The sequence below is a fragment of the Chelonia mydas genome, chromosome 12 (assembly GCF_015237465.2).
Source record: "Chelonia mydas isolate rCheMyd1 chromosome 12, rCheMyd1.pri.v2, whole genome shotgun sequence".
Taxonomy (NCBI): domain Eukaryota; kingdom Metazoa; phylum Chordata; order Testudines; family Cheloniidae; genus Chelonia; species Chelonia mydas.
Window position 1 is genome coordinate 6,922,814 of NC_051252.2, and position 71,692 is coordinate 6,994,505.

A 71,692-nucleotide genomic window follows, 5' to 3' on the forward strand; every position below is an offset into this window, starting at 1 on the left:
TTTGAGCAAATGCATCGAGAGTTTAAATTGCAAATGCGCCCCCTCTGCACACAGACCCAGTGGGGTGGATGGGACACACCCCAAAGAGACCCATGGAGCCCAGAAGCAACAGCGGCTGGAACACAAAGTGGGGCTGGAGTTGAGTGGAGCATGCAGGAGAAACGCAGCACCCTGAACTCTGCCGAGGGCAGGGTCAAAACTCTGGAGTCTCTTGGAGTTCTTTAACCCCTAGTTGGGTGATTTTTTGCTTATGCCACTACTGTCTAGGGGCTCCAACAGTTCAAGTTCATTATTTCCCGCGATGGAATCTGGCCAGCAGGAAGCAGCATTGGAAGAAGCAGAACAATCCAGGAGGGGCCATCAGAGGTAACTATGGCAACCCCGGGCTGGCTCTGTGGGGATGGTCAGGGTTCGAGGACGGGGTCTGGAATGGGGAAGCTGGGAGCTGCTGGAGCTTCAGTTGGTATCTGGGGCAGCTGGGCTTTGCGTCCCGCTCAGTGAAGCGGGAAATGGGGCATCAACCAACGAGGCTGGAGCTGGGCTCCATCTCAGGGCTCACGCTGGAGGCGCCTTCCCTTCAGGGACGCTGGAGAAGGTGCTCGAGTGCAGGAGCGATGCCGGCTGGTGAATGGCCAGAAGCTGTTGAGGGACCTGGTGTCGTGTCACGTACCAGACGTGCCACCTGAGGGGCGTCTCTCCCTTTCTCTTTAGCGGGGCCAAGAATGACAATTCGGTATTGTACAGAGCAGGGTTGATACTTGGGGTGAGCAGAGCAGGGCTTGGGTCACTACATGAAGCAGTGGGAGCCTGTTCCTCTCCTTCTCCTGATCCTTCCAGCAGGCCGGGTTATGTATCCTAGAAAGCTAGGGAAACGTGCAATGATATGAAACCCTTACTGGACCTAGTGAAGCGCACCCACCATCCATGATTGCTGTCTGCTCTGCACCTCCTCTCATCATGGTAAGGCGATCGCTCGGCCACAAATCCTGGCAGAGCTGCTGGCAGCAGGCAGAAATCAGGCCGGCCTCAGAAGGAGGAGAGTAAACTCCGAAAAGGGGGTGGGGGTTTTGGTGCATGACGGAGAAGTGGGTGAAAGCTGGGACCGTGGAGGCAGGTGAGTAACCCAGCAGGACTAGGGAGGAGCCCAAGCGCAGAGCAGTGAGAACATGACAGAGCTTGGAAAGGAAGGTACTGAATCAGGGAGAGGTTGGGCCAATCTCCTGTGGAATAACTTGAACTTCAGATTGCTGGCGGGGGGGGGTGGGGAAGACTAATTCCTCTGAGAAAGGCAGAGTCTGCTTAACTTATAGGGTTTGGGTCTAAAAGTAAAATGGGTGTAAAAACACTAGTAAAATAAATCCAATGTGTCTTTGTTTTAAGTAAGGTTATATAGCCTGGCTTGCTTCATTTCTTCCCTCCTCACCTCTTCTTCTATGGTGGTCAGGTCATGCCAGCCCATACCAGGGAATAACCAGGGGCTGGAGTTCAACCAGAGAAACCTGACCAGGGTCCCATCAGCTCTGTCTTTATTTGACTCTTGAAGGAAAAGAGAAATACAAATAATTTTAACCCACTGAACAATTTAGTGACACACACACTGATAGACCCTTCTGGGTCAATAATCATCCATTTTGTATTGCATGACAGGACCCATATTCACAGGGAATTTGGTGGGAGGGACCCAGAGAACGGCTGGCTGGGACCAGCCTTTCCACTCCTGCTCCAAAAGATACTACTAATGAATACCCTCAAGATTACACAGTGATACATCATGAGGCCCAATATAACTCTTCCCTCCCACTTCTTGTCTCGGCTAATGTCAGTTTCCCCATCGTTGCTGTCCTGGAATCCTATGTAACCAGAGACCATGTGCAAGGCTGAGCCATTTAAAACAGAATTGAATGAAAGGGGAAAGACTGAGCCATAGGCTGGGAAGCCTACGTGCAATGCTAACCATTGCTCTTTCCGCTCAGCGCTGGTCACAGACTGGGCCCAGGGAACGGTGATGCTTGCTGTGTTACTGACAGTTATTTACTGCCCGGGAATTTAGTTAGCTGGAAGGAGGTTTTGGAAAAATCAGAACATTTTGAGATGAATAACAGGGGTAACCATGGTATGGCTCCATGGGGGAGGGGGGCTTCCTGTGGATTTCAGAGCAGGCTGCAGAATGGACGCCAGGAGGAGCTGGGAGCTACTTAAACTTCTTTAGGAGCGAGAGTTTCTGAGGCAGCTGGGAATTGGCTTCCAACTAATGAACCTGGTGTTGGTGGTGTCTTCCTTGCAGAGAAAATGAATTTGTAACTGTAGTCTAGGAGAGACACCTGCTGGTGAATGGCCAGGAGCTGCTGGGTGACCAGGTGCTCTGGAGTGGGAGGGGAAGGTTGGGTTTTTCTTTTTCATTAGTGGGACAAGATTGGCAGTTCAATGCTGTCTAGTGCATTGCTGATTTTTGGGGGGGAGGGGGCAGAGCAAAGCAACAAGAGTTTGTTCCTTTCAATGTCCTGATGTTTCCAGCAGGTCGGGTTATTCTGAATATCCAATGAGACCTGGAAACAAGGGAAATGTGCATCAAATGAACTGTGTTCTGGACCACCAGCGAGGGCTGCCCACTCTGCACCAGCTCCTCCCCTTCACCCTGATCTCCCTCATCACCTGTCTCAGACATCAGTCAAGGGCCCCCACCTGTTTCTGAACTGCCTGTCCAGGTGAGACTCGGCTAAGCTCCAGCTTTCACACAGCCTGCCTTTATAAGCAATTTCATTAGTCAGGTTACCCCGTTACAGTGCAGGCCAGGTCCCACTACCTGGGTGCTCTGGAATCCCAACTCTCCACCCAGATTGTGATGAAAAGGTGAGAGAGACTCGGTGCTTCCACTTGGTGGTTTAGTTGCTGGCTGAGGACTTCTCCTCCTCTAAGGAGTTACAGAGCCCTTCTTAAAGGCAATGCTTTAATAACCCATGCTCTGTAACAGAAGCTGGGAATCAGCAAAAGGGGATGGATCACTTGATGATTGCCCTGTTCTATTCATTCCCTCTGGGGCACCTGGCATTGGCCATTGTCGGAAGACAGGATACTGGGCTAGATGGACCTTTGGTCTGACCCAGTATGGCCGTTCTCATGTTCTTATTATCCAAGGAGTCCAATGCTCTTGAGAAGAATGGAGACTCTCCAATCCTCTGTTAGGTAGATAGATATCGTTATCCCTATCTTGCTCATGGAGATACCAAGGCACAGGGAGAAATGACTTACCCAAGGTCCAACAGCTAGTCAGTGGCAGGTCAGGAAGAGAACCCAGGATTGCTGGCTACCAGTCTTCTACCTCTCCCTCCCAACTTTGATCCTCCCATTTTCTTTACACTTATGTCGAACAAGGACAACGAATGCAACTGTTAACCCCGAAGAGTGAAGCAGTTCTATAGCTAGTGAAAACTGTTATCTAAGGTCCTGTCCACACATCTATTGGGTCTTTCCTTGAGCCACAGGTCAAACTTTTCAAAATGTACTTCCCCATCTGTGACCTTCGAATAGGAGGAGAGGAAGCAGACACAGTTTAATGTATATTTGGGAACATGAGCTGATTGGACCCTACCTGACATGAAATGTTCGATGATGACGGCAAGCATTAGAGTCAACAAGAGCTGCCCTCCAACGATGTTTCTGAGAAGCAGAATATTAATGCCTACAGATGTTGCCACTGAAACACACAGAAGATGGAAAGAAATTTTTAACTTTTGGATTCCTGATAGACTGTGAGCAAGCTAAAAGAAACCTGAATCCCTGGGATGTGAGCTTTCTTAGGGATACCATTCTACCACCTCCCGGTGACAATGTCTCAGCCCAACTGCAACTGCCAATAGTTGGAATTCAATCTAGGGAGAGCTGAAATCTCTGCCAGGGGGCTCAAGCTTAGTGCAGTACTGGAGAAACGGCAATACAGAGCCTATCTCTACGTGAGTCATTCAGCCACAGCCCATGCTCCACCTCTGATGCTTGTCCAAGTGGAATATAAACATCCCTTGGTGCAGCTAGAAAGCTATAAGGAATTACTCCACTATTGGGGCAAACATTCCCTGTGACTAAAGCTGGCAGATGTGTAGGGCTGGGCAGGAGCTAGTGCTGACTTTGTTGGTCTGACCATACTTTCCTTTGGTTCATTTTAGATGCTAAATTCTGTGGGGCAGGACTTTCCTGTAGTCTGTTAGGCCCCATGGTGCTAGGTGCTGTCCAAACCTGATTGAGCCCTTTAGGTGCTTCCTCAGCAGAAATGTTTAAGAATCAATAACTAGTCACTGCAGTGGTGGTGTTCACAACAGTGTGCAATGGGCTGGTGATGGGGACAGTGTAAGGAAATATCACACTCCGCTAGTGTCCCCCTGAGGTGAGACTCTGCTAAGGGCAGAGGCTGCATTTGAGGAACAGTCTGTGAAAGAGCTGAAAATGAATGTATTTCAGTTTGATCTTGCAAGACCAGGAAAGGCTTTCCCTGGCATTAAAGCAATTACCTTTCTCTTCCTGAGGTGCAGTAATGTGAACACATCCTTCCATTGCAGATTGATTCATAGGTGGGGTTGAACCTGGAACATAAATCAACAAAGTCTCCCTTCCTATAATCTCCACAAACACCCTCCTGCATCTCCAGGGCCTCAACTTGCCCATTATGCCACCAGCAGCAAAGGGGTGGCATAGGAGCTGGCCATGCTGGCTCTACGCTGTCTGGGATCTTCCCCCATCCCATATAGGCCGAATCATCCGCTGGGGAGGTCTGGTGGCTTTCCGCCCCTTTGTGCCACTGCTGGGGATCTAAAGGGGCTGGAATGAATTGTGTGATGCCCCCTCGGCTATAGGGATTTTACTGCCTGAAGACAAATGCTGTTGCAAGAGCGTCCCACGTTGTGATGGCAGCTATTCGCAGGCACTATCCCTGCACTTCCTGACTGCCCCTTAACTGCCCTCCAGTTGCAAGTGAGTTCTGTGAAAGGCAGCCCAGTTCCATCCACTCTCACCTTCCCAGCAGCCATCAGAGACTGGATTCTTTCTCCTGGGTGGCTGGAAATCAGTGGCACAGCCAGAGGGTCGTGTGTCTCTGAGCTAAATATCTGCCTGGCTTTTGTGGCTCCCTCAGGGTCTTCCTCTCAGAAGAGCTAGTTGAATAATGATACAACAGACGAGTAGTTTCTCCCATTGGTTTGCGCTGGAGAGGGCCATATTCAGCCGGACAGCAGCGTCCTTGGGGATGTTCGTGAATCCCAGGGGTTTCCCCCATTCATAGTGACAGGGCATTACTAGCTATTCACTTATCTACTGTTTTAGCCACCGAGACGGGGAGCAGATGTGACACTATGTGGTCACTGAGACAGCCTTGGTAGCCAGTAGCCCTAGTGAACAGTGTGAGAGTTGCCCAAAAAGTGTTTGGGAAGGAATGGAAAATCTTATGTGGCAGGGCTTACACTAATCTCCAATGAGTAGGGCTCTGTGCTTGTCACGGAGGTTGTGGAAGTCACAGATTTTGTGACTCTCCGCGACCTCTGTGACTTCTGCGGCAGCCAGTGTGGCTGATCCAGGTGCTTGGATGGGCCCCGTAGCCAGTCACACCAGCTGCTGCTGGAGCGGCCCGAGGGCCAACCGCACCAGCTGCTGCTCAGACAGCCCTAAGCAGCTGGCCCTGGGACCACCTGAGCAGTTGTCCAGGGGCCACTGGAACAGCAGCAGGTGGGCAGTTCCCGGGCCAGAGAGACTGCCGTTGCTGGAGCGGCCCTGGGGCCAGCCGCACCCACCGCTACTTGGGCTGTCCCAGGAACCACCCAAGCAGCAGCCACTGCGGCTGGCCCCAGGGATCACCTGAGCAGAGGTCCCAGTAGCAGCCAGAGCAGCCACTGCTCAGTTGCCCCCAGCAGCTGGTGCCGCTGGCCCTGCCCCCTACCCCCAGCAGCTGACCCCCCCAGGACCTCCCCCAGCAGTGGCCTCCCCAGATACCCCACTCCCCTGCAGTGACCCCACCGCACAGATTTAGTCAGAGGTATTTATAGTATGTCATGGACAGGTCACAGGTCATGAATTTTTGTTTATTGCCCGTGACCTGCCCATGACATTTACTAATAATACCTGTGACTAAATCATAGCCTTACTAGTGAGTAATTAGGATGAGTCCTTCATGGTGACAGATTATCTCAGACTGCCTGCTGTGGGGTCATCGCACATCTGTGGGCATGTGATGCAGGCCATTGATGGAGACAGACTACTAGATAAAATGGAGCTTGGATCTGGTGCATTAGGGCTCCTGCTCTGTTGCTATCTTGGAAACCACAAAGACCTCACAGCACCAGCCGATAGACCTTCCTACGTGCTAGATGCCAGCTGGGGAGCAGCTGACTCCTGGGGAGAGAATGTAGGGGGTGGACCCTAGATGCCATGTGGAAGGGGAGGTAGGTGAACCTGCTGGGGGAGGGGCACTCATGAGAAGTGGGCACCTAGAGAGATGGTGTTTCTCACTGGAGAGGAAAACGGAGCTGGTAGCAGGAGCATCTGCTGATGTCTTGAGCTGGCAGCACAGAAAACTCTGTGCTGTCCTCATAGCTTGAGGTCTAGGGAGGGGGAGGGTATTTAAATTCCTACCCTCAAGTGCTGATTGGGTGGAAGGGATGTCCTCTATTGGCTGCTTAATTAAATAGCAACCCTTCCACCCAATAGGAGTTTGTGTTGCATAATCCAACCGAGTGAGAGCCCAGTATTCCCTGGCCAATGAGGCCCTTCATGCCCAGGGCCCCATGTGATCAGCACCGTGAACCTGTATGGTGTATTCTCACCGGTACCATGGGTGTTCTCAGTCTGTCCTGGAGCCCATCACTAGCAGGGAAAAGTCACTGAAAAGTCTGTGACCTGCTCACCATGAACTCCCTGTTCCATTAGCCATTGGGTGGAGATGTGAGGGTGAGCGGGAGGGGGAGTAAAGCAAAGGGAGGGAAAATGTGAGAAGGAAACTCACTGCTCAGTGTGGGACCCTCTTACCATGGACTTCCAGTTTTGTGCCATTCCCAGTAGAGCTGTGGGTGATATTTCCCATCTCACAGACATAAACTCCAGCATCCTGAGCCTGCACACGGGATATCTTGAGAGTACCAGACCCTGCTGTGAGATTTTCAGACCGCAGGAGGTGGCTGTCTGATGAGTTTAGTGTCTCCCCCTCTTTGTACCATGAGATATAAACTATTTCACTTGTCTCCATGGGAGGGAACCTGCACTCCATAATGGGCTCCATCCCCACAGCCGCAGAGATACAGAGCGGGGTCTGATATACGCCCAGGGCAGCATCATCCTTAGAAACTGAAAGGAGGAAAACAAAACCCCATCATCTTTAATAATGTCCTGTTAATCCTGCCTGGCCCGGGCTGCTGGACTTTGGAGTATACGCTTGCTGGACTGATAACTATTTCCAACTGTACACCCAGCTGCCCCCAAATATGCGATGGAGGAGGGCTCTGTGGTGCAGGGGATGGGGCACTAGACAGATTCAGGAGACCTGGTTCTAATCTAATTTTTGACTTTGTCTGGCATTTGACTTGGTACCACATGACACTTTGATTAATACACTAGAATGATACCAAAAAATCAATGGCACACGTGAAATAGATTAAAAACTGGCTAGTCAATGGGTCCCAAAATGTAACTGTAAATGGGAATCCTTCATTGAGAAGGTCAGTTTCTAGCAGAGTCCTCCAGAAATTGGTTCTTGGCTCTACGCTCCAATATTTTTATTCCAGAATTATCCAGTCTGTGGGTTCCTCCACCTTGCTCTGTCAGGTTTTGGCTCCTCCCTGAGAGAGGATACTGAACTAGATTGATATTGGTACTATCCATTCTGGCAGTTCCTTTAATCCTCTCTTCCTATATGGAGGAGTAAAAGTGGTCAGCAGTGCTTAGATATGGTGGAGATGGGCACTGTAGGCCTACCCTGGATGGGTGGATATGCACCATGTGGCTCTGCAGTGTCTTGCAGAGGGAACAGGGTTATTCTGTAGCCCTCTCAATGTACAGACCTCACAGGTGCACACTATATCGCTGCTCTGCTCTGAAACGTCTCCCTGTAAAGGTGACATCGTGGGCGTGATGCAGGGCTTCCAGGAGTAAAGTGCACTCAACATCCAGTTTAGTTTCGGAGGGCAGCAGGTGGGCCTCTCAATACATCAGCCCAGTGACAACTCACCATTTTTACACAGTCACTCTTTGGACGATAGAACCGCCCTTTAAGGGTTAGATTTTCAAGGTGGTTCATGTGTTCTCAACCCCATCTTCACACCAGCTGCAACAGCACAAACCACCATTGGAAGAATTCACCCCCGGGACGTGGTGGTTTCTTCATTGCTTTAAATCAATACTGGATATCTCTTTCTAAAAGGTACGCGTCAGCTCAACTGGAAGATATGGGCTTCACGCAGAGGTTGCTGGGTGAAATTCTGTGGACTGTATCATGCAGAAGAACGGACTAAAATGATGGTGATGGCCCCCTCTGACTTAAAATCTATGAATCTAGTAGTGCCTGCAACTAATTTTGAAGACCAAACTGGCCATGGTTAAAGCCTTCTGTACCCAAGAAATCTTGGTTGATCTGGGGGGCTTGGTTCATGAACCAGAACAGCTCGCAGATCAGTTTTCTACATTGTGCAGCTTTCTCCACTCCTTGGTGAGCTTGTTGGGTCACTTTGCCTACGTGGAAGCCACACCAGCTGCCCTCTCTTGTTTATTGGAGCCAGGTGAAAATTTTGACACACGGTTTTTCCAGTTAAAAGTGAAACAAATCATTAATGGTAAAAAAAGGTCAACAAAGTTTTGATAACCACTTCAAACACAACTTTCTCTATCAAAACCCACAAATTTGGTTAAACAAAAATGAAGAATGACTTTACAATACGTGGAAAACAGGCCCATTATGAGCCCTGCAAAATGGAAAACAGATTTGTGCAACGTTTCCAAACAGCTTGCAATATTTGGCCAATAATATTTATTGGCACTATTACAGAAGCAACTAGAGGTTCCAACCAAGCTCCAGAGCACATTATTCTAGCACTGGGCAAACAGATAATCGGAGACAAGACAATTCCTGCACTGAACAATCGACCCGTTGCTGTCTTGTCTCTCTAGGACACAGGAAATCTCATTCTGATTTGCAGATAGGCACCCGAGGCACAGAGAGATCAAGGTTGAGATTTTCAAAGCTGACTAGAGGATTCAGAGACTTAACTCCCATAAAACGTGATTAATCTGAACCCAAACGACTGGCTTAAGGCCACAGAGTGAGCAGGGACTTGAGCCAATATCTTCTGAGTCCCAGTCTAGTGCCTTGGATGCAATGTTTCATATCAAAAGGTGGAGCCCTTTAAAGTTACTAAATGTTGGCGTTCCCTTTCCACAGGCAAAGTGACTTAGAGGAGAGAATCTGGCCCCTTAGCACAGCACCACCCCAAGCCCAGGACTGCACTGAGGAGGAGAATGGTGCAGGCCTCTTACCTGAGCAAAGGCAAAGAAGTGCTGTTAAGAACGATGTTCTCTCCATGGCTGAAGTGCCCCTTTCCCACCCTCGCTGTCGCTGACTCTGTCTCTTCAGAGTGGTGACATGGGGCGGGGGAGTGGGATTTTTTCTTGTTCAGCTTTACAGCTTCTGCGTGCTCACCTCCACTTTCCCCCTCCGAGTGTGTGACTGTGTGTATGAACTCGCTGCCTGTAGTCAGAACTCTGTTTAGCCACACCCAGACATCCCTTAAATAGATCTCAGTGTGTAAGCGGTGTGTTCTCTTTCACATCTATCTCTGCAGAGCTCCCATGTAACACATCACCTGAGAGAAAGGGACTTGTTCTCATTTGCGGTGGTTTGTTTCCTGTCTTGGTATCTGCCTGGGTTGCTCCAGAACATGGTCTCTTACAGAGGCCTTTAGCCTTTCCTAGGGCTCTGTCTGGCTACGTTCAGATATCCCTGCTAGTTTAAGTCTTTTTAAGACTGTATTTGGAGAAGCCTTAGTAAAATGAAGAGCCATGGAGCCAGAGCCTCCTTGGGCGTCAACTGGTATAACTCCATTGGGTTCAATAGAGCTACACCAAATTTACACCTGCTGAGGATCTGGAACAAGACTTTAAGTGTGATAAGTGTCTTAGCCAAGGCTAAGGGCCAAGGGTCATAACATGACACCCTCCTTATGGCCTGAGTGTTGTATGTGGAAGATATGAGCCTTTGTTAAATGAAACACCTTACATGACCCATTTGATACAAAATGCATCATAAGTATGCCATAATCATATCATAATCAACTATGAAGAATGTGGGGCGCAGTGTCACACCTCCCCCCTTAGTTTACTGCCAGAGGGTTAGTCACGGATTAATGGGGAGGCAGTGTGCCTAAGGTTCTCTTCAGGTTTTGGCTATACAACTTCCAGGTGTTACCAAACATTGTGTGTCACTCACAGGTGTTCATTCAAAGTTCTGTGTTTTTTTTTCCCCATGTTGCCAGAAAGCATTTTGAAATCTACCTCTTAATGTGCAACTAAGCTTAAAACTGTACAAAAATGGCCCCTTCTTACTGGGCTGAGTTGCCTCCTTTGCATATCTACAGCATCCTCTCCTCAGAGGATAAGGAGAACAATTTTTCTCCCTCCTCCCTATAACAAATTTCCACTCCCAGGAAGGGTCACTGTGACGCTTGCACGTGACTCCGTCCCCTGCTGCCCCGTGTTATTAGTCATTTGTTAGACCCAATGACATTTTTTGCCCAAAAATATTTTCTGCTTTAAAAAAAAAAAAAGTGTGTGGGGGGCAGGAGGGGGGCTTTTTTTGAAAAGAAAACTGGGTGTGATAATTTTTGAAGATGTCAAATTATTTTTTTGCATTTTCGTAAAGTTAAGTTAAAAATCTTTCATTTGCATATAGGGGAAAAAGCCGTATTCAGTATAGAGTTTGTCAACAACGCCAAACATTTGGCCTAAAGTTTAAAACATATGGATAAAGGTGTTGCAGAAACTTGGAACCTTGCAAAATAGAAACAAAAATGTGTGTGTTTTTGACCAGCTTTGCAATATATGAAGGTTACCATTACAATAGACCCTACACCTTTCTACCAAGATCTGGGCCATCTTATTCTAGACACTGTATAAACATATAGTAACAATCCATCTCTGCCTCCAAAGAGCTTGCAGTACTGTCTAGAGAAATAAGAGACACCTGGAAGGAAAAAGGAATTTAATTGTGCCTCCCATCCTGTTGTCAAAATCTGAGAGAGAGAGATGAAGGTTGAGATGTTCAAAGCCAGCTAGTAGATTTAGACACATAGCTCCTGTTCAAGTTAGTTCACCTCCACCAAAGTGATTCGCCCAAGGTCACACAGGGAGCAGAGAATTGAATCCAGATTTCCTGAGTCCCAGTTTAATGTGCAGTGTTGTAACCCTTTGACCTTAAGCAATCTTGGTGTTCCTTTCCCATGTCACATGACTCAGAGGAGAGAATTTTGCCTCTTAAAACAGCATGACCCCAGGCCCAGGACTGCAGCGCAGAGGCGACTGAAGCAGACCTCTTATCTGTGCACTCACAAAGAAGTGCCGTTAACAAAGACGTGTCCTGTAGCAGGGCAACGACTCACTGGTGCTGCGCCTCCCGATAGTGGTCCAGGGAATTAGCTTTTCCAGCCTTGGAGTGCCCCGTGTCCCTCCTGGACCCTGGTGCCCCTTTACCTTGGGTGCTGCCCCCTGGCAGTACACCCACCCTCAGGGTCTCCCCACCCAGGGGAACCCCCTCAACCCTCTATCCCCACCTTGCCTCAGTGGCTATTGCCAGTCATCATCTAGCCCCCACACACTGGGGCAGACTGTGAACCACTCAGCAGCAGCAACGGTGGTTTGGATCGGCTGCCTTTTCCTACCCCTGGACTGCCTCTCTGCAACCCCAGTACCTGCTTTAGACCTTCAGCAAGGCCGGCAGGCTGGGGGTTTTCCAGCCTGGAGCTCCTCTGGCCTTTCCCCAGCCCTGCTCCGCTCTAGGTGCCCTGCTACACTCCCAAACAGCCAGGCCCATCTCTCTCCACAGCTAAAGAGAGACTACCTGAGCTCCTGGCCCACAGCCTTTTATAGGGCCAGCTGTGGCCTGATTGGGGTGTGGCCCCAGCTGTGGCTGCCTTCCCCATCAGCTTAGCCTTTGGCTCACTGCCCCAGCCCTCTCCCAGGGCTGGCTGTAACCCTTTCAGGGCTGGATCGGGTGACCACCCCACGACATGCCCCTTTCCAATTCCCACCCTCACTGCTGCTGTCACTGACTCTCTCTTCAGCCCCTTGACATGCGACTGGGGCCACGTCTACACGTACAGCGCGGCAGCCGGTGCTGCGCATCTGGTGAAGACACTCTGGGCCGATGGGAGAGAGCTCTCCTGTCGGCATAAAAAACCCACCTCCGTGAACAGCAGAAGCAACGTTGGCGGGAGAAGCTCTCCCACTGACATAGCACATTGACTGTGCACACAAATGCTTATGTTGGTGTAACTTATGTCACTCGAAGGGGTGGTTTATTCACATCCCTGAATGACATAAGTTAGACTGACATAGGCTGCCGGGTAGACATAGACGGAGTCGTTTGCTTCTTCAGCTTTTACAGCTTCCAAACTCTCACTTCCCCTTTTTCCCCTCCGAGCACATGACTGAGTGTGTGGTCTGCAGTCTTGTGCCCAGAGCTCTGTCGAGCCACAGACACAAGTCTCTTTAATAGAGCTGAGCGTAACCGGTGATTACCCTTCACATCCATCTCCGCAGCGCTACCGTGTAGCACATTGCCTAGAAGCTTCAGCCTGAGAAGCAGGGGCTTGTTCGCATCTGCATTGGTTTGTGTTCTATTTTGGTCTCTTCCTGTATCAACCCCAAACACGCTCTCACATACGAGGCCCTTAGCCTTTCCCAGGGCTCTGCTGTCTATTTTCAGTGTCCTTGCTACTTAAATCTTTTTTTTTTTTTAAGGGTGGAGAAACCATTAGGTCAGTAAAATTAAAACACAAGGGGTCAGACTCTCTTCAGGTGTAAACTGGCATGACTTCATTGTATTCAATAGAGCTACCCTGCTTTACATCAGCCGAGGAGCTAGCCCCCAGCATTAACTATAAGAGGAGGCTTAGGGTTTAACATGCCACCAGAACTCTAGCTATGTGGAGGATATGATCATTTAAGTGAGATGTGAGGAAACTCTTATGAGTTTATAGTTTTAAAGCACCTCCCATCCACAGACTGCTGGTGGCTGGGGAGGGACAGCAGAACATGCAGGAGAAGCCCAGTGCCCCGAACTCCACCCTGAGCAGGGTAGAGGCGCTTTCAGCTCTCCTTTAAAACCTGTTTGTGTCATTATGTAAGCCACCACTTTCCACTCATGATTTGAGAGTAAAAACAGTTTAAGTTAATTCATTTTGAAAGTCTTGTTACTTCTGTTCATTGGAAGGAGATGAAACTAACGCATCTCACAGCGATCCTTTTGAATCCGTCTTTATTTGAGTCTTGAAGAAATACTTTTAAAAAAGCCCAGACGGACTGAGCAGTGGGGCAACTCACAGTTCAGGTAACACACGGACTACTTCTGCAAGAATGTGTGTAAGCGAGGGAATGGTCCCCTATTCAGGGGAACTTTCCTGGCTTAGACATGACCCCGGTGAAGTGGGGTAGTGAAAGGATCTGAGTCCTCGCTCACACTCCCTTTACCTAGACGCCTGCCTGACCTCGAGGGCTCCCCTTACACTCTCCCGTGTGACAGAGTCCTTGTAACCCCAACATGGCTGTGCCCAGGATTCCTGGGGGGTCCGAGCACCAACCTTGTCGTGGTCACTTAGGGCAGGGGCTAGGGTGTCCCCACTCCGGGGTGCTCTCTCTGCACTGGATGCTTCCCTGACCCACTGATCATTCCATACAGTTCAAAGCAAATACAATTTATTAAACAGCAATAAATTAAAAAAAAAATAAGGAAAAAATGGGAAAGGTGAAAGGAAAACACGTCGCCCTGCTCTGTGGCACGGGGACACCACAACCAGCGTCTCTTGAATGTCGGGGCAGTTCAGTCTGTTCCTCACACGTCTCAGGCCCCTGCCCAGGCCTGGCTGTGCTGCAGGGATGCTGCGGGTTGGACACTTGCTCTGGTGGTGGCCACATGCCCTCAGGCTCTAGGTGGCAGGACCCTTCTTCCCAGCGTCGCCTCTGCCCCGTCTGGGTTACAATCCCCCTCCAAGTCTGGCCTGCAGGGCCTTTTGGCTGGGGGCATCTCTCTGCACTGGGCCTGCCGCCCCGAGTCTCCCTCACTCTCCCCAGCTGCTCACTGCACCCGGCTCTGGACAGCTCCAGCTCCAGCTCCAGCTCCACCTCCACCACTCTGCCTCCAGCTCCCTGCGCTGCTTCTCTGGTTCCTCTGGCTCTGGGTGCAACAGCTCTGCTCCCAGGACAGGTCTGCTCTGTGGGCTTCTTCTGTGACTCTGCTCCCAGCACTGACCTGCTTCCTGGGCTGCTTTTCTGGCCCCTCTGGATCTGGCATGGCCCTGCTCCCCAGCTCAGCTCGGGCCCTTGCTTTCTCCTTAGCTCGGCCCCCCTGTGTCTGACCCAGGCAATTCCAGATCACAGGGAGGATGGGATCCCCTGGCTGCCTGACTCCCTGTTTAGGCTGTGGCCCTGTCAGTCAGGCTGACCTGGAGCATTGGCCTCTCCCCATTGTTCCTGGGGACTGTCAGTCTCAGAGTCCTGATTTCCCATCGACCCTTCCCCTTGGTACTGGGAGCTAGCAACTAAAACACCCCCACTGACTTTTAATAAGGGGACAACAGTCCTCTTACATATGCATAGTTCAAAATAACCCATCTTGTATTACACAAAAGGACCCATATTTACAGGGAATTCAGTACAGTAACTCCTCACTTAACGTTGTAGTTATGTTCCTGAAAAATGTGACTTTTAAGTGAAACGATGTGAAGCGAATCCAATTTTCCCATAAGAATTAATGTAAATGGGGGGGTTAGGTTCCAGGGAAATTTTTTTCACCAGACAAAAGACTATACACAGTATAAGTTTTAAACAAACAATTTAATACTGTACACAGCAATGATGATTGTGAAGCTTGGTTGAGGTGGTGAAGTCAGAGGGTGGGATATTTCCCAGGGAATGCCTTACTGCTAAATGATGAACTAGAAAAGCTGACCCCTCAAGGGTTAACACATTGTTGTTAATGTAGCCTCACACTCTACAAGGCAGCACAAATGGAGGGAGGGGAGACAGCATGGCAGACAGAGACTCTCACCTGTGTGTGAGACAGAGAGAGACGCACATTGCCCCTTTAAGTAGGCTGACTCCTAAGCACATTGCCTTTTTAAGTAGATCAACAAGTTGAGACAGAATCTGCTACCAGCAATCTCCCTCCGTCCTGAGCCCTGTCATGTCCCCCACCCTGCTCTGTGGAGATGAGGTAAGCGGGATGCAGGAGCAGGGGGGAGGGGGACACCCTGACATTAGCCCCTCTTCCTCTGCCGCCCCCCCCCACCCCCGCACAGCAAGCAGGAGGCTCCCGGAGTAGCTCCAAGGCAGAGGACAGGAGCAGCACATGGCAGTGGGGGGAGGGACAGCTGAACTGCCCGCAATTGATAACCTGCTGGGCAGCTGCACAGGGAACTTAGGGGAGCTGATGGGGGGGCTGCCGGTCCAACTCCACTGGGTTAACACCTTTTTAGGCTGTGGAGGATGGCGGCTGAGTTGTGATACAGTCATTGTGCGATTCTTTTTTCTTAGCTGTTCACACCCCTCTTATCAGCAGTGCTCAGTCACTCTTAACCACCTTAGCACCATTTGCTTTGGGGAAGTGGGGGGTGGGGACATGCACCCATTTTTTAAAACCGTTTTTTGTCGGCAGTGCTAAGTGCGCTTAGTGGCTGTTACGGAGCACTAATCGCTACTACGTCTGAAACTGGTCAAGGTTGGGAAGTGGGGGCTAGGAAGGGCCTTTTAGTCACAGGGTGGTGGCAGCTGCCTGTATTGGTACTTGGATCGCGTTTCGTTTTTCTGCACGTCAACCAAGCCGCAAAGACATGAATCTGCCCCTTGTCTGTGTTGGGAGTTCCGCTGCATTTGGAGGTAACGGTGGGGTCTGTAAGCACAGCACACTAGCTGCTCTTTCCTCATCCTTGGGACTTTGGATATTTCCTTACCCACGTGCGGAAGGGAAGTGGGTGTGGGACAGACAGAAAAGCAGTTGCACTGAGATACAGTATTGCCAACCCCAAATATTCAACAATCGTGAGTCATGCTCACCAAAAGTCATGAGACTGGTTTTAAACCTATATGATCAGGTAAATGTTAGTACGTTTTGTGTTGGTTTTATTTGCCTTCTGCTTTTTTGAGTCTTTAGGGTGCACTGGGGTCACATGAAGGCCAGACACTTATTTTTTACTTTAAGAATGAAGGCTGAACTCCACACCAGTCCTCTTGACTCCAGAAGCCAGGGCTGTAAGGAAAACAATAATTTTCATGAGACTCATGTCAAACTATAACGACAGGTTTCAGAGTAGCAGCTGTGTTAGTCTATATTTGCAAAAAGAAAAGGAGGACTTGTGGCACCTTAGAGACTAACAAATTTATTTGAGCATAAGCTTGTCATCCGATGAAGTGAGCTGTAGCTCACGAAAGCTTATGCTCAAATAAATTTGTTAGTCTCTAAGGTGCCACAAGTCCTCCTTTTCTTTATGTCAAACTAGTTACACCATTCCAATTCATGTGCTGTGAATTCTGGGCCCCAATCCTGAGCCTGAAAACATCTTATGTTCATCATGGCTAGGAAGGAGGGACCTCACCCAGGTCAAGGAAATGATAACATTTAATAAAAGGACTACATGGAACATGTAAGGAAAATATTTTAAGAATGAGATGGAAACCAACAAAACATAATGGGACTGAATCCATGAACAACAGCCAAATGTTAATGTCTCTGCATCTGCCTCCTTGCCCTCCCCATGACATCGAGGGGATAATTGATCTTGGGGACAGATAGGGATGTCTCCTGCATGCGGTTTGGGGGGAAGGCACTTGGTGAGGTTCCAGGACTCCTACAGACTTGTTGTTCCCCTTATGCATGCTCATGGGGGTCCCCCTGTGAGGCGTTTTGGGCGCTGGTGGAGGGTGTAGTTGTGGGCGTCCTGCAGACCCCTCCCGGTCACTCTGGATGGGATTGGGTCCTCTGCCTCAGCAGCACCTTGGGCAGTGAACGAAGTAGGAGGTGGTGGTAGTGGTTCAGAGAGGTGCAGTGGATGCAGAAGCAGATGGAGCCCAAACTTGTTTGGCTACCCGTTCTCTCAGTCTCTCCATTAGGGAATGCCCCTTTCCTTATGGTGTGCCGTTTTCTCCATGAACGGGTTCATCGGTGTGTAATGGCATGGCACCCACCTCTCATGGCGCCCCCTTCTGGTTGGGTGTGTCTGCAATCTTTAAATAGTCCCAGCCCTGGTATCAAGCCGTACCTCCAAGGCTTCCTCCCTGGAGGCAAAGGTTTTGCCTTTTTGGTCTACTCTGTCCCAAGCTGGGCCACAAAGTAGCTCAGTTCCCCTTCTGGGGGTTTCTCACTGTCTGATTGTAAGCCAATTCCACAGTGGCCTATTGGAGGGTTGGGGGAGACCCAGGCCCACCCACTACTCTGGTTCCCAGTCCAGGGATCTTAAGAATAGCAGCCACATGCCACCGTGTCCCTTTAACTACACTGCTTTCCGTTCCCTGGGCCACTTTCCCATGGCCCCAGCCTTTGCCAAAGCTTCACCCTTACCTCAGGGCTCACCTAAGTTCAGGCCCAGCAGCCAGCCAGGAGCCCTTTCTCGCTCCCCCAGTCCCTGCCAGCACTGATCTCTCTGTGGTGCTGCAGTTCCCTCTGGCCAGCCAGGAGCACCCTGTGCCCTCCTCTAGCTCCAGCAAGGAACTGACTGTCTCTGCCTCTGCAGCTCCTTTTTACGGGGCTGTCCTGGACCCTGATTGGCTGCTTGGAGGTCTCCTCTACTGCTCCTTTCTGGGATAGATGTGGCAGGACACCGAGGCCTACAGCAAGCGGCCTCTGGGCCTAGTCCACCCCATCACATGTTGTCTTTTGATGGTGAAGCGTCGGATCCTCCCATGCCCTGAGGAACTCAAACTGCTCCTGATTCCTCCTGTCCATGCCAATAACCAGGTGCTACACAGTCTTACGCCGTCTGTCTCTGCTGTCTCCGGGGTGCCGCTCCTGCCCTTCTAGCAGAATGGTTTCCCTCCCAGGAGCCGAAGGTCCTACCATTTCAAAGACAAGGGTAGCGTTATATGTTTTTTCATGTTGAAGAAGCCAAGAAATCTTCCTCCTTATAATTTGCTGAGGGAGGCCACAGTATTGCTACTTTTCAGCATTCCTGGAATGTGACTGTTAGACCATCCTGGGTTCCCAGACAGCTTTTGCAGCCCATAAGGAAGGAGAAAGGCTACTGATAGTAAGACAGGTGTACTAAGGTTTTTAAAAATGTAGAATTTTCACAGACTCTCAGGAGGCAGGGGCGCCGCAGTTGATACCCGGGGCAATGCTACCAGCTTACAATTTCTTCTTTAAAGGCCAGCCAATATTTGGAGAAAATAGAGGTTGTCAAGGTACCAGCATGGAACAGGGACATGGCTTTCCAGGTCTGTGGAGGAGATCCGGCACGCTATGCCGGAGAGATGTTTCTGCAAATGGTCACCCCTCTACCGATCACCGAATGGAGTGGTTTGATCAGCTGTGAAGGTAGACTAAGCAGATATGTACTGCCGTTGACCATCAAGATCCAGCTGCTGCTTCGGCTACAAATCTGTTGAAATATGCTTATAGAACTGGGAGGCAATTCGACTGGAAATTGACTATATTCTCATCAAGCACATGGAGTTGCCGTGCAAAGGAAGATGTGAACTATGACCACCACCTGCCCCACCCTGCCCCGGCATCACCAGAAAATCCTGCCTCTGTGCCTGCCTAACAACAGGGGAAAGCACAGGGAGAGAAAGAGACACTGCCCCTTTATCTGGTTCCCTGGAGCTTCGGAGCAGCACCACAAGCCCCTCACCTCTCCAAAGCAAAGGGACATCGCACTGTGTTTATCCAACTGCCAGACCGGCTTCCTTACGCACCCTCATTTCCGAACTTGTGCAGCATGGCTCAGTGCGGGGAGAAGCCAGACACCAGGGACAGGGGTAGTAGGATTTCGTAATCTTCCAAGGGAGAAAGGACGGCTGGGACTAACGTTTTCTCAGATAACTAGTGTCCACTTTCCCTCCCTGGACCTAACCCCCAAACTCCACCCCTGTTCTGTGCAGCTCCTCTTTAAGAGTGCAGCGGAAAGCTGATGTGATCAGCACAGTTCATGCCTATGGGTGAAAACGGGGGACGCGGCCCTTTATAGATTGGGTAAGGACCAGGCAGAAAAGGATTCAGTGCATTGTGGGGCTGGAGGTGGAGGACGATTGAAACGCGAGATCTGGTATACTCCCTCCCCCACCCCACCATCCATGCTGCCAGTTGGCATGGGAACGGGGACAGGCCACAGCCAGAGGCATGTACACCACACCCCTCAGGTGGCCTAGCTCCCTCGCTCTCTGTTTCCTGCAGACACTTGGTTCTGGGCGACAATGGGGGGTGATTGCACAACCACAGGCCTAGACACGGAAGACAGCCCCTAGTGTAGATCTCGCCTTAGTCTGTCTGAAGTAACGTGAGATTTCCTTTTGGCCATCTGCACTGCCTTCCTCTTGACAGGTGTGGCATACTTCATTGCCTCCATCGTGACAGCTGACACCTGTTGCATTGCTCACATCTACACATGCATGGCCAACGGTGCTGCCTTCTTCCCAAACACTATCACCAGGGACATTTCCTGTCACACCAGGTACAGCTGCTCTCCTCTTCCCTTCACAGCTGTGACCCCTTGCTTTGCTTACCCTCCATTGGGGCATTGCTTATTTACCAGTGGATGCTGCTCTTCTTGTTAAGAAAAACACATTCTTCATTTTAAACTTAGATTGCCAGGTGTGTGTCATTTCCTATGCAGAGTTAAATTGCACCATTTTGTTTGAAGGGACCTCACATCTGTGCACCTGGGTCTGCCATCTCCTGGATGTGGTGGCATGTATCAGGCATCAGGGATTTTTCTTTCTTAATCATGGATTTAATACTGCAGCTACCAAGGCCTTCCATATGCAGGCAGCATGTCAGTCTGAGGGACTGATGGGCCAACAGCAGAACTGCCCACCCAAACCCTTCATGATCTTTGGGGGCTCAGATAAGATAGGATTCAGGTGTGACCCATGGCTGGGTTTGGGGTTTAGTTTTGCAGAAGGGAATAGAACCTGATGAGATTTTCAAAAGCAAAGTTAAACCTGCCCCTCCATTTTGCTCATTCTTTGTACTACAACCCCTCTGCACCACTCTTTGGGAATGACACCTGTATTTTAAATGGTATATTTTTTATTCGGGACCCCGATCCACGCCCCGTCTGAGAGGATACAACTAGAATAGAAATTTCTCAGACCTTGCAGAGGGAGATTCAGGGCCACGGGCATTGCTGGTCTGATACTTTCAAACTTTGGGAAGACTGGGTTAGATGCATCCGATGAAGTGAGCTGTAGCTCACGAAAGCTTATGCTCAAATAAATTGGTTAGTCTCTAAGGTGCCACAAGTCCTCCTTTTCTTCATGTCTGTATGTATATTGAGCTTTTAACCATACTCTTTTGTTTTTTAATAAATTTTAGTTTAATTAATAAGAATTGGCTGTAGCATGTATTTGGGTAAGATCTGAAACATTCGTTAACCTGGGAGGTAATGCGTTCGATCCTTTGGGATTGGTAGATCCTTTTCTTTTATACGATGAAATAAGATTTGCAGAAGTTTTCATCATATTTGACGTGGGTACCTGGATGGAGGCCTGAGGCTGGATTACTTTAAGGGAACTGTGTTGTTTGGACTTCTGAGTAACCAGGAAGGTAATAAAGAAGCTGTTTTATGCAGGCCTGGTAAATCTAAGTATTGGAATATCCACCAGCTTTTTGGGGTTTGGCTGCCCCATTCTTTGGGGTTTACCCTAATTGAGTCCCTGCTAGGACCCCGCTCACAGTGGCGTAGGCATGCTTGGATACACATTACTATAGGTTAACTGGGTTTTTGGATCAGAACCACACGCTCATCAAAAAATTTAATTTTGATATTGGAGAGTTTAAGGGTTAAAAATTAGTTATTGTGAGTGACCTATGATCAAGATCCTGATAGAAAAAGCCTGGAAGAATTGTGCTCACAGAGGGGGTTGTCTTTTAAGAAAAAAGGCCCCAGAGCAGGAACTGGAAAAAATCTGTTAATTGCCAGTGATAAGGAAGCAGACCCAGCAAAAAATGCTTGCAGTGAGAAACCAGCAGCTAGAACTTGAACAAAAGCAAAAAATAGCTGATATGGAAGGAGAAGCTGCTGAAAGAGAATGCCTACATTTTGAACATGAACAAAGAATGGCATGTATTTAATTGCAGGAACTAGAAGCTAAGGCAAAAATGGACAGACTTAAGCTCCAACTCAAGCGAATACAGGAACAGGAAGTGTATCATCCTGGAAAGCCAGCTCCTCCCCACAGCAGCCCAGACTGACCCACTCCAGCCCAGGCTCCTGGGCCCCACCTTGTGGTCGGTGCTCCCCGAGGGCTCTGCCGGCCCCGGAGCCAGGTTCCCCTGCCAGGGCAGCTCTTACTGCCTGTCAGCAGCCAAGACCTTCACTGCCTGGTTCCGGCCTCCAACTTGGCCATGGAGAGGGGCTACAAAGAGGGGTGGGGCCTTGTGGCAATGGGGGGCACAGCCTCCCCATTTTCTGTCTGGCCCATCTCAGCCCCACAGCTGTGCATAGGGAATAAGTAAACTCCCCCTCTACAATATACCTTTTTCTTCTCCCCCTCTTAGACAGTGAGCTCTTCAGACAGGGACTGGCTCTTACAGTACATACGTACAAGACCTAAAACAGTGGGGCTCTACTGGTGGCTGAGGACTCGAGGTGCAATGGGAATAAATAATAACATGAACTGTCCTTTCCTTCCATCTCATACTTCCTTCCTCACCTCATTTCCTTTCTCTTTGTCTATTTTACTTCCCCTTTCCTTAGGTCCACTCCATCTTTCTATCCCTCTCCCCTGCTTTGCACACATTCTCTTTCTTTCTCTCCCGGCTCTCTCTCCCCCACTCCCAGCTCTCTCTTTCCCTCAGTCTTCTCCCCCCTCCACCTGCCTTTTGTCTCGTGTCTCCCATTGCTATCGCCCTTCTTTGAACCCTCCCTGCAAGTCCGTTTGGCCCATTGTTGTTGAGATTTGCCTCCCTGGAGCAGACACTCCACCTCGGGGCCTGCAGGCCCAATTCACTGCATCTGGGCTTCTCTCTAGATCGCTAGGAGCCACCCAGTGCTCTCTCAATGGCCCCATGGAGCCCGTATGGCAGGCTGTAGCGAGTGGGGCAGGCCGGCTAACAATGCCAGGAGGGCAGGCCTGTGCAAACTGCCCAATCTGAGCCCTCCCCACTCACTGTTCTAAACTTCATGGCGTGACCTTCAGCAGAGAGTTCATGCTCATGCACCTGGCTTCCTTTTAGAGAAATGGAAATATTCTACAGTGGATCATTTGCACACAATTTTGTTTGATTTAATTCTTCCTCCGGTTGCAATAATTTCATCTAGTGACACTGAACTTTGTGTTTCAGGAGCTGCAGGAAATACTGCTGTTGTCTTTGTGGTGAATCAGACGCCCCCTTATAACCTGACCCATGCGGGGGCTGCTGCGCTGATGATATGATCTTTCTTCATATTCAGTTCAGTCAAAATATTGTTAACAAGGTGAATGAAGCTGCTGCAAAAATTTCCAGCCTGCTATACCCTCGCAGAGCACAAGGATATAGAATAGGGCCCTGAACACAGACCCAGCTGGCCGTGGGGTAACCAGGGACTTAATTAGGTCGAAAGGCCTTATCCATAATGGTTAGCTTTGTTTCAAAGTCATCAGGTCTTCCAGTTACCAAAATCCTTCACACTGAAAAACTAGTAACGCTATAAATATGCCCCATGCATCAACCTCATAGTGTCCAATATTTCCATAAATCGGTCATAAGGAACACTGGGGCACATCCTGAACTGGTAGAAGTAAGCAAAATGCCACTTCTGTCTTCTTTCCTGCTTGTGTTTTATGGAGTTACGTTTCTGAGTGAGACAATCAGAGACCATTGAGAGATCTGTCTTTCCCGCTCCCTCCCCTTCAGTTCTAGCTCTCAATCACCTCTCCTCTACAATACACCTGAACAACTCTATTTCATCTCCACTTCCTGTTGACAGAGCTCTAGTTCTCACACACATTGTCCTTAGATCATCAGACTGAACCCAAACCACACAGTGAAGTACAAATGGTTGTGGTGGAATTCACTTCCAGAGCTGACTCTTTGCTCATTGGCAAACTCTATAAGCCCAACCTTCTGAAAGCTTCAGACCAGCAATGCTGGGGCTTGATGCTGACTGGAGGGTAAGAGTGTCTCCAAGTGGAAATCAATGGGGGTTGCTCCTGCCCTGGGGGGTCAAGGTGTCAAGATCTGGGAGTTCAAGGCAACCGAAGTTACAGGGAGGTTCACTCACAAACGAGGCTGGAGAGGCCCTAACACTAAAGAACAAAAGGAGAGATTGTTTGGGTCTTGGGTTTTGCAAACTCATCTGCTGGGATGACCAAAGCCAAACCTGGGATGGTTGAGATATGGGTGTTGTAGCAGAAAAAGCCTGAAACACAGGGCCTGGTACAAGATGAGGCCTGAACCAAAAATCAGCCAGTCAGACTATGAGCAAGAGTCAGGCCCTGCTACAAAGCACATGCCTGCTTACACCTTCACTGTCCAGTACATGAACTTGGTAAGGATGTGGCTGATGTTGCTAAAACAGAGACACGCCGAATAAATACTAGGCACTAGTTATTAACGAAAAACATTCCAGAAGGGTAGAATAAGAATACCCCGCTACAGAGTTATAGAATAATTACACTCCCCAAAGATGTTACAAGGACACACTGACCCCTCCTAGGTTTCAAACCCACAGCTACAGGATGGTAACTAACCACGTGAGAGGGGTAATACACAACTTGTCTGTATCAGTGTATAAAAGAGGGGTCACGGAAGGTACATCTGGCCAAGGGGGCAGTAGAAAGTCCCACTGCTGACTGAGCTGGTCCATTCTCATGCGCGTCCGTGTCGCAGTGTCCACGCAGAGTCTGGCCAAGCGCCTTTGCCACCGAACGAGTCTGTGGTCTTTCGGGCAGTTTGACTGAGGTCTGCTGGGCTAGCTATCTGGCCAGAGCCAGGACAATGTCTGGGCCCACACAGCCAATAACAGGTGTCCTTTTATCAGAGCCCCCAGCGATCATGGAAGGGTGGAGTGTTGGGTCTGGTATCTGCCCTTCTCCAGCTAACACTGAAACCCCTGCCTGGATTCCCCGGTACTGGAGGCGCTGGCTGTCAGTCCCCTGGTGGGTCTGCAGCGATCGGCCTAGACCCCAAGATGGAGGGCACAGCATGGTGTCATGAAATGCAGCCAACAGGGTTAGTCCTGAGAGGGGCTGGGCACCTGCAGCTCCCACTGGTTCCTGAGGGAGATGCAGGAACTCGGCCCTGCTCAGCATTGGCCCACTGTGATAGGAAGTGGAACATTCCACCGTAGGGATGGTGACCGAGACAAACCCAGAGGTAGAGGACAGGCAGGGGAAGGGAACTATGACGTAAGCTTTCCCACTGCGTAAGTCCCACTCCATCCAAGTCACAGGGAAAGGAGCCGTTCGTGAGCCTGGAACTCACTGTCACAGACAGAGCCCCAGCTGGTGACTCTAGATCTGAAGTGTCATTTGACTCAGAGTTCAGAGCCAGCCAGAGCTTTCCCCCTACAGTTCCCCTGGGAGGACATGGGACGGGTCACTTTGCCCAGATGAGGAGGTGGTGACAATGACCCGCTACTCAGGTGTGATGCAGTGATTGTTGGATCGGCCACCAGGGGCTGCAGCATTTCACACCAGGATGTCGCCCAGAACACATGGCTGCTGTCCGTGGGTCTGAGTACAGGGACAAGGGTGATGGAGCAGGGCCTTCTGTGACCAACCTGCTTCCATTGCTAAAGAAGGGAACATGAGACACAGAAGGATGAAGGAAAGAATTATTGTAAGGAGGAAGGTAACAAGGCAGGCAGGAGGAAATGAGGTATTGATAAGGAAGGAGAGGGGGTAAATGAAGAAGTAAGTGAGAAAAACATCAGAAAACTGAGGAAGGGACAGAGAAGAAAGAGGGAAGGGGACTGGGAGAGGAGAGAGATGAAAAAGGAGTGGGCAAAGGCTACAAGAGAAGAGAAAGGAGAAGTACAGAAGTGGATGGGGGTAAGAACCTGGACTGATTTCTTTAGCTTCAGGTAGAATCCTGTTTGCTTACATCTTGACAAAGGCAAAGCAGCCAGGTGTAATGACTAAGGGCAATAATGGAGGCATTTGTGCAATTCAGAAAGGAAAGGGTACAAGTGGCCATAGCTGAGAGGTGGCATCAGCTTGGTTCTCACCTTTCAAGAGACGACATTGCACTTGGTCCGGCTTCCGTTGATTGGATCGTTGCAGCTTGTCTGTCACAAGTTCTTGTGTGTACCACTTTAGTAATCAGAGAAACTGTTCCTATCAAGAGGTAAGGGATGCACCTTCTCCTAGCAATAGAGTGGAAACCAACCAATCTGAGTGTACTTTCAGCTGAAGGAAGTGAATCTATCCTTTGCTGTCAAAGGCTACAAGCAGTTTAGTCAGAATAAAGCAATATACAGAACCAAAGCTTCTGAGAGGTTACAGAAATATCTACTTCTTCTAGTCAAAAATAAGGAAACCACTTATACCTACTAGATTGCTAAGAAAACAGCTGATTGTAAGGAGAGAAAAAGGATAAACCAATACAGCCATTCATCCCACAGAAGGTGTGCATTTATACTCACCGTTACAAAACGAATCCAGTGAGAAATCACTGACATTTGTTGCCTGACAAAAATAATCTGTCAAACATTGATCTTTGCAGCAGGTCATATTTTGAGATGCAAGGATGACAGATGGCTGTAGGATACAGGAAGGAATTAGCAGATCCATCCTTTTAAGGAGGTAAGAAATACAATACGCTATTGCCATAATAGTCAATGATTCTGATCATACTTTCAGGTGGAAGAAATGTAAAGGATGAAATCGTCACCTCTTGAAAGGGCACAAGAAGTTGCTGTACCGAATAAAGCAATAAAAAAGAGGGAGTTACCTGTTCAGAGGTAAGGAAAGTCGGTAATTCTAACCGATGATCATGACTTCTGCTCCTTTCCCCTACCCGGCTAATGGTTGGTTGTTCCGACAAGGATGTATCACAGAAGAAGTGCAACTAACCAGAGTGTGAAGATGAGCATTTAAGCTGGTCTTATATTTGCAGAGATGAGTTGTCCAGCTGATTCTCTTTGTGCAGAATGGATCATTGTTGCTTATTTATCAAATGTGAAGAAGAAGTCAGTGGAATTGATCATTTCTATCAAGAGGTAAGGAATGCACCTCCTCTCAGCACAGGGGCAGGAATAACTGGCTCTGTTTCTATTTTCAGGTGGAATGAAGGTCTGACCATTAAGGGGGCGGGGGAAGATAAGAGGCTGCTGAATTTAATAATAGTCAGACAGGTAACAATATCTGGCCAGGGGGAAGAAAAGCATCTTTTACTTCAAGCTCAGAAAGAGGAAAGCAGCCAATGATATGCTTCAAGTTGTAACCAGTGTAGCTGGCTGTACCTCTAAGAATCAAAGCTTTGTGGTGAAACATCATTGAGAAGTAGGTGAGCACGAAAAAGTCTGTAGAAGCCTCATGATCTGGATGGTAAGGAACCGTTTCTATTGATGACTCTTCATAACTAGTAATGAGTAACAATAATAAATAATTGTCAGGTTTTGCTAATTGGAGATGTGAACAGAACAGGTGGCCATTCCTACCAGGGAGAAGTGAGGGTAAGTGGCTGTCCCGGGCAAGGATGTAAGTGATACCAGTCTCCAAACATCCATGTGTATATCAAGTGGTGTGGAGTTTTCTTTCAGGGAGAAGAACTGTGGTGGACCTTACTGTCAGGGGGAGAGTGTGAAAAGCAGAGGCAAGAGAAAGCAACATGGACTAGCCAGCTGCTGAATCCATGGAGGACTCCAATGAGAAGACGCTGTTATTTCAAGGAACAACAAACAGAAAACAAACAGTCACTTCAAATAGTTCAGCTAGTTGCAAATCTGAATATGAAGGAAGTCAGCAGAACACAGACATGGAGGTGAGCACTGAAGTTTCCCTGGTTGTCAAATGAATCTCATGCTAAAGCAACAGTTACAGACCAAATAAATAGGTCACACATCGCACATCTCCAGACGGAAGAAGACCAGAGGGGCTGTTGTGCTCTTGTAGGGATTAATGCAAATGCAACTTGCTGAACCAGGCATGCCAGTTGGGAAGGAAAAAAGCACATTTCTTTAACATTCAGGTGGAAATGAATAGATCCTGTTATACTTTCAGATGAGAGAAACGCAGCTGATTTGAACTTTGAGGGTGTGAAAACTTCAGGAAGTTGCGAGAAGATCTGAGATATCTGCAGGAAGGAAACCAGTGAAACTCATCACTGCTGCCAAGAGGTAAGGAACTCACCTCACAATGGAGAAATTAATGGATCTGGTTTCCCTTCAGGTGAAAGAAATGCAGCTGATCTGATCTCCGAGGGGTTGAGGACTATAAGCAGTCATGTTACTGAAGAATACAGGAACACATGTTCCCAGACCTGCAGAGAGGGAAAAAAGTTGCCTTCCTTGACTAGAATGGGAAGACAATCCCTTATCACCATCAGGTTACAAACCCACAATGCAGGAGGCCATCACTGACAGAGGTGAGCGCTTAGGATTCTCTTATTGCTAAATGGAGCAGATCATGGTGCATCGTGTACATTTATAGGCCTGTAAAACTGATAATAAGCAAACAAGTTACCTGTCAAATGCTGATCTCTACAGCCACAGCTGTGCTCTGCAGGAACTAGTTTGTGAAGCTGACTTGTCTTTTCAGAAGAAGAGTTACAGACGCTCAGGATTTGAGCACAAGAAATAGGAATGGAGCTGAACAGATCCAACACCTGAAAGGACAATTGGATCTCATAAGATATGAGACCATGAAAAAGACCCTTCATTCAATAAAGCAACAGAATTGGCTCTGAGGAGAGGTAAGAAGCATTTGGTAAATCTACCAAACGAGCATATAATCAATTCTACAAAATTGCTAACTTCCATTGTGTCAAAGAGTTTGTTACAGCTGATCACACATCTCAGGATCGAAGACGAGCTCAGGGGCACGGCAGACATCAGGGAATTCATCTTTATCTGGAGATGATGAACCTGCTTGTCAGTGCCTTTGGTTAGACTTTCAGATGAAGGAAACACAGCCAGTGTGGTCAGTATTCAAGAAATAATGTTAAAAGGTGCCTGGAGTCACCTCTTGGGCTAAGGGGAGCGGCTGGTCCCATCTACCGGGATGGAAGCAAAGAAGAAAGAACTGGCCACTGGTTAGTACTGGGACACAGACAATACCGTGGAGGGGCTTGGGACAGGGTGTGTAACCATAGTGACCAGTAGGTCCTTTCCCCACTGTGGTCCTGGCTCGCATGCACAGGGTGAAACTGATCGCCATGTTTGGGGTCAGGAAGGAATTTTCCTCCAGGGCAGATTGGCCAGAGACCCTGGAGGTTTTTCGCCTTCCTCTGGGGCATCGAGCAGGGACCAGCCCTTTGGGCCATTTAGAAACTGACAATAAAATCCATTAGAGAGATCTTGTCTCCCTTCGTTTTTTGCATTTTCTATAAACCCGTCCTGTGCCCCTCTGCCAGGCCCCTGCTCCCAGCCACACAGCAGAGCAGAGTCCCTCCATGGTGCACTCCTCCTCACCATCAGAGCCAGCATGGCCCAGCCCCATGTTGCTCTTCCACCCCAGCAGGGCCCCAGCACCGGGGAGACCAGCCTGCCATCCCAGAGAGGGAACAGCCGTGTGCACGGCCCCACAGAGATAGGGAGGGGAAATGGCCGGGTGCACCGGTCGAGGGGAAAGCAGGAAGTACAGCGGCACTGTTACCACGTTCCTCTCCCAGGATGCCCCGAGGGGCCAGGGCAAGGCCTTTGGTCGGCCACATCCACGTGCTCTGCCCTGCTGCTGTGGTCATAAGAGCCCCTCTGGCCAAGCCACTGATGAGCGGCTCTGAAAGGGGTGGTCAACGACCCCAAAGCAGTTCTTCCATTGGCATGGTGGGACCACCGCTTCCTGAGCATCAGAATTCTGCTCACAGGCTAGCCACGAATAATAGTCCCCCAGGGCTGGTTCAACTCAGGGAACCACTGGGCATCCACGAAGCTCTTGCCGTCAGCCAGCCCTTTCCCCGGATCTGGGGGCCGGAAGCCTCTGTCCTCTGCAGTCTGCTCCAGCTGTGCTGTCTTCTCCTTTAACCCCCCCTCCAAGTCTGGGACCTCTCAGGGCAGTGCTGGGTTGGCCCACACGAGCTCATTCCCCCTGTATTGCCCAGCGTGGGGTCTGTAGATCTCATTGCAGGCATTCTGGGAAATCAGAACTCCATTATCTACCCCAGGGGGACTGGGAGCACGACCCGGGGACACGGGACAGGGTCAGTTAGTATTAGTAGCACACGGCTGGAGGGGATGAGAAAACAGAGAGGGGCCAGCAACATGTTACTTCAGGTGTGCACTTCTGTTTAACCTCCATTTCCTGCTGCCTGCCTATCAACACCCCCTGCGTCCACTTCCTGCCCCCTCGCAATCAGCTTCGCAGCCGCACGCTGAACCCAAACCACAGGGCAATGCCCAAAACGTTGTTGTGGGGCCTGAATCCTCTATAAACCCGTCTTCTGGAAGCCATTGGGGCCCGATTCTCCCTGCAGGGAGACAGCGTCTCCAAGGTGAAGTCAATAGGAGTGACTCGTACCTTGGGAAGGCGGTAGGGGGGAGAATGCGATATCCTGGGCTAAGATACCATGGGAATTGTAGGTGTGGCTCACAAACTGCAGTGCAGGAGGGAACCTAACCGTAGAGAAGAGCAAAATGGGGGCAGGCTGTGGTCTTGGTTTTTAGCTTTTATTTGGCAAAATGGACCCAAACCTAGGGTGCAGGGAGGAAGCTCAGATCAGGGTTTTATTTTATTGTAACCCCCCAGAGATCATGGAGCGGTGGAGTGATGGTTCCGGCCTCTCTCAGCCTGGCCCTCTCACGGCACCACGGTCTGTACACGCCCTGCTGAGGAGGAGATGGCTGCAGGGCTATAAAACCACCAGTTAAAACCCCAGAACCCAACACGTGACACATTCTGCGCGTTGGTGATCACAGCCCCACCGACAACACAAAGAGCTGCTCCCTCCCTCCATGGAGAAGGGCAGAGCTTAACTGTGCATCCGGCTTCCACACAAACTGCAGCCCCAAGCGTTAGCCAGGGTCAAACACCCCAAGACACAGAGCAGAGAGGGGCTGAGGGCACAAAGGCACAGGAGAGACACAGAGGCTGGGCACCTACAGCTCCATATTGGTTTCAGAGGGAGATGCAGGAGCTCAGCGTGTGGCCAGTGACAGAGGGACAGAGACCCATGAGTAGGGAGAGTGATGGAGACCCCGGCAGGGGAGGGGAGATCGGATTGAAGGCAGCGTCTGTCACATAATAGGGCTACAGGAGACTCCTTCCAGAGGACGCAATGGGAACCGTTGCAGGGCCGGGCTTCTCCCCAGCTTGCCAAGGGCTCACTGCAACACCCAGGCTCTGATGCAGTTTAGTCCCAAACTGGAAAAAATCAAGACAGTTTCTCAGCTCACTTTCTGCATCTCCGGGGACTCTGTCAAATACTTCCTGCCATTTCCCACCTCAGTCTCCCTCAGCCAGTTCCTCCTCACAGCCCCTCCCTCTCAGAAATGCCCTCTGCCCCAATAGCCCCAGGTGCTGCCTTGCCCCCTTCATTATCCCAACAGGGGTGCAGGACATACCCGCCCCCCACCCTTCAGAGAAACCTGCCTTTTCCCTTATTTGTGAGGCCTCCTCTGGGCTGCTCTCCCCCCAGCCCAGAACAGACTCCATAGAGAGACACATGTAGCCATATTCCCCAAGTTCCCCACGCTCCTTAACGCCAGTCTTCGTCTCAGTCAGTCTATAGAGTTTCATCTTCTCCAGGGTTTCGAGGTCTCTGCACGCAGTGTCCCCAGCTCTGCCTCAAGCTCCTGACCGTCAGGATCAGGCCACCCCTCTCCTCCCCAGTGGCCTGATGTCCTGCAGACAGCTGCTCCTTCTGTCGCTGAACCATCCGTACCTCCATCCTGCAGCCTCCAGTCCTCCTGCGGCACCTCCCGCCCTCACTACGGGAACCATAAAACGGGTGTCCCATTTCCCCTTCTGCAAGGGATCACTGCTTTCGCAAAGGCCATGGAGGCTCCACCTGGGTTCCCATGCCGCCCCTCCCCCGCCACACACAGAGCCCTGAGTTCTGCCTGGGTCAGGGAACCCATTTTCATAAACCCTAAAACTTCAAAAGTATTAAGCAGTGTCCTCTGGAGACAGGACAGAGCTGGTTTTTCAGAGACATGATTTTGGGAAATTCAGCGAAGAGCCCTTTTTACTGGGCAGTCACTGCTCCTTCCTGAATTAGCACAGGGAAAGCCCATCACTTCTCTGCCTCTCCCCCCACAAGAGGCACCACCAGCCGTGGCTACAAATGCCATTTGTGCTGCCGAGTCCTCCAGGGTCTCCCCTCCACAGCCTGCTTGTGGCTACAGCTCCCCTGCTGCATGGGCTGTGTCAGCACTCCCTGCCCCCGCTTCAGGAGAGAGTCACTCTCCAAAGATGGTACAGGGACACACTGACCCCTCCTAGGGTTCAAACCCACAGCTACAGGATGGTACCTAACCACGTGAGAGGGGCAATACACAACTTGTCTGTATCAGTGTATAAAAGAGGGGTCACGGAAGGTACATCTGGCCAAGGGGGCAGTGGAAAGTCCCACTGCTGACTGAGCTGGTCAGGTGTCCTTTTATCAGAGCCCCCAGCGATCATGGAAGGGGGGAGTGATGGTTCTGGTATCAGCCCATCTCCAGCTAACACTGAAATTCCTGCCTGGATTCCCCGGTACAGGAGGCGCTGGCTGTCAGTCCCCTGGTGGGTCTGCAGCGATCGGCCTAGACCCCAAGATGGAGGGCACAGCACGTTGCCATGAAAAGCAGCTAACAGCGTTAGTCCTGAGAGGGGCTGGGCCCCTGCAGCTCCCACTGGTTCCCGAGGGAGATGCAGGAACTCAGCGCTGCTCAGAATTGGTCCATTGTGATGGAAGTGGAACATTCCACTGTAGGGGTGGTGACCGAGACAAACCCAGAGGTGGAGACAGGCAGGGGAAGGGAACTATGACGTAAGCTTTCATAGGTGAGGGCTGCGTGAGTCCCACTCCATCCAAGTCACAGGGAAAGGAGCCGTTCGTGAGCCTGGAACTCACTGTCACAGACAGAGCCCCAGCTGGTGACTCTAGATCTGAAGTGTCATTTGACTCATTTGAGAGTTCAGAGCCACCAGAGCCTTCCCCCTACAGCTCCCCTAGCGGGACGTGGGGCAGGTCTCTTAACCCAGATGAAGAGGTTTTGACGATGACCCGTGACTCTGTTGTGATGCAGTGATTGTTGGGTCGGCCACCAGGGGCTGCAGCATTTCACAGCAGGATGTCGCCCAGAGTACAAGGCTGCTGCCTGTGGGTCTGAGTACAGGGACCAGGGTGATGGAGTAGGAACTTCTCGGACCAACCTGCTTCCATTGCTAAAGAAGGGAACGTGACAGACAGAAGGATAAGGAAAGAATTCTTGTAAGGAGGAAGGAAACAAGGCAGGGAAAAGACTGGGGGGAAGGGAAATGAGGCATCAAATGGCAGAGGGGGGCGGGGGGAAATGAAGAAGTTAGTCAGAAAAACACCAGGGAACTGAGGAAGGGACAGAGAAGAAAGAGGGAAGGGGACTGGGGGAGGAGAGAAAGACACATATGGAAAAGGAATGAGCAAAGAGGCTGCAAGAGAAGAGAAAGGAGAAGGGCAGAGGAACTGGATGGGAGTAAGAACCTGGACGGATTTTTTTATCTTGAGGTAGAATCCTGATTGCCTTTGTCAAGACGTAGGCAAAGCAGCCAGGTGTAACGACTAGGGGTAATAATGGAGGCATTTGTACAATTCAGAGAGGAAAGGGTACAAGTGGCCAGAGCTGAGAGGTGGCATAAGTTGGTTTCTCACCTTTCAAGAGACGACATTGCACTTGGTCCGGCTTCCGTTGATTGGATCATTGCAGCTTGTCTGTCAGAAGTTCTTATTCTACCACTTCAGTAGTCAAAGAAACTGTTCCTATCAAGAGGTAAGGGAAGCACATTCTCCTAGCAAGGGAGTGGAAACGAACCAATGTGAATGTACTTTCAGATGAAGGAAGTGAATCTATCCTTCGCTGTTAAGGCTACAAGCAGTTTCGTCAGAATAAAGCAATATACAGAACCAAAGCTTCTGAGAGGTCACAGAAATATCTACTTCTTGTAGTCAAAAATAAGGAAACCACTTATACTTACTAGATTTGTAACAAAGCAGCTGATTGTATGGAGAGAAACAAGATAAACCAAGACAGCCATTCATCCCACAGAAGGCGTGCATTTATACTCACCGTTACAAAACGAATCCAAGGACTAATTGACATTTGTTGCCTGACAAAAATACTCTGTCAAACATTGATCTTTGCAGCAGGACAGATTTTGAGATGCAAGGATGACAGATGGCTGTAGGATACAGGAAGGAATTAGCGGATCCATCCTTTTAAGGAGGTAAGAAATACAATACACCATTGCCCAAAGAAACAGTCAATGGTTCTGGTCATACTGTCAGGTGGAGGAAATGTAACGGATGAAATCGTCACCTCTCAAAAGGGCACAAGAAGTCGCTGTACTGAATAAAGCAATAAAAAAGAGGGAGTTACCTGTTCAGAGGTAAGGAAAGTGGGTAATTCTAACCGATGATCATGACATCTGCTCCTTTCCCCTTCCCGGCTAATGGTTGTTCCGACAAGGATGTTTCGCAGAAGAAGTGCAACTAACCAGAATGTGAAGATAAGCATTTAACCTGCTCTTCCATTTGCAGAGATGAGTTGTCCAGCTGATTCTCTTTGTGCAGAATGGATCATTGTTGCTTATTTATCAAATGTCAAGAAGAAATCAGCGGAATTGATCATTTCTATCAAGAGGTAAGGAACGCACCTCCTCTCAGCACAGGAGCAGGAATAACTGGCTCTATTTCTATTTTCAGGTGAAATGAAGGTCTGACCATTAAGCGGGGGGGGGGGAAGATAAGAGGCTGCTGAATTTAATAATAGTCAGACAGGTAACGATATCTGGCCAGGGGGAAGAAAAGCATCTTTTACTTCTAGTTCAGAAAGAGGAAAGCAGCCAATTATATGCTTCAAGTTGTAACCAGTGTAGCTGGCTGTACGTCTAAGAATCAAAGCCTTGTCGTGGAACATCACTGACAAGTAGGTGATCACGAAAAATTCTGTAGAAGGCTAATGGTCTGGATGGTAAGGAACCGTTTCTATTGATGACTCTTCATAACTAGTAATGAGTAATAATAATAAATAATTGTCAGGTTTTGCTAATTAGAGATATGAACAGACCAGGTGGCCATTCCTACCAGGGAGAAGTGAGGGTAAGTGGCTGTCCCGAGCAAGGAGGTAAGAAATACCAGTCTCCAAACATCCATGTGTATATCAAGTGGTGTGGAGTTTTCTTTCAGGGAGAAGAACTGTGGTGGACCTTACTTGTCAGGGGGAGAGTCTGAAAAGCAACATGGACTTGCCAGCTGCTCAATCCCTGGAGGACCCCAGTGAGAAGACGCTGTTATTTCTAGGAACAACAAACAGAAAACAAACAGTCACTTCAAATAGTTCAGCTGGTTGCAAATCTGAATAGGAAGCAAGTCAGCAGAACACAGACATGGAGGTAAGCACTGAAGTTTCCCTGGTTGTCAAATGCTAAAGCAACACTTACAGACCAAATAAATAGGTCACACATCGCACATCTCCAGAGGGTAGAAGACCAGAGGGCTGTTGTGCTCTTGTTGGGATTAATGCAAATGCAACTTGCTGAACCAGGCATGTGAGTTGGGAAGGAAAAAAGCAGATTTCTTTAACATTCAAGTGGAAATGAATAGATCCTGTTATACTTTCAGATGAGAAAAATGCAGCTGATTTGAACTTTGAGGGTGTGAAAACTTCAGGAAGTTGCGAGAAGATCTGAGATATCTGCAGGAAGGAAACCAGTGAAACTCATCACTACTGCCAAGAGGTAAGGAACTCACCTCATAATGGAGAAATTAATGGATCTGGTTTCCCTTCAGGTGAAAGAAATGCAGCTGATCTGATCTCCTCGGGGTTGAGGACTATAAGCAGTCATGTTACTGAAGAATACAGGAACACATGTTCCCAGACCTGCAGAGAGGGGAAAAAGTTGCCTTTCTTGACTAGAATGGGTTAGACAATCCCTTATCACTGTCAAGTTACAAACCCACAATGCAGGAGACCGTCACTGACAGAGGTGAGCGCTTAGGATTCTCTTATTGCCAAATAGAGCAGATCATGATGCATCGAGTACATTTGTGGGCCTGTAAAACTGATAATAAGCAAACAAGTTACCTGTCAAATGCTGATCTCTACAGCCACAGCTGTGCTTTGCAGGAACTGGTTTGTGAAGCTGATTTGTCTTTTCAGGAGAAGAGTTACAGATACTCAGGATTTGAGCACAAAGGAATAGGAATGGAGCTGAACAGATCCAACACCTGAAAGGAGAATTGGATCTCATAAGATATGAGACCATGAAAAAGAGCCTTCATTCAATAAAGTAACAGAATTGGCTCTGAGGAGAGGTAAGAAGCATTTGGTAAGTCTACCAAATGAGCATACCATCAACTCTACAAAATTGCTAACTTAAGTTGTGTCAAAGAGTTTGTTACAGCTGATCACACATCTCAGGATCTAAGAGGAGCTCAGGGGCATGGCAGACCTCAGGGGATTCATCTTTATCAGGAGGTGATGAACCTGCTTGTGACTTCTGAGTGACATTAGTGGCTTTGGTTAGACTTTCACATGAAGGAAACACAGCCAGTGTGGTGAGTATTCAAGAAACAATGTTCAAAAGTTGCCTGGGGTCACCTTTTGGGGTAAGGGGAGCAGCTGGTCCCATCTGCTGGGATGCAAGGAAAGAAGAAAGCACTGGCCACTGGTTAGTACTGGGACACAGACAATCCCTTGGAGGGGCATGGGACAGGGTGTGTAACCATAGTGCCCAGTAGGTCCTTTCCCCACTGTGGTCCTGGCTCGCATGCACAGGGTGAAACTGATCGCCATGTTTGGGGTCAGGAAGGAATTTTCCTCCAGGGCAGATTGGCCAGAGACCCTGGAGGTTTTTTGCCTTCCTCTGGGGCATCGAGCAGGGACCAGCCCTTTGGGCCATTTAGAAACTGACAATAAAATCCATTAGAGAGATCTTGTCTCCCTTCGTTTTTTGCATTTTCTATAAACCCATACTATGCCACTCTGCCAGGCCCCTGCTCCAAGCCACAAAGCAGAGCAGAGTCCCTCCCTGTTGCACTGCTCCTCCCCCTCAGAGCCAGCATAGACCCACATGTTGCTCTTCCACCCCAGCAGGGCCCCAGCACCGGGGAGACCAGCCTGCCATCCCAGAGAGGGAACAGCCGTCTGCACAGCCCCCCAGGGATAGGGCGGGGAAATGGCCGGTTGCACCGGTCGAGGGGAAAGCAGGAAGCACAGCGGCACTGTGACCACGTTCCTCTCCCAGGACGCCCCGAGGGGCCCAGGCAAGGCCTTTGGTTGGCCACATCCAAGAGCTCTGCCCCGCTGCTCTGGTCATAAGAGCCCCTCTGGCCAAGCTACTGATGAGCGGCTCTGAAAGGGGTGGTCAACGACCCAAAAGCAGCTCTTCCATTGGCAAGGTGGAGCCACCGCTTCCTGAGCACCCTAGCAGCAAATAATAGTCCCCCAGGGCTGGTTCAGCTCAGGGAGCCATCGGGCATCCAAGAAGCTCTTGCCGTCAGCCAGCCCTTTCCTGGGAGCTGGGTGCCGGAAGCCTCTGTCCTCTGCAGTCTGCTCCAGCTGTGCTGTCTTCTCCTTTTACCCCCCTGCCAAGTCTGGCACCGCTCAGGGCAGTGCTGGGTAGGCCCATATGAGCTCATTCCCCGTGTATTGCCCAGCGTGAGGTCTGTAGATATCCTTGCAGGCATTCTGGGAAATCAGAATCCATCATCTGCCCCAGGGGGACTGGGAGCGCGACCCGGGGACACGGGACAGGGTCAGTTAGTATTAGTAGCACACGGCTGGCGGGGATGGAAAAGGGAGAGGGGCCAGCAACACGTTACTTCAGTTGTGCACTTCTGTTTAACCTCCAGTTCCTGCTGCCTGCCTATCACCCGCCGTGCGTCCACTTCCTGCCCCCGCACCCCCCAATCAGCTTCGCAGCCGCACCCTGAACCCAAACCACAGGGTAATACCCAAAACGTTGTTGTGGGGCCTGAATGCTCTATAAACCCGTCTCCTGGAAGCCATTGGAGCCTGATTCTCCCTGCAGAGAGACAGTGTCTCCAAGGTGACGTCAGTAGGAGTGACTCGTACCTTGGGAAGGCGGTTGGGGGGAGAATGCGATATCCTGGGCTAAGATACCATGGGAATTGTAGGTGTGGCTCACAAAGTGCACTGCAGGAGGGAACCTAACAGTAGAGAAGAGCAAAATGGGGGCAGGCCGTGGTCTTGGTTTTCAGCTTCTATTTGGCAAAATGAACCCAAACCTAGGGTGAGGGGAAGAAGGTCAGATCAGGGTTTTGTTTTATTGTAACTCCCCAGAGATCATGGAGCGGTGGAGTGATGGTTCCGGCCCGTCTCAGCCTGGCCCTCTCACGGCACCACGGTCTGTACACGGCCTGCTGAGGAGGAGCTGCCTGCAGGGCTATAAAACCACCAGTTAAAACCCCAGAGCCCAACATGTGACACAGTCTGCGCGTTGGTGATCACAGCCCCACCAACAACACAAAGAGCTGCTCCCTCCCTCCATGGAGAAGGGCAGAGCTTAACTGTGCATCCGGCTTCCACACAAACTGCAGCCCCAAGCGTTAGCCAGGGTCAAACACCCCAAGACACAAACAGAGAGGGGCTGACGGCACAAAGGCACAGGGCAGACACAGAGGCTGGACACATTGGTTTCAGAGGGAGATGCAGGAGCTCAGCATGTGGCCAGGGACAGAGACATGTGTCGGGAGAGTGATGGAGACGCCAGCAGCGGAGGGGAGATCGAATTGAAGGCAGTGTCTGTCACAGCCTAGAGCTACAGGAGACTCCTTCCAGAGGACGCAATGGGAACCGTTGCAGGGCCGGGCTTCTCCCCAGCTTGCCAAGGGCTCACTGCCACACCCAGGCTCTGATACAGTTTAGTCCCAAAGTGGAACAAATCAAGACAGTTTCTCAGCTCAATTTTTGCATCTCCGGGGACTCTGGCAGATGCTTCCTCCCCTTTCCTACCCCAGTCTCCCTCAACCAGTTCCTCCTCACAGCCCCTCCCTCTCAGGAATGCCCTCTGCCCCTGATAGCCCCAGGTGCTCCCTTGCCCCCTTCATTGGCCCAACAGAGGTGCAGGACCTACTTCAGTTCCAGGTGCCAGCCACCGACTGACATACCCCCCCTTCAGAAAAACCTGCCTTTTCCCTTACTCATGAGGCCCCCTCTGGGCTGCTCTCCCCTGAACCCAGAAAAGATTCCATAGAGAGTCACATGTAGCCGTATTCCCCAAGTTCCCCACGCTCCTTAACGCCAGTCTTCGTCTCAGTCGTCTACAGAGTTTCATCTTCTGCAGGGTTTCGAGGTCTCTGCACGCAGTGTCTCCAGCTCTGGCTCAAGCTCCTGACCGTCAGGTTCAGGCCACCCCTCTCCTCCCCCGTGGCCTGATGTCCTGCAGACAGCTGCTCCTTCTGTCGCTGAACCATCGGTACCTCCGTCCTGCAGCCTCCAGTCCTCCTGGGGCATCTCCCACCCTCACTACGGGAACCATAAAACGCGTGTCCCATTTCCCCTTCTGCAAAGGATCACTGCTTTCGCCTTGGCCCTGGAGCCTCCACCTGGGTCCCCATGCCCCCCCGCACCCCTCGCCCCACACAGAGCCCTGAGCTCTGCCTGGGTCAGGGAACCCCTTTTCATGGACCCAAAAAACGTCAAAAGTATTAAGCAGTGTCCTGTGGAGACAGGACAGAGCTGGTTTTTCAGAGACATTATTTTGGGAAATTCAGCAAAGAGCCCTTTTTACTGGGCAGTCACTGCTCCTTCCTGAATTAGCACAGGGAAAGCCCATCACTTCTCTGCCTCTCCCCCCACAAGAGGCACCACCAGCCGTGGCTACAAATGCCGTTTGTGCTGCGGAGTGCTCCAGGGTCTCCCCTCCACAGCCTGCTTGTGGCTACAGCTCCCCTGCTGCATAGGCTGTGTCAGCACTCCCTTCCCCCGCTTCAGGAGAGTCACTCCCCAAACATGGTACAGGGACACACTGACCCCTTCTAGGGTTCAAACCCACAGCTACAGGATGGTACCTATCCACGTGAGAGGGGTGGAAAGTCCCACTGCTGACTGAGCTGGTCCATTCTCAGGGGCGTCCGTGTCCCAGTGTCCACGCAGAGTCTGGCCAAGCGCCTTTGCCACCGAACGAGTCTGTGGTCTTTTGGGCAGTTTGACTGAGGTCTGCTGGGCCAGCTACCTGGCCAGAGCCAGGACAACGCATGGACCCACACAGCCAATAACAAGTGTCCTTTTATTAGAGCCCCCAGCGATCATGGAAGGGTGGAGTGATGGGTCTGGTACCTGCCCATCTCCAGCTCACACTGAAACCCCTGCCTGGATTCCCCTGAACAGGAGGTGCTGGCTGTCAGTCCCCTTGTTGGGGACACTGGGGCATGGCCACTAGGTAACTCGAGGGGATGGAAGACCACGAGTGTCGATGAAGCCCCCTCGCACTAGGCCCAAGTGTCCTTGGCCCCCCCGCCTGGAGGCACTCGCAGCAGTTCTGCTGAGGATCTGCAACAATATGTTGCAAAGTCAGACTGCCTGAAAGTAAACAAGGCCAAACAGGGCAGATATGGAAGTACAATGCTGAATAAAGCAGCTTTATGTATGGTTTAACAGATGGTACAGAGAACAGGGGAACTAGCTGGTAACTGGATTGGCTGGCTATATGGATACTGAGGGCAGCTTGCTATTGGATAAGTATGCTGAAGAAAGGATGTATAAAAGCCTGTGTAACTTCCTGCTCTGTGTGCAGGATTTGAAATTTTATTCTCCCTGTTCCTTGTTTGCAGCTGCAAATAAACTTTTCTGCTTCTCCACCCCGTTGTGATTATTGGGTGACGCACACCGGGCAACGAACCTTGCTGTTGTTCGCCTCTGGCACTGGGTGCCGGCAACACCCTGGTGGGTCTGCAGCGATCGGCCTAGACCACAAGATGGAGGGCACAGCACGGTGCCATGAAATGCAGCCAACAGGGTTAGTCCTGAGAGGGGCTGGGCACCTGCAGCTCCCACTGGTTCCCGAGGGAGATGCAGGAACTCAGCCCTGCTCAGCATTGGCCCATTGTGATGGAATTGGAACATTCCACCGTAGGGGTGGTGACGAGTCAAACAGAGGTGGAGACAGGCAGGGGAAGGGAACTATGACGTAAGCTTTCATAGGTGAGGGCTGCGTAAGTCCCACTCCATCCAAGTCACAGGGAAAGGAGCCGTTCGTGACCCTGGAACTCATTGTCACAGACAGAGTCCCAGCTGGTGATTCTAGATCTAACATGTAATTTGACTCATTAGAGAGTTCAGAGCCAGCCAGAGCCTTCGCCTACATCTCCCCTGGTGGGATGTGGGCCAGGTCACTTTGCCCAAATGAGGAGGTGGTGACAATGACCTGCGACTGTTGTGATGCAGTGATTGTTGGGTCGGTCACCAAGGGCTGCAGCATTTCACACCAGGATGTCGCCCAGAGCACATGGCTGCTGCCTGTGGGTCTGAGTACAGGGACCAGGGTGATGGAGTAGGAACTTCTCGGACCAACCTGCTTCCATTGCTAAAGAAGGGAACGTGACTAAGGAAGCCACTTATACCTACTATACTGGTAAGAAAACAGCTGATTGTAAGGAGAGAAAAAGGATAAACCAGTACAGCCATTCATCCCACAGAAGGTGTGCATTTATACTCACCGTTACAAAACGAATCCAGTGAGAAATCACTGACATTTGTTGCCTGACAAAAATACTCTGTCAAACATTGATCTTTGCAGCAGGTCATATTTTGAGATGCAAGAATGACAGATGGCTGTAGGATACAGGAAGGAATTAGCGGATCCATCCCTTTAAGGAGGTAAGAAATACAATACGCCATTGCCCAAACAAACAGTCAATGGTTCTGGTCATACTTTCAGGTGGAAGAAATGTAACGGATGAAATCGTCACCTCTCGAAAGGGCACAAGAAGTTGCTGTGCTGAATAAAGCAATAAAAAAGTGGGAGTTACCTTTTCAGAGGTAAGGAAAGTCTGTAATTCTAACCGATGATCATGACATCTGCTCCTTTCCCCTTCCCGGCTAATGGTTGGTTGTTCCGACAAAGATGTATCACAGAAAAAGTGCAATTAACCAGAGTGTGAAGATAAGCATTTAACCTGCTCTTATATTTGCAGAGATGAGTTGTCCAGCTGATCCTCTTTGTGCAGAATGGATCATTGTTGCTTATCAAATGTGAAGAAGAAGTCAGTGGAACTGATCATTTCTATCAGGAGGTAAGGAACGCACCTCCTCTCAGCACAGGGGCAGGAATAACTGGCTCTGTTTCTATTTTCAGGTGGAATGAAGGTCTGATCATTAAGGGGGCGGGGGAAGATAAGAGGCTGCTGAATTTAATAATAGTCAGACAGGTAACGATCTCTGGCCAGGGGGAAGAAAAGCATCTTCTACTTCAAGCTCAGAAAGAGGAAAGCAGCCAATTATATGCTTCAAGTTATAACCAGTGTAGCTGGCTGTACCTCGAAGAATCAAAGCTTTGTGGTGAAACATCATTGACAAGTAGGTGAGCACGGAAAAGTCTGTAGAAGCCTAATGATATGGATGGTAAGGAACCGTTTCTATTGATGACTCTTCATAACTTGTAATGAGTAATAATAAATAATTGCCAGGTTTTGCTAACTGGAGATGTGAACAGACCAGGTGGCCATTCCTACCAGGGAGAAGTGAGGGTAAGTGGCCCTCCCGGGCAAGGAGGTAAGCAATACCAGTCTCCAAACATCCATGTGTATATCAAGTGGTGTGGACTTTACTTTCAGGGAGAAGAACTGTGGTGGACCTTACTTGTCATGGGGAGAGTGTGAAAAGCAGAGGCAAGACAGAGCAACATGGACTTGCCAGCTGCTGAATCCATGGAGGAATCCAATGAGAAGACGCTGTTATTTCAAGGAAAAACAAACAAAACAAACAGTCATTTCAAGTCAGCAGAACACAGACATGGAGGTAAGCATTGAAGTTTCCCTGGTTGTCAAATGAATCTCATGCTAAAGCAACACTTACAGACCAAATAAATAGGTCACACATCGCACATCTCCAGAGGGAAGAAGACCAGAGGGCTGTTGTGCTCTTGTAGGGATTAATGCAAATGCAACTAGCTGAACCAGCCATGTCAGTTGGGAAGGAAAAAAGCAGATTTCTTTAACATGCAAGTGGAAATGAATAGATCCTGTTACACTTTCAGATGAGAGAAATGCAGCTGATTTGAACTTTGAGGTTGTGAAAACTTCAGGAAGTTCCTTGAACTTCTGAGATATTTACAGGAAGGAAACCAGTGTAACTCATCACTGCTGCCAAGAGGTAAGGAACTCACCTGATAATGGAGAAATTAATGGATCTGATTTCCCTTCAGGTGAAAGAAATGCAGCTGATCTGATCTCCTCGGGGTTGAGGACTATAAGTAGTCATATTACATAAGAATACAGGAACACATGTTCCCAGACCTGCAGAGTGGGAAAAAAGTTGCCTTCCTTGACTAGAATGGGAAGACAATCCCTTATCACCATCAGGTTTCAAACCCACAATGCAGGAGACCATCACTGACAGAGGTGAGCGCTTAGGATTCTCTTATTGCTCAATGGAGCAGATCATGATGCATCGAGTACATTTATGGGCCTCTAAAACTTATAATAAGCAAACAAGTTACCTGTTAAACTCTGATCTCTACAGCCACAGCTGTGCTTTGTAGGAACTGGTTTGTGAAGCTGATTTGTCTTTTCAGGAGAAGAGTTACAGACACTCAGGATTTGACCACAAAGGAATAGGAATGGAGCTGAACAGATCCAACACCTGAAAGGACAATTGGATCTCATAAGATATGAGACCATGAAAAAGACCCTTCATTCAATAAAGCAACAGAATTGGCTCTGAGAAGAGGTAAGAAGCATTTGGTAAGTCTACCAAATGAGCATACAATCAACTCTACAAAATTGCTAACTTCCATTGTGTCAAAGAGTTTGTTACAGCCGATCACACATCTCAGGATCTAAGAGGAGCTCAGGGGCATGGCAGACCTCAGGGGATTCATCTTTATCAGGAGGTGATGAACCTGCTTGTGACTTCTGAGTGACATTAGTGGCTTTGGTTAGACTTTCAGATGAAGGAAACACAGCCAGTGTGGTCAGTATTCAAGAAATAATGTTCAAAAGTTGCGTGGGGTCACCTCTTGGGCTAAGGGGAGCAGCTGGTCCCATCTGCCGGGATGGAAGCAAAGAAGAGAGCACTGGCCCCTGGTTAGTACTGGGAGACAGACAATCCCCTGGAGGGGCCTGGGACATGGTACGTAACCACAGTGACCAGGGGTCCTTTCCCCACTGTGGTCCTGGCTCGCATGCACAGGGTGAAACTGATCGCCATGTTTGGGGTCAGGAAGGAATTTTCCTCCAGGGCAGATTGGCCAGAGACCCTGGAGGTTTTTCGCCTTCCTCTGGGGCATCGAGCAGGGACTAGCCCTTTGGGCCATTTAGAAACTGACAATAAAATCTATTAGAGAGAACTTGTCGCCCTTCGTTTTTTGCATTTTCTATAAACCCATCCTGTGCCCCTCTGCCAGGCTCCTGCTCTCAGCCAGGCAGCAGGGCAGAGTCCCTCCCCGGTGCACTGCTCCTCCCCCTCAGAGTCAGCCTGGCCCAGCTCCATGTCGCCATTTCATCCCAGCAGTGCCCCAGCACAGGAGAGACCAGCCTGCCGTCCCAGAGAGGGAACAGCCGTGTGCACAGCCCCCCAGGGATAGGGAGGGGAAATGGCCAGGTGCACTGGTCGAGGGGAAAGCAGGAAGCACAGCGGCACTGTTACCACGTTCCTCTCCCAGGATGCCCTGAGGGGCCAGGGCAAGGCCTTTGGTCGGCCACATCCAAGCGCTCTGCCCTGCTGCTTTGGTCATAAGAGCCCCTCTGGCCAAGCCACTGATGAGCGGCTCGGAAAGGGGTGGTCAACGACCCCAAAGCAGCTCTTCCATTGGCAAGGTGGAGCCACCGCTTCCTGAGCACTGTAACTGGGCCCACAGGCTAGCAGCAAATAATAGTCCCCCAGGGCTGGTTCAGCTCAGGGAGCCATTGGGCATCCAGGAAGCTGTTGCCTTCAGCCAGCCCTTTCTGAGGAGCTAGAGGCCGGAAGCTTCTGTCCTCTGCAGTCTGCTCCAGCTGTGCTGTCTTCTCCTTCAACCCCCGCTCCAAGTCTGGCACCTCTCAGGGCAGTGCTGGTTTGGCCGACACGAGCTCATTCCCCCTGTACTGCCCAGTGTGGGGTCTGTAGATCTCCTTGCAGGCATTCTGGGAAATCAGAACTCCATCATCTGCCCCAGGGGGACTGGGAGCACGACCCGGGGACACGGGACAGGGTCAGTTAGTATTAGCAGCACACGGCTGGAGGGGATGGAAAAGGGAGAGGGGCCAGCAATACGTTACTTCAGTTGTGCACTTCTGTTTAACCTCCAGTTCCTGCTGCCTGCCTATCACCCCCCGTGTCCACTTCCTGCCCCCCCAATCAGCTTCGCAGCCGCACGCTGAACCCAAACCACAGGGCAATGCCCATAACGTTGTTGTGGGACCTGAATCCTCTATGAACCCGTCTCCTGGAAGCCATTGGAGCCCGATTCTCCCCGCAGGGAGACAGCGTCTCCAAGGTGAAGTCAATAGGAGTGACTCGTACCTTGGGAAGGCGGTTGGGGGGAGAATGTGATATCCTGGGCTAAGATACCATGGGAATATTAGGTGTGGCTCCCAAACTGCAGTGCAGGAGGGAACCTAACAGTAGAGAAGAGCAAAATGGGGGCAGGCCGTGGTCTTGGTTTTCAGCTTCTATTTGGCAAAATTAACCCAAACCTAGAGTGGAGGGAGGAAGGTCAGATCAGGGTTTTGTTTTATTGTAACCCCCGGGAGATCATGGAGTGGTGGAGTGATGGTTCCGAACCCTCTCAGCCTGGCCCTCTCACGGCACCACGGTCTGTACATGCCCTGCCTAGGAGGAGCTGGCTGCAGGGCAATAAAACCACTAGTTAAAACCCCAGAGCCCAACACGTGACACATTCTGCGCGTTGGTGATCACAGCCCCACCGACAACACAAAGAGCTGCTCCCTCCCTCCATGGAGAAGGGCAGAGCTTAACTGTGCATCCGGCTTCCACACAAACTGCAGCCCCAAGCGTTAGCCAGGGTCAAACACCCCAAGACACAGAGCAGAGAGGGGCTGAGGGCACAAAGGCACAGGAGAGACACAGAGGCTGGGCACCTACAGCTCCATATTGGTTTCAGAGGGAGATGCAGGAGCTCAGCGTGTGGCCAGTGACAGAGGGACAGAGACCCATGAGTAGGGAGAGTGATGGAGACCCCGGCAGGGGAGGGGAGATCGGATTGAAGGCAGCGTCTGTCACATAATAGGGCTACAGGAGACTCCTTCCAGAGGACACAATGGGAACCGTTGCAGGGCCGGGCTTCTCCCCAGCTTGCCAAGGGCTCACTGCCACACCGAGGCTCTGATGCAGTTTAGTCCCAAAGTGGAACAAATCAAGACAGTTTCTCAGCTCACTTTCTGCATCTCCGGGGACTCTGTCAAATACTTCCTCCCCTTTCCTACCCCAGGTTTCAGAGTAACAGCCGTGTTAGTCTGTATTCGCAAAAAGAAAAGGAGTACTTGTGGCACCTTAGAGACTAACCAATTTATTTGAGCATAAGCTTTCGCGAGCTACAGCTCACTTCATCGGATGCATACTGTGGAAACTGCAGAAGACATTATATACACAGAGACCATGAAACAATACCTCCTCCCACCCCACTCTCCTGCTGGTAATAGCTTATCTAAAGTGATCACTCTCCTTACAATGTGTATGATAATCAAGTTGGGCCATTTCCAGCACAAATCCAGGTTTTCTCACCCTCCGCCCCCCCCGCACACAAACTCACTCTCCTGCTGGTAATAGCCCATCCAAAGTGACCACTCTCTTTACAATGTGTATGATAATCAAGTTGGGCCATTTCCAGCACAAATACAGATTTTCTCGCCCCCCCCGCTTTTTTCAAAAAAACCACACACACAAACTCACTCTCTTGCTGGTAATAGCTTATCCAAAGTGACCACTCTCCAAAAGTTTGTGTGTGTGTGTTTGGGGGTGGGGGAGTGAGAAAACCTGGATTTGTGCTGGAAATGGCCCACCTTAATTTTCATACACATTGTAAGGAGAGTGGTCACTTTGGATAAGCTATTACCAGCAGGAGAGTGAGTTTGTGTGTGTGGTTTTTTTGAAAAAAGAGGGGGGGGGTGAGAAAACCTGGCATTGTGCTGGAAATGGTCCAACTTGATTATCAGACACATTGTAAAGAGAAAAGGAGTACTTGTGGCACCTTAGAGACCTTAGAGACTAATTAAATTCTTCAATTTGTTTGAGCATAAGCTTTCGTGAGAGTGGTCACTTTGGATGGGCTATTACCAGCAGGAGAGTGAGTTTGTGTGTGGGGTTGCCTATACAGTATAGCACAGGTTGCCTATACTGCCCCCGAGAGCGATTGGTTGCAAACCTTGTTTTCAGGCTGGGGTTTGTCGTTTTGGCTTGGTAGTTTATTTAGCCTGTTATTAAAATTTCTCTTTCCTGTAGTGCTTGTATTACTGGTATTATGCTGTGCAGTGTCATGTGTCAGGACCCTTTTTCAAAAGTTAGTAAGTCATTCTCTTCAGGGCTATCACAAAGTGTTCATGCAAAGTCCTATTGTAAAGAAATAAGGAGCCAAAGTGAGAAAACTCAGAGCCAAGGTTGTTGAGTGTTCTCAAAGGAAGGAGTTGTTGGGGACACTGGGGCATGGCCACTAGGTAATTCGAGGGGATGGAAGACCACGAGTGTCGATGAAGCCCCCTCGCACTAGGCCCAAGTGTCCTTGGCCCCCCCGCCTGGAGGCACTCGCAGCAGTTCTGCTGAGGATCTGCAACAATATGTTGCAAAGTCAGACTGCCTGAAAGTAAACAAGGCCAAACAGGGCAGATATGGAAGTACAATGCTGAATAAAGCAGCTTTATGTATGGTTTAACAGATGGTACAGAGAACAGGGGAACTAGCTGGTAACTGGATTGGCTGGCTATATGGCTACTTAGGGCAGCTTGCTATTGGATAAGTACGCTTAAGAAAGGATGTATAAAAGCCTGTGTAACTTCCTGCTCTGTGTGCAGGATTTGCGATTCTATTCTCCCTGTACCTTGTTTGCAGCTGCAAATAAACTTTTCTGCTTCTCCACCCCGTTGTGATTATTGGGTGTAGCACACCGGGTAGCGAACCAACCTCAGCTGTTGTTTCGCCTCTCGGCACTGGGTGCCGGCAACACCCTGGTGGATCTGCAGCTATCGGCCTAGACCACAAGATGGAGGGCACAGCACGGTGCCATGAAATGCAGCCAACAGGGTTAGTCCTGAGAGGGGCTGGGCACCTGCAGCTCCCACTGGTTCCTGAGGGAGATACAGGAACTCAGCCCTGCTCCGCATTGGCCCACTGTGATAGAAGTGGAACATTCCACCATAGGGGTGGTGACCGAGACAAACCCAGAGGTGGAGACAGGCAGGGGATGGGAACTATGACGTAAGCTTTCATAGGTGAGGGCTGCGTAAGTCCCACGCCATCCAAGTCACAGGGAAAGGAGCCGTTCGTAACCCTGGAACTCACTGTCACAGACAGAGCCCCAGCTGGTGACTCTAGATCTAAAGTGTAATTTGACTCATTTGAGAGTTCAGAGCCAGCCAGAGCCTTCCCCCTACAGCTCCCCTGGTGGGATGTGGGCCAGGTCACTTTGCCCAGATGAGGAGGTGGTGACAATGACTTGCGACTGTTGTGATGCAGTGATTGTTGGGTTGGCCACCAGGGGCTGCAGCGTTTCACACCAGGATGTCGCCCAGAGCTCATGGCTTTTGCCTGTGGGTCTGAGTACAGGGACCAGGGTGATGGAGTAGGAACTTCTCGGACCAACCTGCTTCCATTGCTAAAGAAGGGAACGTGACTAAGGAAGCCACTTATACTTACTAGATAGGTAAGAAAACAGTTGATTGTAAGGAGAGAAAAAGGATAAACCAATACAGCCATTCATCCCACAGAAGTTGTGCATTTATACTCACTGTTACAAAACGAATCCAGTCACAAATCATTTACATTTGTTGCCTGACAAAAATACTCTGTCAAACATTGATCTTTGCAGCAGGTCATATTTTGAGATGCAAGGATGACAGATGGCTGTAGGATACAGGAAGGAATTAGCAGATCCATCCTTTTAAGGAGGTAAGAAATACAATACACCATTGCCCAAAGAAACAGTCAATGGTTCTGGTCATACTTCAGGTGGAAGAAATGTAACGGATGAAATCGTCACCTCTCAAAAGGGCACAAGAAGTTGCTGTCCTGAATAAAGCAGTAAAAAAGAGGGAGTTAACTGTTCAGAGGTAAGGAAAGTCTGTAATTCTAACCGATGATCATGACATCTGCTCCTTTCCCCTTCCCGGCTAATGGTTGGTTGTTCCAACAAGGATGTAGCACAGAAAAAGTGCAACTAACCAGAGTGTGAAGATGAGCATTTAACCTGCTCCAACATTTGCAGAGATGAGTTGTCCAGCTGATTCTCTTTGTGCAGAATGGATCATTGTTGCTTATTTATCAAATGTCAAGAAGAAATCAGTGGAACTGATCATTTCTATCAAGAGGTAAGGAACGCACCTCCTCTCAGCACAGGGTCAGGAATAACTGGCTCTATTTCTATTTTCAGGTGGAATGAAGGTCTGACCATTAAGGGGGTGGGGGAAGATAAGAGGCTGCTGAATTTAATAATAGTCAGATAGGTAACGATCTCTGGCCAGGGGGAAGAAAAGCATCTTTTACTTCTTTTTCAAAAAGAGGAAAGCAGCCAATTATATGCTTCAAGTTATAACCAGTGTAGCTGGCTGTACCTCGAAGAATCAAAGCCTTGTGGTGGACCATCACTGACAAATAGGTGAGCACTGGAAAGTCTGTAGAAGCCTAATGATCTGGATGCTATGGAACCGTTTCTATTGCTGACTCTTCATAACTCGTAATGAGTAATAATAAATAATTGTCAGGTTTTGCTAACTGGAGATGTGAACAGACCAGGTGGCCATTCCTACCAGGGAGAAATGAGGGTAAGTGGCTGTCCCGGGCAAGGAGGTAAGAAATACCAGTCTCCAAACATCCATGTGTATATCAAGTGGTGTGGAGTTTACTTTCAGGGAGAAGAACTGTGGTGGAGCTTACTTGTCATGGGGAGAGTGTGAAAAGCAGAGGCAAGAGAAAGCAACATGGACTTGCCAGCTGCTCAATCCATGGAGGACTCCAATGAGAAGACGCTGTTATTTCAAGGAAAAACAAACAGAAAACCAACAGTCACTTCAAGTCAGCAGAACACAGACATGGAGGTAAGCATTGAAGTTTCCCTGGTTGTCAAATGAATCTCACGCAAAAGCAACACTTACAGACCAAATAAATAGGTCACACATCGCACATCTCCAGACGGAAGAATACCAGAGGGCATGTCAGTTGGGAAGGAAAAAATCACATTTCTTTAATGTTCAGGTGGAAATGAATAGATCCTGTTATACTTTCAGATGAGAGAAATGCAGCTGATTTGAACTTTGAGGGTGTGAAAACTTCAGGAAGTTCCGAGAAGATCTGAGATATCTACAGGAAGGAAACCAGTGAAACTCATCACTGCTGCCAAGAGGTAAGGAACTGACCTCATAATGGAGAAATTAATGGATCTGGTTTCTCTTTAGGTGAAAGAAATGCAGCTGATCTGATCTCCCAGGGATTGAGGACTATAAGCAGTCACATTATATAAGAATACAAGAACACACGTTCCCAGACCTGCAAAGAGGGAAAAAAGTTGCCTTCCTTGACTAGAATGGGAAGACAATCCCTTATCACTGTCATGTTTCAAACCCAGAATGCAGGAGACCATCACTGACAGAGGTGAGCACTTAGGATTCTCTTACTGCTAAATGGAGCAGATCATGACGCATCGTGAACATTTATGGGCCTGTAAATCTGACAATAAGCAAACAAGTTACCTGTGAAATGCTGATCTCTACAGCCACAGCTGTGCTTTGCAGGAACTAGTTTGTGAAGCTGATTTGTCTTTTCAGCAGAAGAGTTAGACACTCAGGATTTGAGCACAAAGGAATAGGAATGGAGCTGAACAGATCCAACACCTGAAAGAACAATTGGATCTCAAGCTATGAAACCATGAAAAAGACCCTTCCTTCAATAAAGCAACAGAATTGGCTCTGAGGAACGGTAAGCAGCATTTGGTAAGTCTACCAAATGAGCATACAATCAACTCTACAAAATTGCTAACTTCCATTGTGTCAAAGAGTTTGTTACAGTTAATCACACATCTCAGGATCGAAGAGGAGCTCAGGGGCATGGCAGACCTCAGGGGATTCATCTTTATCAGAAGGTGATGAGCCTGCTTGTCACTTCTGAGTGACATCAGTTGCTTTGGTTAGACTTTCAGATGAAGGAAACACAGCCAGTGTGGTCAGTATTGAAGAAATAATGTTCAAAAGTTGCCTGGGGTCACCTCTTGGGCTAAGGGGAGCAGCTGGTCCCATCTGCTGGGATGGAAGCAAAGAAGAAATCACTAGCCACTGGTTAGTACTGGGACACAGACAATCCCCTGGAGGGGCTTGGGACAGGGTATGTAACCTTAGTGACCAGTGTGTCCTTTCCCCACTGTGGTCCTGGCTCACATGCACAGGGTGAAACTGATCGCCATGTTTGGGGTCAGGAAGGAATTTTCCTCCGGGCAGATTGGCCAGAGACCCTGGAGGTTTTTCGCCTTCCTCTGGGGCATCGAGCAGGGACCAGCCCTTTGGGCCATTAAGAAACTGACAATAAAATCCATTAGAGAGATCTTGCCTCCCTTCGTTTTTTGCATTTTCTATAAACCCGTCCTGCGCCATGCCCCTGCTCCCAGCCACACAGCAGAGCAGAGTCCCTCCCTGGTGCACTGCTCCTCCCCATCAGAGCCAGCATGGCCCCCCATGTCGCTCTTCCACCCCAGCAAGACCCCAGCACAGGGGAGACCAGCCTGTCATCCCAGAGAGGGATCAGCCCTGTGCACAGCCCCCCAGGGATGGAGAGGGGAAATGGCCGGTTGCACTGGTTGAGGGGAAAGCAGAAAGCACAGCGGCACTGTGACCACATTCCTCTCCCAGGATGCCCTGAGGGGCCAGGGCAAGGCCTTTGGTCGGCCACATCCAAATGCTCTGCCCTGCTGCTGTGGTCAAAAGAGCCCCTCTTGCCAAGCCACTGATGAGCGGCTCTGAAAGGGGTGGTCAATGACCCCAAAGCAGTTCTTCCATTGGCAAGGTGGAGCCACCGCTTCCTGAGCATCCGAACGGGGCTCACAGGCTAGCAGCGAATAATTCTCCCCCAGGCCTGGTTCAGCTCAGGGAGCCATCGGGCATCCACGAAGCTCTTGCCTTCAGCCAGCCCTTTCCCAGGAGCTGGGGGCTGGAAGCCTCTGTCCTCTGCAGTCTGCTCCAGCTGTGCTGTCTTCTCCTTTAACCCCCCCGTCAAGTCTAGCACCTCTCAGGGCAGTGTTGGTTTGGCCCACACGAGCTCATTCCCCCCGTATTGCCCAGCATGGGGTCTGGGAAATCAGAACTCCATCATCTGCCCCAGGGGGACTGGGAGCACGACCCGGGGACACGGGACAGGGTCAGTTAGTATTAGTAGCACATGGCTGGAGGGGAGGGAAAAGGGAGAGGGGCCAGCAACACGTTACTTCAGTTGTGCACTTCTGTTTAACCTCCAGTTCCTGCTGCCTGCCTATCACCCCCCCTGCGTCCACTTCCTGCCCCCCCAATCAGCTTCGCAGCCACACGCTGAACCCAAACCACAGGGCAATGCCCAGAACGTTGTGCGGTTTAAATCCTCTATAAACCCGTCTCCTGGAAGCCATTGGGGCCCGATTCTCCCTGCAGGGAGACAGCGTCTCCAAAGTGAAGTCAATAGGAGTGACTCGTACCTTGGGAAGGCGGTTGGGGGGAGAATGCGATATCCTGTGCTAAAATACCATGGGAATTGTAGGTGTGGCTCCCAAACTGCAGTGCAGGAGGGAACCTAACAGTAGAGAAGAGCAAAATGGGGGCAGGCCGTGGTCTTGCTTTTCAGCTTCTATTTGGCAAAATTAACCCAAACCTAGGGTGGAGGGAAGAAGATCAGATCAGGGTTTTACTCTATTATAACCCCCCAGAGATCATGGAGTGGTGGAGTGATGGTTCCGGCCCCTCTCAGCCTGGCCCGATCACAGCACCACGGTCTGTACACGCCCTGCCTAGGAGGAGCTGGCTGCAGGGCTATAAAACCACCAGTTAAAACCCCAGAGCCCAACACGTGACACATTCTGCGCGTTGGTGATCACAGCCCCACCGACAACACAAAGAGCTGCTCCCTCCCTTCGTTGAGAAGGGCAGAGCTTAACTGTACATCAGGCTTCCACACAAACTGCAGCCCCAAGCATTAGCCAGGGTCAAACACCCCAAGACACAAAGCAGAGAGGGGCTGACAGCACAAAGGCACAGGGCAGACACAGAGGCTGGACACCTGCAGCTTCCACTGGTTTCAGAGGGAGATGCAGGAGCTCAGCATGTGGCCAGGGACAGAGGCACATGTGTGGGGAGAGTGATGGAGACTCCGGCAGGGGAGGGGAGATCGGATTGAAGACAGCGTCTGTCACAGCCTAGGGCTACAGGAGACTCCTTCCAAAGGACGCAATGGGAACCGTCGCACGGCCGGGCTTCTCCCCAGCTTGCCAAGGGCTCACTGCCACACCCAGGCTCTGATGCAGTTTAGTCCCAAAGTGGAACAAATCAAGACAGTTTCTCAGCTCACTTTCTGCATCTCCAGGGACTCTGTCAAATACTTCCTGCCATTTCCTACCTCAGTCTCCCTCTACCAGTTCCTCCTCACAGCCCCTCCCTCTCGGGAATGCCCTCTGCCCTTTGAAGGCCCAGATGCTTCCTTGCCCCCTTCATTGGCCCAACAGGAGTGCAGGACTTACTTCAGTTCCAGGTGCCAGCCACCGACTGACATACCCCCCTTCAGGAAAACCTGCCTTTTCCCTTACTCGTGAGGCCCCCTCTGGGCTGCTCTCCCCGCAACGCAGAACAGAGTCCATAGAGAATCACATGTAGCCATATTCCCCAAGTTTCCCACACTCCTTAACGCCAGTCTTCGTCTCAGTCACAGTCTATAGAGTTTCATCTTCTCCAGGGTTTCGAGGTCTCTGCACGCAGTGTCTCCAGCTCTGCCTCAAGCTCCTGACCGTCAGGATCAGGCCACCCCTCTCCTCCCCTGTGGCCTGATGTCCTGCAGCCAGCTGCTCCTTCTGTCGCTGAACCATCCGTACCTCCATCCTGCAGCCTCCAGTGCTCCTGGGAGACCTCCCGCCCTCACTACGGGAACCATAAAACGGGTGTCCCATTTCCCCTTCTGCAAAGGATCCCTGCTTTCGCCTTGGCCCTGGAGGCTCCACCTGGGTTCCCATGCCGCCCCTCCCCCACCACACACAGAGCCCTGAGCTCTGCCTGGGTCCGGGAACCCCTTTTCATAAACCCTAAAACTTCAAAAGTATTAAGCAGTGTCCTGTGGAGACAGGACAGAGCTGGTTTTTCAGAGACTTTATTTTTGGAAATTCAGCGAAGAGCCCTTTTTACTGGGCACTCACTGCTCCTTCCTGAATTAGCACAGGGAAAGCCCATCACTTCTCTGCCTCTCCCCCCACAAGAGGCACCACCAGCCGTGGCTACAAATGCCGTTTGTGGTGCCGAGTGCTCCAGGGTCTCCCCTCCACAGCCTGCCTGTGGCTACAACTCCCCTGCTGCATGGGCTGTGTCAGCACTCCCTGCCCCCGCTTCAGGAGAGTCACTCCCCAAAGATGATACAGGGACACATTGACCCCTCCTAGGGTTCAAACCCACAGCTACAGGATGGTACCTAACCACGTGAGAGGGGTGCAAAGTCCCACTGCTGACTGAGCTGGTCCATTCTCAGGGGCGTCCGTGTCCCAGTGTCCACGCAGAGTCTATGGGGTGCGAGTACAAGTGCTTTGTTGACAACAAACCTGGCCAAGAGCCTTTGCCACCAAACGAGTCTCTGGTCTTTCGGGCGGTTTGACTGAGGTCTGCTGGGCCAGCTACCTGGCCAGAGCCAGGACAACCTATGGGCCCGCACAGCCAATAACAGGTGTCCTTTTATCAGAGCCCCCAGCAATCATGGAAGGGTGGAGTGTTGGGTCTGGTATCTGCCCATCTCCAGCTAACACTGAAACCCCTGCCTGGATTCCCCGGTACAGGAGGGGCTGGCTGTCAGTCCCCTTGTTGGGGACACTGGGGCATGGCCACTAGGTAACTCAAGGAGATGGAAGACCATGAGTGTCGATGAAGCCCCCTCCACTAGGCCCAAGTGTCCTTGGCCCCCCCCGGAGGCACTCGCAGCAGTTCTGCTGAGGATCTGCAACAATATGTTGCAGAGTCAGACTGCCTGAAATGAAACAAGGCCAAACAGGGCAGATATGGAAAAACAATGCTGAATAAAGCAGCTTTATGTATGGTTTAACAGATGGTACAGAGAACAGGGGAACTAGCTGGTAACTGGATTGGCTGGCTATATGGTTACTTAGGGCAGCTTGCTATTGGATAAGTACGCTGAAGAAAGGATGTATAAAAGCCTGTATAACTTCCTGCTCTGTGTGCAGGATTTGAGATTCTGTTCTCCCTGTACCTTGTTTCCAGCTGCAAATAAACTTTTCTGCTTGTCCGCCCCGTTCTGATTATTGGGAGACGCACACCGGGCAACGAACCTTGCTGTTGTTCGCCTCTGGCACTGGGTGCTGCAAGAGCTCTTGGCGTCCCTGGGTGGGTGACGAGGCCTCTATTTAGCCTTGCCCGGACCCCTCCTGGAGGTCAAGGATTGCGGTGAGAACCGACGCCCAGCGCGCACCGGTGAGTTCATCGGGGGCCTCGGAGGAGACACAATTTGATCGACCCAGGAGGGCACAATGGTGCAATGCACTCATATAGTGGAGAAGCAACTTTGGGCGACGGTGAGGAACCGGTCCCTTGGATAAGGGGAGGAGCAGCTGCGGGAGACGGTGGGGAACCGGTCCCTTGGATAAGGTAGGAACCTTTTGAAATCCAGATTGTATCCTCTGTTGGAACCTGGGGACGCCGAGAGTTACCCTGTAGGTATGGGACAGGGACAGAGCTCGGGGGTTAGGGCACAGTGTACGCCCCTAGAATGCATTCTAGCAAACTGGAAAGTGTTTGGATCAGATCCAATAACAAAAAGTAAATTGAAAAGGTTTTGTACAATAAACTGGCCTCAATATCAGCTAGAGGACCAGGAACGGTGGCCACCGGGAGGGTCAATCAATTGTAATACGATCCTCCAATTAGTTTTGTTTTGTCAGCGAACAGGTAAATGGAATGAACATTTGTATGCAGAAGCGTTTATGGCTTTAAGAGATAGAACAGAGCTGTAATTGTGCAGAGCTGTAATTTGACTCCGATTGGTTCGGTAGTAGCTAATGTTAGCCCCCAGAACCCCCCCAATGTTGTAATGGCAGATTCGGTGTCCCATTCGGCCCCCACACCCCCACCTTACAAGGGTAGGATGCCTCGGGTTACAGAGATTGCCCCCTCGGTCGGACTCTATCCTTTGATTACCGAGACTGTTGTAGCTTGCCCAGGGGCAGACAGATGTCAGACTACCATTATGCAAGTTTACACCCATGTGCCATTCAATCCAATAGACTTAGCAGCTTTTAAAACACAGGCTGGGGAATTCTCCATGAACCCAAGCTGGTTTATTTCAGTCTTTGAGGGGTGCCTCAGTAGTCACAAGCCGGACTGGGACAATTGTAATATCCTCCTGAGAACTCTGTTGTCTGAGGTGGAGCAGAATCATGTTACAGCTAAGGCAAGGGAGTGTCAGCGTTCAAGCGAAAGAAAGGAAGCTGTCTGTCAAGTCCCTACCCCAAGCATTCGTAAATGGCTCAGAGCTTTTCTGGTATGGCAGGCTTTTGCAGGATATGGATCCCAAAGTTTGGACTATGGGCTAAACCCCTGTACGACTGTGTAAAAGGAGCAAATCATGACCGCTTCTATTGGACCCCAGAGGCTGACAGGGCATTTAAAATCTTGAAAAGGAAGTTGATGGAAGCCCCGGCTCTGGGCCTGCCGGATCTCTCTAAGCCGTTTCAGTTGTATGTACATGAACGAAAGGGGGTGGCCCTAGAAGTGCTCACACAGCTGTTAGGAGCATGGAGACATCCCGTGGCTTATTTTTCTAAGCAACTGGATCAGGTTGCAAAGGGTTGGCCGGCATGTTTACGGGCGGTCGCAGCTACTGCCCTAGTGCTTGAGGAAGCCGAGAAGCTAACATTGGGAGGGGTTATGCAAATCTATACTCCCCATATGGTCCGAGCCTTATTGGATGCAAAGGGAGGGCTTTGGCTCACCCAGGCTCGGATTGCTCGGTATCAGGCTAAGCTGTTAGAGAACTCTGAAGTCACCTTACAGCCTTGCCCCTCCCTTAACCCAGCCACCCTCTTCCCAGAAACAGAGGAACAGGAACATGACTGTTCAGAGATCATAGATGCCCAGTACTCCAGCCATCCGGATTTAAAGGATGTACCCCTCCCAAAAGCAGATTATGAGTGGTACACTGATGGTAGCAGTACTGTAATGGATGGGCAAAGGAGGGTGGGTTATGCTGTTGTGACCCTCCATGACACTGTGGAAGCTGAAGGTTTGCCTGCTGGGACCTCTGCCCAGCTTGCCGAACTAATAGCCCTGACCCGTGCACTTGAACTGTGAAAAGGAAAGCGGGTCAACATTTTTACTGATTCAAAGTATGCTTTTGAGGTGCTACATGCTCATGCTGGCCTATGGAAGTAAAGGGGAATGCTGACAGCCCAAGGCTCCCCAGTCAAGTACAGGCCCCAAATCCTCCGGCTCCTAGAAGCCGTACAACTTCCCTCAGAAGTGGCCGTGGTACACTGTAAAGCCCATCAAAGGGAGGATCAAGATGTGGCCAGAGGTAACGTCCGGGCAGATAGAGAGGCTAAGCATGCTGCCACCCTGCCATCCCCTCAGACTGAGAACGCCCATATGCATGCCCTTATCCCATCAGTAGGGGAGTTTCCAACCCCTCAGTACTCTGGGAAGGAGAGACAGCTAACTGACAAACTTGGTCTCCAGGAAAAGGAGGGATGGCTCCATTCCCCGGAAGGGAAGGTCCTCCTACCAAAGGGCCTGATCCGGCCGGTGCTGCAGAAACTACATCAAACCACTCATGCTGGCAGGGAAGCACTTATCCAACTAATGGGAAAATACTTTATCATATCCGGACTCCGACCCCTGGCTGCCCAGGTACAAGCGGACTGCTTAGTCTGCCAAAAGAATAACCCCCGACCGGGACATCCTGTGCCACCAGCTGCCCTAGAACCCACTCTGGGCCCCGGACGGGTGTGGCAAATAGATTTTACTGAGTTTCTCTGGCCCCAAGTGTTCAAATATCTCCTTGTCATAGTGGATCGGTTCAGCGGATGGCCAGAAGCCTTCCCATGCCGTAATTGTACTGCCAGAATAGTAGCCCGCAAGTTTGTTAGGGAAATCATTCCCCGCTTTCGACTCCCCCAGTGGATGGAATTTGACAATGAGACACACTTCACGTCAAAAATCATTCAAAGCATCTCACTTGCCTTACAGATCCCCTGGAAACTCCATACGCCCTGGAGACCGCAAGCCAGTGGGGTAGTGGAGTGTACCAATCAGACCCTTAAACGGCATCTCTCAAAAGCGTGCCAAGAAGCCTCACTACGATGGCCTGATGCTTTGCCCCTCATCCTACTCCGTATCCGCGTTCTCCCAAAGGGTAGATTAGGGCTTAGTCCCTTTGAAATTATGTTTGGAAGGGCATGGCCTATGAATGGCACCCCAGTTCTGTCAGGGGAATGGGAGTTGGGTAATGGTTTTTTTGTCTCAGTATATTTGTTCCCTGTCTGCTGTTCTCTTGTCTCTTCACAGGTATACCAAGGATTCCCAGCCTCTCCCCTTGGACTCTCCCGTCCACTCCTTACAGCCCGGCGACTCCGTGCTTGTTCGTACCTGGAAAGACGAGCCTCTCCAGGAAAAGTGGAAAGGATCCTATACCGTCCTGCTGGTCTCCCATACAGCAGCAAAGATCGAGGGACACAAGAACTGGATCTATCACTCTCGTCTAAAGGCAGTACCCGCCCCCTCGTCAGCAGAACAGTGGACCGTCCAGCCTGCTGACTCCTCATCTAGTGACGATCTCGGGCTAAAGCTACTGTTTAAGAGACACAAATAGCGGGCACCTTAACGCTAAAATGGGCCCACCCAGGTACTGGAGACCCTGGGTTGGGAAGACTCTGGTAATAATTAATTGGGTAACATTGTTATTCTCTGTACTGGTATTTCCAAACTGTGCATATCGGGAGCATAACTCCTTTGTTTCGCTTGCGCACCATGTTGCTACTTTAACAAACCAGACTGATTGCTGGGTACGTGCTCCAACTCCACTGTCCCCCAAAACGGGAATGCCCCTTGACATGCTGTCCATGACCCTAGCAGAATTAGCCGCCACCAAAGAGCAGGAAAGAACGGACTCGCCGTTCTGTAACAAGACCTCTTTACAGCAAGCCACCTATCAGGACCAGGAGTATTCAGTTGCAGTACTCACTGCGGGAGTGTTATGTTTTACCCGAAACCAATCTGATCACTATGGGCGTCCTGTGGGAAAAAGCTCCTGTGTTATTACACAGTGGGCTGATGGGTATTGGATAAAGACCAAGAAGGGAGGTCAGTAGTGTGGGTGTAATGGTTCCTCCCCTTTTAGGGAAACTCTTATGAATAATTTTACCACAAAAGAAGGGTTTGGAAATATAACTTGCCGTCCAGTTAATATCTCCAATGTAGCAAGCCCATGGTGGGTTTGCAGTGGTCCTTATGGTGAGTGTAATTTGAATGGCACAATTAGAAACACTCCCACTTGTACCCAATCAGGAGGATGGGATGCCCCCTTAGGGGCATATGAACTGTTTGGAAAAGCAGCCAAAGAAGCCTTAAATATCAGACGAATCCCCTCAAGAAACAGTCCTTACTGGGCCCTACAGGGTCACTATTTTGTATGTGGCCGAAAGGCTTACAAGGTGCTGCCAACCAACTGGACAGGTAGCTGTTATATAGCTCATGGAGTTCCTCATCTGTCAATAGCTGCCACACTGCCCAAAAAAAAAAGATTAAAAATGCCCGAAATACCTCTGTTGAGTCACAAGAAAAGACCCTGCGGCTACTGATTACGGCATTGGAGGGCAATATAAAGAATTCCCTCACAACCGAGAAGCTTGTAGGTTGCTCTGTACTGGGAATAGCGCCACTGTTTACCGGGCCAGCCATGGCATGCGTAGGCCTCTATACTGTAAGGCTGCAAAAGGTACTTGAGAAAGTTGCTTTAGAGTTAGAGGACTCGGTTAGTGATTTAGGGTCAGCAGTAAAAACATTAAATAAAGAGGTACAACAGCTCAGGACGTTTTCCCTCCAAAACAGGCTGGCTTTGGACTATCTCTTGGCATCCCAAGGAGGGGTTTGTGCCCTCGTCGGGCCCCGATGTTGTGTATATGTAAATGAGAGCAGTTATGAGATCCATGTAAAGGTGGTACAGACTGAGGCCCATGCCCGACCCGGAGCACAGGTTGCCTATACTGCCCCCGAGAGCGATTGGTTGTGTAAGCAGTGTCAGGATGAGCTCCACCCTGACATCTGGTGGTGAGGTGTGGCAAGTTGTCAAAAAAAAAAAACTTCAGGGGCCGATCTCATTTGCATAGGCACACCCACCCCGCCTAGACTGAGGCCATAGCTGCCCAAATGGTCACTTCAGCTGTTGTGGGATCCCCAGTGTCTGTTATTGGGGCGAGAAGGCTTCAGCCTACATACAGAGACTGGAGAGACTGCTTCAGAGAGCTGTCATGAGGGGAGCAGTGACTGCTGAGCAGATGGATCAGACCAGACTGGCTCAAATTGTAAGAGGAACTCAGTATCAGAACCCGATTCTACTTCATCTCCAGCTAAGAGAACGACGGGAACATCCCCCAAGTTACTCCCAGCTGATGAAAGAGGTCAGAGAGGAGGAAGAAAGGCAGGCTGCCAGTGAGTTTTGGGAAGCCCAAACATCGGATCCAGCCAGCACAACACCACTGCAAGCGGCCAGTGTACTGATGGTGAGCACCAGAGAGGAACTTGCCCAACAAATGCAGGTCCTGACGGAACGGATAGCTGAGCTGCAAAGTACCATTGACCAAGTTAAGACTTCCAGGAATAAGAAGCCTCAACCGGTGGCAATTGAGAAGCCCGCACTTAGAGCCACCATCCCACCCAGGCGAAGGGGGAAAGGTCAATTCTTCTGCTACCGATGTGGTCAGGATGGACACAGTGCTGCCAAGTGCCGTAATGAAGAAAACCCCTCCTTGGTGTATGGAAAGCTGAGGATCAGTTGGGAGAGATCCGGTAGCTGCCAGAGGGTCTGGGGACGGGGACCCCCCAGGTCTGCAGGATTTGAAGATTCCCCCAGAAAAGACTGTCCAGCTGGGATCCCCGCAGGACTGATAGGGCCTCGAGCAGAGGTCACGGTGAGGATTGAAGGGGTGGAGTGTAAAGCAGTGCTTGACACTGGATCTCAAGTGACTATTATATTTCAGTCATTCTACCAGCAGATGCTTAGGCACCTGCCTATACAGCCACTGACTGGCCTTGGCCTGTGTGGCCTCAGCATGGATGAATACCCCTACCAAGGGTATGTCATAGTGCACCTGGAATTCCCAGAGGAGGTTGCTGGGGTAAGAGAAGAGGTAGACACAGCTGCCTTAATATGCCCTGACCCTAAAGGGACCTCTGATATGTCTGTGCTGATAGGGACCAACTCCAGTCTCTTCAAGGTACTCGCGGATTACTGCAGAAGGCGGGCTGGGGACCAGTACCTGAATACCCTGATGATCCATACGCTTTGTGCTGAAGCCTATAGGAAAATTGAGAGCTCTAAAAGGGAGACATCTGAGCTACCGCTTGGGGCACTGAAGTACGCGGGCACGACCCCCTTAGTAGTGCCTGCAAGGACGGAGCAAGAAGTGCTTGTCATGAGTACCTGTCTGAAAGGCAGTAAAGGGACGTTAGCAATGATAGAGCAGCCGATGGGAGGAGAGCTCCCTGAAGGAGTGCTGGTCCCCAGTGGAGTCATAACCCTACCTGCTGAAGCCCAGGAAAGGGTGACTATACTGATTGCTAATGAAACGAGTCGTGATGTTGTTGTGAAGCAAGGACAAAAGATAGCAGACCTCTTTGAGCCTGAGTCGATTGTAAAACCCCAGTGTGAAACTCAAGTTCCCACAATAGACCCAGCAAAGTTTGACTTTGGAGATTCACCAGTGTCCGAGGACTGGAAAGATCGCCTGAGGAAGAAACTTTGTGAAAGATCCAAGGTGTTCTCACTGCATGAGTGGGATGTGGGATGTGCAAAAGGAGTAGAGCACAATATCAGACTCCATGACTCTCGACCTTTCAGGGAGAGATCTAGGAAGATTGCTCTCTCTGAGATGGAAGATGTGCGACATCATCTTCAGGAGCTGGCTGCGAATGGCATCATTACAGAGTCCCGCAGCCCATACGCCTCACCCATCGTGGTAGTCCGTAAAAAGAATGGGAAAATTCGGATGTGTATTGACTACCGCACCCTAAACAGCCGTACTGTGGTCGACCAGTACACTATGCCTCGAGTGCAAGATGCCTTAGACTGTTTGCTGGGAAGCCAGTGGTTCTCTGTGTTGGATCTTCGAAGTGGATACTACCAGATCCCTCTGGGAGAAGAAGATAAGGAGAAGACAGCCTTCATCTGCCCATTAGGGTTTTATCAGTTCGAACGCATGCCCCAAGGGATTTCTGGAGCACCTGCCACCTTTCAACGTCTCATGGAGAAAGTTGTGGGAGACATGAATTTACTGCAAGTGTTAGTTTATTTGGATGACCTGATTGTGTTTGGAAGAACCTTAGAGGAGCATGAAGAAAGACTTCTTAAAGTGCTTGATAGGTTGGAGGATTATGGTCTGAAGCTTTCAATTGACAAATGCCAGTTCTGCAGAACCTCAGTGAAGTATGTGGGTCACATCGTGTCCCAAGAGGGTGTGAGTACTGATCCTGATAAAATAGAAGCACTCACTACATGGCCACGTCCCAGTAACTACAGAGAACTCAAGACCTTTCTCGGATTTAGTGGCTACTACCGCAGATTTGTGAAAAACTATGCTACGATTGTAAAGCCTCTGAACGATCTCACCAGGGGACATCAGTCCAGCAAGAACAAATCTAAGTCCAAGAATAAGGGGAGGTCTCCAAAGCCCCCTGTGCAGAGACACTATGGCCCATTTGAACCATTTGGGCCACGGTGGGATGAGAGATGTGAAAGGGCTTTTCGAGAAATCATTACTTGCCTAACTCATGCTCCAGTCCTAGTTTTTGCTGACCCAAGCAAACCCTTTATCCTGCATACTGATGCCAGTTTGGAGGGTCTGGGAGCAGTCCTGTACCAGGAAGTGGAAGGCAAACGTAAACCTGTAGCCTTTGCCAGCCGAGGATTGTCTGATAGTGAAACTCGCTATCCCACCCACAAGCTGGAATTTTTGGCCCTGAAATGGGCCATCACTGAGAAATTTCGAGACTACTTGTATGGTGCTCAGTTCCAGGTGTGGACAGACAACAATCCACTGACTTATGTGTTAACAAGTGCTAAGCTGGATGCTACAGGGCAGAGATGGGTGGCCGCCTTGGCTAGCTATGAGTTCAGCATTCAGTACCGATCAGGGAGAAGCAATGTAGATGCAGATGCATTGTCCAGGCGTCCACAGGCTCCAGAAGTTGCTGTGATACCCACAGATGGAGTGAGAGCTATTTGCAGTGTGAGTCGCCGAGAGCCAGAGGCCCGTGAGAGCCTTCAGGGATGTGTTGCAGAAGCTTTGGGCCTGCCCCCTGAATGCATGCCTTCTGCTTCAGTGAACTATATTGCATTGGACCAATCTCCTTTGCCCATGCTCAATGCGGCGGACTGGCAAGAAGCCCAGCGGCAAGATATTGACATTCGTGATACACTACTTGCCAAAAGGGAGGGGCGAAGCCCAGCTGCGGTTGTCCCACCTAACCTGGAGGGTAAACTACTATTGAGAGAATGGACCAAACTAAAACTGATTCAGGGAGTGCTACACCGAATGACCACTGACCCTTTACAAAAACAACGAGCACAACTAGTGCTGCCAAAAAAGTACAGAGCCCTGGCCATGAGGGCTCTGCATGATGACTTTGGGCATTTAGGGATGGAGAGGACCCTGGAACTTATTCGTAGTAGGTTCTATTGGCCCCGAATGGCTGAAGATGTTCGCAGGAAATGTGAGACTTGCGCTCGATGTGTTCAAAGGAAAACTCTGCCCACGAGGGCTGCATATCTCAAGAACATCACCAGCAACAAACCTTTGGAATTGGTATGCATTGATTTCTTGTCTGTAGAGGTAGACAAGAGGAATGTTGGGAACATTCTAGTAGTGACTGACCATTTTACGCGGTATGCACAGGCATATCCCACACGTGATCAGAGGGCCACCACCGTCGCTCGAGTATTGTGGGACAAATATTTCTCAGTCTATGGATTCCCGGCTCGGATACACTCTGATCAGGGGCGGGATTTTGAGAGTCACCTTCTGAAGGAGGTGCTGAAGATAGCAGGAATTAAAAAGTCTAGGACAACGCCTTATCACCCCCAAGGTGATCCTCAGCCAGAGAGGTTCAACCGAACCCTATTAGATATGTTGGGAACTTTGCGACCAGAGCAGAAGGCAACCTGGAGCCAGCATGTCGCATTTCTGGTGCATGCCTACAATGCCACAAAGAACGATGCTACGGGAGTCACCCCATATCTCTTGATGTTTGGGCGAGAACCAAGATTACCCATAGACTTGTGCTTTGGTGTATCAGAGGATGGAGATAGCTATGAAACTCACCAGCAATATGTATCCCGACTAAGAGAAAAGCTGCAGGATGCTTATCGCTTAGCTACCGCTGCGGCTCGGAAGAACGCAGACCGCAACAAACATCGATATGATGCTAGAGTGCGTTCGCAGGAGCTCCAGCCGGGGGACAGAGTCCTGCTGCGAAATTTGGGTATTGCTGGCAAACACAAGATAGCTGACAGATGGAAGGCAATACCTTACCTGGTGATGGAAAAGCTGGGAGATCTGCCGGTCTACAAGATCAAACCTGAAGACGGCCCAGGGCAAATAAAGACGGTGCATAGAAACCTTTTGCTCCCTGTGGGGGAATTGGTAAGCATCCCTTATGAGACGGGCCACGACAGGGCAGCCGGGCAGAACAGAGGTGCTAGACCCAAGCCGCCATCCAAAACAGACAGCGGGCCCCCTGCAGCTAACTTACCCCTATTCTGCACATCTGAGAGTGAGTCTGAGGAGGAAGACACAACCCTGGTGTATCCTGGGATGGAGACAAGATTTCAGTCTCGATCAGCTGAACCAAACGAGAGTTTTCCCTCTTCCGCCCTAAACCCCATGGCGGAATTATTTAGGCCCCTTTCTGACACCCCGGTGCCGCTGATGAGACCCCCCTGTGATGACACACACAGGTTATTGGACAGTGGAGACACACAGGTAGAGGATGCCCTGGGCACCTTGAACCCTCCAGCGTTAGAACTAGGAGTGCAGGGGCCTACGCCAGTAGCCGAGGGACCCTCCAGGGAAGCCTCTCCATCCGTCACTCAAGAGGATGTTCCCCCTACCTCGGCAACAGAGAGTCTCAATAGATGAGACAGAGTGATAAGACCAGTGAAACGGTTAACTTATGATGCACCTGGGGTGACTAGTGAGGAGCCAATACATTTAGCACACAGGCTTGTGGAAGCTAAAGTGGGCTTCCTGAGGCCCTTTGGAGGAAACCAATGAGTTGGTGTAAAGGGCGTGTGATTTGTCGGGACGACAAATTCTCGGCTGGGGGGAGGATGTAAGCAGTGTCAGGATGAGCTCCACCCTGACATCTGGTGGTGAGGTGTGGCAAGTTGTCGAAAAAAAAAACTTCAGGGGCCGATCTCATTTGCATAGGCACACCCACCCCGCCTAGACTGAGGCCATAGCTGCCCAAATGGTCACTTCAGCTGTTGTGGGATCCCCAGTGTCTGTTATTGGGGCGGGAAGAGTAAATTGTTATTACCCTGATTATGGGAACTGTGCTTGGAACTGTACTTGGCCTTTTGTTATGATGGAGGGACTCACCATCAACTGAGTAGCACTCGCTAGGCAAGGGTCATGGGTTCCAAAACTGTGTGAATTGAGAGAGACTTGAGACAGGTATTAGTACCTGGTGGTGTGGGCCCCTTTGTGAGGGCCTGAAGCACCAATTGCACCTCTGTCTCTCTCCACTGTGGAATGTCAGAGCTAATTTTGGGTCTATTAAGAGTCTTGCTACAGGTACTGGGCTGCATTCACGTTGGCCTTATGGTGCACCAGCACTAAGGCCCCCACTACTATGAGCTGAAATCACTAAGAGCTGAAATCACTGAGCACTGTGTCAAGTAGTGGGGAGCCGGAAGATCTAGCGTGCAGTGGTGCTGTTCGTGAGACGGCGAGCTGTGCAGAGCGGAGCCGTTCGTGAGACAGCGAGCTGAGCAGAGCTGTTTGTGAGACAGCGAGCTGTGCCGAGCAGAGCCGGTCGTGGTGGAGCGGAGCAGTCCGTGAGACAGCGGTGTGTTCATGAGATGGCGAGCTGAGCAGAGCTGTTCGTGAGACGGCAAGCTGTGCAGAGCGGAGCCGTTCGTGAGACAGCGAGCTGTGCAGAGCAGAGCCGGTCGTGGTGGAGCGGAGCCGTTCGTGAGACAGCGGCGTGTTCGTGAGACGGCGAGCTGAGCAGAGCTGTTCGTGAGACGGCGAGCTGTGCGGAGTGGAGCCGGTCGTGGTGGAGCGGAGCCATCCGTGAGACAGCGGTGTGTTCGTGAGACGGCGAGCTGTGCAGAGCAGAGCCGGTCGTGGTGGAGCAGAGCCGTTCGTGAGACAGCGTAGCAGAGCAGAGCCCTGTGGGGCAGTCAGCTTCAGGACACGTAAGGTGCCCCTTACCCCTTTCCCCCACACACAGGCACATTTTAGCCAGACTGGGGAGTAACACTATGCAGATGAACTTTTGAACTCTGGGGCTGGACTTTTTGGACTTTGGGTGATTTGTGGATTGCTGGACTCAAGAGATGTTTGGGTGCTGGGACTCAAGAACCCGAGGGAAAGGGGCATGCCCCAATTTGCTTGGGGTGGTTTTTTTTTGCTCATGGGTTGTGTTATGAATCCTGTTGGTGGTGTTTCCCCAACATAATGCCACATTGTTTCTCTCTGTTATTAAAAGGCTTTTTGCTACACTCAGACTATGTGCTTGCGAGAGGGGAAGTATTGCCTCTTGGAGGCGCCCAGCGGGGGTGGTATATATTTGTCCCAGGTCACTGGGTGGGGGCTCGAGCCGGTTTGCATTTTGTTATTGGAATGGATCCCCTAGATATTGAACCCGGCCCTTGTTGCTGCCAACTCCGATGGGCAGAAGGGTTACAGTTGCAAACCTTGTTTTCAGGCTGGGGTTTGTCATTTTGGCTTGGTGGTTTATTTAGCCTGCTATTGAAACTTCTCTTTCCTGTATTGCTTGTATTATTGGTATTATGCTGTGCAGTAACATGTGTTAGGACCCTTTTGGAAAAGTTAATAAGTTATTCTCTTCAAGGCTATCACAAACTGTTTATGCAAAGTCCTATTGTAAAGAAATAAGGAGCCCAAGTGAGAAAACTCAGAGCCAAGGCTGTTGAGTGTTCTCAAAGGAGGGAGTTGTTGGGGACACTGGGGCATGGCCGCTAGGTAACTCGAGGGGATGGAAGACCACGAGTGTCGATTAAGCCTCCTTGCACTAGGCCCAAGTGTCCTTGGCCCCCCTGCCTGTAGGCACTCGCAGCAGTTCTGCTGAGGATCTGCAACAATATGTTGCAAAGTCAGACTGCCTGAAACTAAACAAGGCCAAACAGGGCAGATATGGGAAAACAATGCTGAATAAAGCAGCTTTATGTATGGTTTAAGAGATGGTACAGAGAACAGGGGAACTAGCTAATAACTGGATTGGCTGGCTATATGGCTACTTAGGACAGCTTGCTATTGGATAAGTACGCTGAAGAAAGAATGTACAAAAGCCTGTGTAACTTCCTGCTCTGTGTGCAGGATTTGAGATTCTATTCTCCCTGTACCTTGTTTCCAGCTGCAAATAAACTTTTCTGCTTCTCCACCCTGTTGTGATTATTGGGTGACGCACACCGGCAATGTACCTTGCTGTTGTTTGCCTCTGACAGTGGGTGCTGGCAACACCCTGGTGGATCTGCAGCGATCGGCCTAGACCACAAGATGGAGGGCACAGCATGGTGCCATGAAACGCAGCCAACAGGGTTAGTCCTGAGAGGGGCTGGGCACCTGCAGCTCCCACTGGTTCCTGAGGGAGATGCAGGAACTCAGCCCTGCTCAGAATTGGCCCATTGTGGTGGAAGTGGAACATTCCACCGTAGGGGTGGTGACCGAGACAAACCCAGAGGTGGAGACAGGCAGGGGAAGGGAACTATGACGTAAGCTTTCATAGGTGAGGGCTGCGTAAGTCCCACTCCATCCAAGTCACAGGGAAAGGAGCCGTTCGTCACCCTGGAACTCATTGTCACAGACAGAGCCCCAGCTGGTGACTCTAGATCTAAAGTGTAATTTGACTCATTTGAGAGTTCAGAGCCAGCCAGAGCCTTCCCCCTACAGCTCCCCTGGTGGGATGTGGGGCAGGCCACTTTGCCCAGATGAGGAGGTGGTGACAATGACCTGCGACTGTTGTGATGCAGTGATTGTTGGGTTGGCCACCAGGGGCTGCAGCATTTCACACCAGGACGTCGCCCAGAGCACATGGCTGCTGCCTGTGGGTCTGAGTACGGGGACCAGGGTGATGGAGTAGAAACTTCTCGGACCAACCTGCTTCCATTGCTAAAGAAGGGAACGTGACTAAGGAAGCCACTTATTACTACTAGATAGGTAAGAAAACAGCTGATTGTAAGGAGAGAAAAAGGATAAACCCATACAGCCATTCATCCCACAGAAGGTGTGCATTTATACTCACCGTTACAAAACGAATTCAGTGACAAATCATTGACATTTGTTGCCTGACAAAAATACTCTGTCAAACATTGATCTTTGCAGCAGGTCAGATTTTGAGATGCAAGGATGACAGATGGCTGTAGGATTCAGGAAGGAATTAGCAGATCCATCCTTGAAGGAGGTAAGAAATACAATACGCCATTGCCCAAACAAACAGTCACTGGTTCTGGTCATACTTTCAGCTGGAAGAAATGTAACGGATGAAATCGTCACCTCTCGAAAGGGCACAAGAAGTTGCTGTACTGAATAAAGCAATAAAAAAGAGGAGTTACCTGTTCAGAGGTAAGGAAAGTCGGTAATTCTAACTGATGATCATGACATCTGCTCCTTTCTCCTTCCCGGCTCTTGGTTGGTTGTTCCAACAAGGATGTAGCACAGAAAAAGTGCAACTAACCAGAGTGTGAAGATGAGCATTTAATCTGCTCTTATATTTGCAGAGATGAGTTGTCCAGCGGATTCTCTTTCTGCAGAATGGATCATTGTTGCTTATTTATCAAATGTCAAGAAGAAATCAGTGGAACTCATCATTTCTATCAAGAGGTCAGGAACGCACCTCCTCTCAGCACAGGGGCAGGAATAACTGGCTCTATTTCTATTTTCAGGTGGAATGAAGGTCTGACCATTAAGGGGGTGGGGGAAGATAAGAGGCTGCTGAATTTAGTAATAGACAGGTAACGATCTCTGGCCAGGGGGAAGAAAAGCATCTTTTACTTCTTTTTCAAAAAGAGGAAAGCAGCCAATTATATGCTTCAAGTTGTAACCAGTGTAGCTGGCTGTACCTCGAAGAATCAAAGTCTTGTGGTGGAACATCACTGACAAGTAGGTGAGCACTGAAAAGTCTGTAGAAGCCTAATGATCTGGATGCTATGGAACCGTTTCTATTGATGACTCTTCATAACTGGTAATGAGTAATAATAAATAATTGACAGGTTTTGCTAACTGGAGATGTGTACAGACTAGGTGGCCATTCCTACCAGGGAGAAGTGAGGGTAAGTGGCTGTCCCGGGCAAGGAGGTAAGAAATACCAGTCTCCAAACATCCATGTGTATATCAAGTGGTGTGGAGTTTACTTTCACGGAGAAGAACTGTGGTGGACCTTACTTGTCAGAGGGAGAGTGTGAAAAGCAGAGGCAAGACAAAGCAACATGGACTTGCCAGTTGCTCAATTCAAGGAGGACTCCAATGAGAAGACACTGTTATTTCAAGGAACAACAAACAGAAAACAAACAGTCACTTCAAGTCAGCAGAACACAGACATGGAGGTGAGCATTGCAGTTTCCCTGGTTGTCAGATGAATCTCATGCTAAAGCAACACTTACAGACCAAATAAATAGGTCACACATCGCACATCTCCAGAGGGTAGAAGACCAGAGGGCTGTTGTGCTCTTGTAGGGATTAATGCAAATGCAACTAGCTGAACCAGGCATTTCAGTTGGGAAGGAAAAAAGCACATTTCTTTAACATTCAGGTGGAAATGAATAGATCCTGTTATACTTTCAGATGAGAGAAATGCAGCTGATTTGAACTTTGAGGGTGAAAAACTTCAGGAAGTTGCGAGAAGATCTGAGATATCTGCAGGAAGGAAACCAGTGAAACTCATCACTGCTGCCAAGAGGTAAGGAACTCACCTCATAATGGAGAAATTAATGGATCTGGTTTCCCTTCAGGTGAAAGAAATGCAGCTGATCTGATCTCCCAGGGATTGAGGACTATAAGCAGTCATATTACATAAGAATACAGGAACACATGTTCCCAGACCTGCAGAGAGGGAAAAAAGTTGCCTTCCTTGACTAGAATGGGAAGACAATCCCTTATCACCATCAAGTTTCAAACCCACAATGCAGGAGACCGTCCCTGACAGAGGTGAGCCCTTAGGATTCTCTTATTGCTAAATGGAGCAGATCATGATGCATCGTGTACGTTTATGGGCCTGTAAAACGGATAATAAGCAAACAAGTTACCTGTCAAATGCTGATCTCTACAGCCACAGCTGTGCTTTGCAGGAACTAGTTTGTGAAACTGATTTGTCTTTTCAGGAGAAGAGTTACAGACGCTCAGGATTTGAGCACAAAGAAATAGGAATGGAGCTGAACAGATCCAATACCTGAAAGGACAATTGGATCTCCTAAGATATGAAACCATGAAAAAGACCCTTCATTCAATAAAGCAACAGAATTGGCTCTCAGGAGAGGTAAGAAGCATTTGGTAAGTCTACCAAATGAGCATATAATCAACTCTACAAAATTACTAACTTAAGTTGTGTCAAAGAGTTTGTTACAGCTGATCAGACATCTCAGGATCTAAGAGGAGCTCAGGGGCATGGCAGACCTCAGCGGATTCATCTTTATGAGGAGAAGATGAACCTGCTTGTCAGTGGCTTTGGTTAGACTTTCAGATGAAGGAAACACAGCCAGTGTGGTCAGTAGTCAAGAAATAATGTTCAAAAGGTGCCTAGGGTCACCTCTTGGGCTAAGGGGAGCAGCTGGTTCCATCTACCGGGATGCAAGGAAAGAAGAAAGCACTGGCCCCTGGTTAGTACTGGGACACAGACAATCCCCTGGAGGGGCGTGGGACAGGGTGTGTAACCACAGTGCCCAGTGGGACCTTTCCCCACCGTGGTCCTGGCTCGCATGCACAGGGTGAAACT

At 50.0% G+C, this 71,692-nt stretch overlaps 1 long non-coding RNA gene across 12 annotated transcripts; it reads left to right on the forward strand.

Annotated features, from left to right (window-relative positions):
• Positions 1-267: 267 nt before the first annotated feature.
• Positions 268-28,884, forward strand: LOC122462573. 12 transcript variants are annotated; one of them, XR_006285223.1, is made up of 7 exons: positions 268-366; positions 2,515-2,705; positions 22,730-22,862; positions 26,230-26,330; positions 26,486-27,352; positions 27,592-27,955; positions 28,129-28,884. It is a non-coding gene; the product is annotated as an uncharacterized LOC122462573 (long non-coding RNA). The 12 variants fall into 12 exon arrangements; XR_006285214.1 differs by having other exon boundaries at positions 346-366; positions 2,518-2,705; positions 25,777-27,352; XR_006285219.1 differs by lacking the exon at positions 22,730-22,862 and having other exon boundaries at positions 26,230-27,352.
• The last annotated feature ends 42,808 nt before the right edge of the window (positions 28,885-71,692 follow it).